A 72089-nucleotide genomic window follows, 5' to 3' on the forward strand; every position below is an offset into this window, starting at 1 on the left:
ATTAAAATAAAATAAAAAAGAAATAGAAAAGAAATTTAAACTAAAAATTAAATAAAATCTAATTTGGAGAAGGTCTTCAGATTCATGTGAATCATATAAAAATGGACAAAAAAGGACCAACAAATTAACAAAGTGACTGGAAAATTCTTTTGAATCAACTAAACATGTATAGGAAAAATGTCATATGTATGCCAAATACAAGGACTATCCCAGTAAGTCATCGACAACAGCATTAAAATGTGACAATATACCCCACAGGCTTCTAATATTTTTAAAGGGTTTTTAATATACAATTGCTGAGTGATCATGCAAAAAGCAAAAAAACAACATTAACACAACAGTATGATATGACTGAATAGTTTTTAACTGCTTTTAACAGGACTGTGGGTGTCATTCAATACTAAAAGAAATTGATAACCATCAGCTGGGCCGTGTCAGCGTCAAATGTCATAATTTTTATTGTGCTTATTTGGGCACAGTATGAAGTAAAATATGCAATGTAAACATATATCTTTTGCTATTTCTTTGAAATTTTGCCGTATAACGTCAAACATTCATAAAATGTCAGCGTCATAACATTGGGCAGATTTTGTATGTTATTGACAACTTTCTCTGTTTTGAAGATTTTGTAAAATGACGACTTTTGGCATGGGCTGCATCACACACTTCAGGTTAATATTAATGCTTTATTATCTATTCTGTATCTATCCTTTCTTGAAATAGTGTTTCTTATCTCACTTCAAATTAATGGAGATACACTTCAATGACATGTGCAAAAATTTTTATAGGCTTGGGCTTTTATATTTAATAGCCATTGCCCACAACTTTGTGGGACAGCCCTAGTATCAAAAACAAATCCAAAATATACAACATGCACAAAGAATTTGTTAATCTGATACAATACTTTAATATACTTCTTGTTATGAATGTATAAAGTGAACTTTGGTAAAACTGGAAATAAATTTTCTGTTATTTCTTTTCATCTAAATTTCATTTAAATTAAGCGCATAACCAGTATTTTTTTTTCTGATAACAGTTACCAGAAGTATAGTTTGTGTATCATACAATATCCAAACCACAAGATAAGAACCTTATATCTACGAGGAAGATGCTGTTAGTGTGAAATATTCTCCTAGATATGGTATAAAAGGTGTCTTCCAGATACACTGTAAACAAAAAATCAATTTTATTTGTTTTTATTTGTTTGGGTCGTCAGACCAAACAAATAATGGTAGCGAAATTTCAGAGTCTAATGTTGTTAATTGCAAATGCCGAAAGTAGTCCACTTTTTTGAAGCGGTTACTTCCCTTTTGTATGTACACTAACGCCGAAAAACTCAGGGGACATCACTGCGTAAAGATGGTCAAAGACAGTCGCATTAATTTTCAAGCAAAGTAATTCCCGAATGGTCGAAGATTTCTAATATTCTTTTATTGTATTTTCTGATCGAAAATAAGTAAATACAAAGCGGACATTCAATCTCTGACACAGAAGTTTACGACAAACCTAACAACAAGTAGTTCTCAAAACAGCTTAAAACTAGCGATTTAAAAGAAAGAAATATTTTTATTTTGTTACAAGTATCCAACAAATTACAACGCATTCAAAGTTTAAAAATAGCGTTGGCTTATAGAATTGTCAATAAATGCACAATCACAAATTACGCGGATGAATATGATCTTATCAATAAAAATACTATTTTTAGCGATGTCTATTACCGAATACTACACAAACCGAGTAGTGGAATATATAGACTCACTTTATCAAAACTTTACTAAGTGTAAGTCTGAGAGGATAAGGTCTACTGAGGTTTAAGAATAATTCTCACGTACACTATTACACCGTTTAGCAAAAAATAAATAGTGCATCGACGCTTATACAACCACTTAACGACAACAAGTCTTAGCTGAAGGTATCCGGATAAAGGTTTTAACTAAAAGACGATTGCTGCGGTGACTTTTTATCTTGTTGCCATTTGGTTTTACGTCGCACAACACCAGTCATTTGACTACGTTCTAGCGAAGACCTCAGATGCCCCTCCGTGCATTATTTCAGGCACAAATGGGCACCCGAGTAGAACCACCGACGCTCCCTAAGCTAGCTGGATAGCTTTCTCACATGAAAGAATCTAAAGTACCAGCGGGATTGGAGCCCACAGCAGTAAGGGGCAAGCGGTTTGAAATCAGGGACCTAAACCAATCGGCCACGGACATCTAATGTAGCGTCGTCACATATTTAGCAATACCAACAGCTGTTTCCATATAAAGGTGCTATATTCCGAGTTTTATTACAATGCCTCATTTCAAACTATAGTTATCGTCCGGAAACCAAAAAGGGACGGACCGACAGACCGATGGACAAGCACGGACCGACCGACAAGCTGACTCCTATGTACCCCCCTAAACTTCGTTTGTGGTGGTAAAACAACAAAACACATGTCTTTAACAAAAATCGTTTATTTATTTTCTTAATAGTTATATCCTTTGTCTTGGCAACATATAAAACGTGATTTCCCATATTTTTTTTTAAGTAATTTAACCGAGTGACACAGTTTTTACCCTAGATGACCCATGTTTGATTTTCTTATAAAAACCGTGATCAATAAGCCTCATAAAGTGTGGTATTTAGAGTTGAAAAGAGTAACCTTTGACTTAAACTGATGACCTACTTTTTGACCCCAGGTGAATATATACATTAATGAAAAGTATTTGTTATCATTATGGCATGTATTAAATAGATAAAAAAAACCAATTATACAGCTAACATGAGCATGTAAATATAAAGTATATAAGAAATAATAAAACATAATAAATTCTTAACAAACCACCACCAGATCTCTTGTTCCCGGAAGTTAAATAAAATATAAATTTTTAACATCAAGGTAAAAAAACAATAACAATTAACAAATCCAATTAAAAAAAAATATATATAATATTATATTATAACATGCTTCAAACTATTCAATATAAGAGAGGGTAGTCCAGTGCATCAATACAAATAAAAATGTCATATCACGTCAAGAAAATCAAATGACATTATGAAAATAACTAAACTTCTCCAGTCAATGCGGTTCAACAAATTTTCATCAATTCTCTTTCTTTTACCATTTTTGAATACAAATGCATGCCAATTTTGCTTGTGTTGTAGTACAATATTAAGATGCTTCCAACTGAGTAAACGAATTTTCCACATAAATCTTATATGAAAAGTTGAAACAAGATGGGTCTGGATTGCTCACCTGTGATATATTGCTTGAAAAAAGTCACAACTCTTCAATGCGGAAGTAAGTTATAATGTCACATTGGATGCCACATTTTTGATCATGCTGGATAATATTCAAAATATTTGTAGACGTCCACTTTGTGCCAAATAAGTTTATCATACTACAAGACTTAAACATGTTTTGTGATTAATGCTTCCAGAATTTTGTACTTCACAACAGCAGGTGTCAAGTGCCGTGTGGCAGCCGTAAAAAGTTGCCCCGTACTTCACTTCAGTGTTGTTATATTTTCTGGTCCTTCGGGATCATTGATGCCAACACTATTAAGTGTTGAGAATTGAGTACCGCTCAAGCCGGTGCTAGGGGGCGTGAGGGATGTTGCACTTATTCATTATCCCTCATGTACAGACTCAATCAAACCGAGTCTGCAATTCTTATGTTATTTTGTTGTGATTAATGCTTCCGAGGGATCACTTTGTTTCCAGAATTTTTTACTATATGTCTATACTAACCAGGTAACCACTGGGTCAAGGGCAATTTTTGGACACCATATGCAATATTTTGTAAAAGGCCCTCACGGCAATGCTACATGACCAAATTTCTAAGCACTGGGCACAAGAATACTGTAAGTGTTTACAAGACTTTATATACTACTGAGCACCTGTGCAGGGTAGATTTTGAACCCTTGTAAATGATTTATATAATATTTGTAGTGGACCACAAGGTGATCATATAAGCCAAATATCTTTACTCTGACCATTGCAGATTCGGAGAAGATAATTTTTCAGACATTTTTACTGTATAAGACTTTACTGAGGGACCCAAAGATTGGGCCACTTTTGACCAAGCAGGGCATGATTAATAACTTACAAATATAACTTTAACTTCATGAAAGGTCAACAAGGCAATGCTACATGCTAAAAATTTAAGCTCTAGGCATTGAAGTATCACACAAGAATGCTTTACAATACAAGTCTATATCAAGTGACATTGATGTGGCGGCCAATTTGACCCCAGGAGCATGACTCATACCACTTTTGTAGAGGACAAAAAGGTGATGTTACATGACAAATACCTAAGCAATGTTGTTTAGGAAAAGAGGATTTGATTTTTAAATAATAGATCTATTAACTTCTGAGGCGAGGATTTGATTTTAAAATAATATTAACTAATTTTGTACAGGGCCACCCAGGGCCATTTATGTGAAGTTTGGTCAAAATCTTGAAGGTAGCTTAAATTGAGATGCTGTTGAAAGAAAATATAGACAACAATGAATGACCATTGCCGTCACAAAATCACACCTCTTAACACTTTACGCTCAAATGACCTAAAATGAATATTCTTGATGCATTACAAGTAATAAAATTATTTTGGCATAGTTGGACACATCACAAATATGTTTTTTATGGATAAACGGTGCCTTAGACCAGCACTTTATCTATTTTGAGTCTGTTTGTACACTTTCTAAAGTATCTCGTATGCTAACATGATTCCAAAGGTTCACTGCTTTGATTTATCTATAAAATGTTTTCTTATAAGCACAGACTTTAATTACAGTTTGTAACATAAGGGTTTTACTGCAGTTTGATTAGTTTAAAACCTGAACCATTTGAGTATTTTTATAGAAAACTATGCAAGGATCATTCATTAGAGATAAATCAAAATAATAATGTTAATGTTCTAAAACAAATCAAGATGAACAAAATAAGTTCTTTAACAAATCAAGTTGGATTAAATATGTTCTATAACACATCATTTTAAATGAAATATGTTCTGTAAAAAATAAAGTTGAATGTAAAAGGTTCTACGACAAATCAAGTTGAAAGAGTTATGTTCTATGACATTCTAAATTACTCCTTAATTGTGAATTAGCACCTTTAACAAAATATATAGAATTATACTAAATAATCTCACATTGTTCAAAAAAATACATGCATAAAATATTTCCAAAAGTAAAATTAACACCCAATATCTGCAATTAAGAAAACTGTTTTAAATGTATTAAAATATTAATATTTCCATAATTACTGTTGTTGTTTTTTTTAAATCAATATAAATATCATAAAGAATTTGAGATTCACATACAATAACAACTTGATCAAATAGCTATTTCATGAACACAAATTTTAAATACACTACTACATGTACTAATGTACTATGCTAATTATCAGTCACTGGTGAGCAATATAAGTTAACCCTTAACCTACTAAATTTGTGAAAGGGATTTGCCAATCTTTTAATTGATAGAACAGTGCATTAAAAAAATATGGTATTTCAAAATACTATATCAAAATACAAACATAAACCTATAAAGAGTTATAGAGCCTGGTCAATCTGCACTAAAGTGTAAGCAGCAGGTTAAGGCTTAATTCCAACAGGTTTTAAAAGTAAAACAAAAACTTGGACATAAAATCATTGTACAAAAAGTAAGAAAAGAATACATATTAAATAGTAACACATGAACCGAAATGTGCCTAAATATCACTCAACTGAGAAAAATGGAAAATAACAAGCTTCTTAAGGTGGGTCTTTTTTAACCTGTTTGACATACAAAATCTCAGTTCAGTGTTTTGTTTAAACGAAAGAGGATGTAATGTACCTAAATAAGTCCATGTTCCAAATGTATAAATTACATATACTTTGATGTGGCCAATTAGAAAATGTTGCATAACCGATTATTAAGCTCTAGGCATTTTAATTTCAGAGCAGGATAACTCTTTTTTAAGTGTATTCTGATTTCATTCAATCTAATAAAAGTAACCACTAGGTTGAGGCCAATTTTGATATAGCTGAAGAACATGATTTATACAACTTTTGTACAGGACCACAACCAAAATCTACACACCAAGTTTCTAAGCCAAAAGCCTTCTTGTTTGTGACTAGAATTTTGAAAAGTATGTCTAAACCTTGTTTTGTTCCAATGACTTTTTACATAATTATCTGTTAGTTTAAACTTATTTATTCTAAATTGATTGCAAAACATGTTCTTGTAACTTATATAATATGATATCCCTAAGTTAATAATGGACAGGTCCAATAATGAAAGTTGAAGAAATTCAGCAGGATAAGGGTTAAGCATGCGATTATAACTGAGATACAAAGCTGGTTAATATCATGATATGTTTATATGAAAGACATTTGAAACAATAAATCTAGGGTATTATAATATAAAAATCATATTTTATACAGACATTACATGTATTCTATTATAATGATTCTATGAAAATGAAGTAAAAGCAAACTTATGATATGTTTGATAGCATCTCTGGAATGAGTATATTTGTTAACATGCACCATCGCCTAACAAGAGCCACACTCAACTTTTTCTAATTTCTAAAGTCAATCAGGCATTAGAGGAAGAATATGATTGTAAAAACTACTACTACTACAAACAAATTTTGCAGTAGATTCTGACTGTAGCAATAGCTCAAAATCTTTCTTTGGAAAGGTCAAACTAAAAGTTTTTGTTTCTTTTTAAAATGAGTCACAAAATGACATAATCATATATACATGATAAAAATACTAATGATATAGAGGTCCCATAATTTTAAAATATTGAACTCAAGGCAATGATATTTGATTAAACATAACAAACAATAAAATTATTTGAATATTCCTATACATGAAAAGATTAGAAATAACAAAACCATGCCATCATTAACAACCAATATTTAGTCTAGAGTAAACAAATTGTTTGAATTACTTCATTACAATCTGAATCATGTTCTAAAATGTAAAAAGTTATGTAGTATCAAAGATGTAGATCTATTTCTCTGGTCATACTTATCATATACAATGTCATCAAACTGAACACATATCTTTTTCAAATAAAAATTGAGCATAATATATAACTTTTGTTCTAAATGCACAATGAACAGTATATAAATAGGTTTGTGGGCAACAGTAAATAAATACATGTATATCATCCAGAGGAAATAAATGTTAACCAAGAGTAATCCAAGGAATGAGGGATGATATATTTGCTGTTTTCCAGTAAATGCTTAATTGGGACACTGTTTTTATAGGCTTTTATTTTTTAAGACTTTTACTGTAAAAAAATACCGGTACTTATGTAACAGTATAATTTTTTTAGTCATATGGTACAATTATATTAACAGTAACTCTCAGTTGCGTTAGGGAAATTAACATAACAAAAATAGTGAGAGGTTATAATATCAGATATCTGTATGATAAGCCTGAGAAAAACAAAGTATGTTTATCCATCTAACATGTCTAATATCTAACACACTGACTAGTTAAATTATTGTATTATATTGTACATGAAAGCTTGACTTGGAATGTTACATGGACTGGTAATGCTAAAATTAATACTGACATGACTGAGCATGTTAGATATTGCTTAAGTTATGACTGGTATATAACAGTAAATGCAGTTATGACTGGTATATAACAGTAAATGCAGTTATGACTGGTATATAACAGTAAATGCAGTTATGACTGGTTTATAACAGTAAATGCAGCTATAACTGGTATATAACAGTAAATGCAGCTATAACTGGTATATAACAGTAAATGCAGCTATAACTGGTGTATAACTGTAAATGCAGCTATAACTGGTGTATAACTGTAAATGCAGCTATAACTGGTGTATAACAGTAAATGCAGCTATAACTGGTGTATAACAGTAAATGCAGCTATAACTGGTGTATAACTGTAAATGCAGCTATAACTGGTGTATAACTGTAAATGCAGCTATAACTGGTGTATAACAGTAAATGCAGCTATAACTGGTGTATAACTGTAAATGCAGCTATAACTGGTATATAACAGTAAATGCAGCTATAACTGGTGTATAACAGTAAATGCAGCTATAACTGGTATATAACAGTAAATGCAGCTATAACTGGTGTATAACTGTAAATGCAGCTATAACTGGTGTATAACAGTAAATGCAGCTATAACTGGTGTATAACAGTAAATGCAGCTATAACTGGTGTATAACAGTAAATGCAGCTATAACTGGTGTATAACTGTAAATGCAGCTATAACTGGTGTATAACTGTAAATGCAGCTATAACTGGTGTATAACAGTAAATGCAGCTATAACTGGTGTATAACTGTAAATGCAGCTATAACTGGTGTATAACAGTAAATGCAGCTATAACTGGTGTATAACTGTAAATGCAGCTATAACTGGTGTATAACAGTAAATGCAGCTATAACTGGTGTATAACTGTAAATGCAGCTATAACTGGTATATAACAGTAAATGCAGCTATAACTGGTGTATAACTGTAAATGCAGCTATAAACTGGTGTATAACTGTAAATGCAGCTATAACTGGTGTATAACAGTAAATGCAGCTATAACTGGTATATAACAGTAAATGCAGCTATAACTGGTGTATAACTGTAAATGCAGCTATAACTGGTGTATAACTGTAAATGCAGCTATAACTGGTGTATAACAGTAAATGCAGCTATAACTGGTGTATAACAGTAAATGCAGCTATAACTGGTGTATAACTGTAAATGCAGCTATAACTGGTGTATAACTGTAAATGCAGCTATAACTGGTGTATAACAGTAAATGCAGCTATAACTGGTGTATAACAGTAAATGCAGCTATAACTGGTGTATAACTGTAAATGCAGCTATAACTGGTGTATAACTGTAAATGCAGCTATAACTGGTGTATAACAGTAAATGCAGCTATAACTGGTGTATAACTGTAAATGCAGCTATAACTGGTGTATAACAGTAAATGCAGCTATAACTGGTGTATAACTGTAAATGCAGCTATAACTGGTGTATAACTGTAAATGCAGCTATAACTGGTGTATAACTGTAAATGCAGCTATAACTGGTGTATAACAGTAAATGCAGCTATAACTGGTTTATAACAGTAAATGCAGCTATAACTGGTGTATAACTGTAAATGCAGCTATAACTGGTGTATAACTGTAAATGCAGCTATAACTGGTATATAACAGTAAATGCAGCTATAACTGGTGTATAACTGTAAATGCAGCTATAACTGGTGTATAACTGTAAATGCAGCTATAACTGGTGTATAACAGTAAATGCAGCTATAACTGGTGTATAACTGTAAATGCAGCTATAACTGGTGTATAACAGTATATGCAGCTATAACTGGTATATAACAGTAAATGCAGCTATAACTGGTGTATAACTGTAAATGCAGCTATAACTGGTGTATAACTGTAAATGCAGCTATAACTGGTGTATAACAGTAAATGCAGCTATAACTGGTATATAACAGTAAATGCAGCTATAACTGGTGTATAACAGTATATGCAGCTATAACTGGTGTATAACTGTAAATGCAGCTATAAAAAGTATGTTTAACCTTGGTTTACTCATGACTTGTACTAACTCATGTTAATTAAGGCATTCACAACTAGAACACACGTAGCTTTATAATTGCACTAAAGCAGTTATGACTGGTAAGTGTAAACGTGTTATTTATCAAGACATGGTATCTTCGATGTGATCATTACTGGTATTCATCATCACTGTATCATTTGTCAAATAATCTGTATCATCAAATGTCCGATATGGTCCAGTCTGACGTAAACATGGCAGGCACTGTAAAATATACATAAAAATATTTTATATGAGTATAACTTACTATATTTACATTAAGGATTATAATAGCATGCTGGTTAAAATGGATATTGTGTCTATAATTTGTAATAATTACTTTACATTTCTAGCTTTAAGTTAATGTAGTAGTGATATTTAATATATTATCAATTAAAAGATGACAAATAACTTTTTCCATAATTACCCTCTGCAGATAATACTATATAAGGTGATAGGGTCTCCAGTCTAAATTTCTCAATTTAAAACAAGCATGTTATACATACAATAAAATTACTTCACGAACGAGTATTAGTAATACACAATAGAAATCATTCTGACAACCAATTAAAAATGAATATGTAGAAAAACAATAAAACAAAACAATAAATAAATAAATGAGCACCATTAACAAGAATTCTGATATTATATAACACATAGGTTTTTGATTAACAGTAAAAATATCATCCCAAGGAAAATACTGGTACCCAAAACATTAGGGAGGGATGATATTTCTGCTGCTACTCTTAAACCTATGTGTTATCTATTTTATTGCCCCAAACAAATACTTCATATAGGTTTTTATTTTTACCTATGTAACAGTACAAATTTTTTTAGTCACATGGTACACTTGAATTAACAGTCAGAATAAAACTTTCATTGGCCTATGGGAAATCAACATTACAGAAATAAAGAGTGGTTATAAAACCTGATATCAAACATAACTGAACTTTACTAACAGAAATTTGTGAAATGTTTAACATTTAAACCTTTGATAAATACACATTTTATATATCACATGGATTAACAACCAAACAGCCTAATGTTGGACACAAAACTTGTAGAATTACAAACCAATAGGACATGGTGTTGGACACAAGACCAGAACAATTAAAATAAAAATATAAAAGAAATAGAAAAGAAATTAAAATTAAAATAAAATCTAATTTGGAGAAGGTCTTTAGATTCATGTGAATCATATAAAAATGGACAAAAAAAACCCAACATATTAACAAATTACTGTGACTGAAAATTCTTTTGAATCAACTAAACATGTAAAGAAAAATGTCATATGTATGCCAAATACAAGGACTATCCCAGTAAGTCATTGACAACAGCATTAAAATGCAATATATACCCCCCACAGGCTTCTAACATTTTTTAAGGGTTTTTAATATACAATTGCTGAGTGATCATGCAAAAAGCAAAAAAACAACATTAACACAACAGTACGATATGACTGAATAGTTTTTAACTGCTTTTAACAGGACTGTAGGTGTCATTCAATACTAAAAGAAATTGATAACCATCAGCTGGGCCGTGTCAGCATCAAATGTCATAATTTTTATTGTGCTTATTTGGGCACAGTATGAAGTAAAATATGCATTGTAAACATATATCTTTTGTGATTTCTTTGAAATTTTGCCGTATAACGTCAAACATTCATAAAATGTCAGCATTTTAACATTGGGCAGATTTTATATTTTATTGACAACTTATTCTGTTTTGAAGATACTGTAAAATAATGATTTTTGGCATCGCACACTTCAGGTCTATATAATTACTTTATCATCTGCTGTATGTACCATTTCTTGAAATAGTGTTTCTTATTTCACTTCAAATTAATGGAGATACACTTCAATCTTGTACAAGATTATCATAGGTTTCGGCTTTTATATTTAATAGCCATTGCCCACAACTTTGTGGGACAGCCCTCATATCAAAAACAAAATCCAAAATATACAACATGCACAAAGAATTTGTTAATCTGATACAATACTTTAATATACTTCTTGTTATAAATGTATAAAGTGAACTTTGGTAAAACTGGAAATAAATTTTCTGTTATTTCTTTTCATCTAAATTTCATTTAAATCAAGCGCATAACCAGTATTTTTTTTTCAGATTACAGTTTAACCAGAAGTATAGTTTGTGTATCATACAATATCCAAACCACAAGATAAGAACCTTATATCTACGAGGAAGATGCTGTTAGTGGGAAATATTCTCCTAGATATGGTATAAAAGGTGTCTTCCAGATACACTGTAAACAAAAAATCAATTTTATTTGTCTTTATATTATATCTACTGGTATGATAATGGCCATTTCAAATGGCAACTTCTCAGTTGTACTGATACGCATTTAGCAGTGAAAATATTCTCTCTTTTTCTTTCTTTCCCCCCCGCCATTTCCAAATAATTTTTTGCAATTTGCGGTATTGGCAGAAACCCTGTTGATAAGAATCCCTTCCAAAAGCCTGTACATATACTTCACTGTTTCAAAGATAAATATTTTATATGGAATTCATTCCTTTTATATATTTAAATTGATCATGTATCCTGTTCATCAACCAAATATGTGAAAACAACATTACTACTTCCCCTCCCCCTCATTGCCGTCATAAATAGTAAAAGCAAGCCTGTTTAATCCATTGCCATTTTACACCTTCAAATAATAAAAGCTCACCTTTGAAAAAACAAGTACCATAAAATATCATGCTCGAAGTTAATGATCAACATACTAAATATAAATGTAGCAAAGAATATTTTATTTTTGCATACTATTTTATGATATAAAAACAATAGTTATCACAGCATATCCTTCCCATAATGAAAAAAAAATCACCATCGTCTTGAAAGGAAACAAAAAAAAATTGTATTGATACAAGAGTGTTTTTAAAACTTTTATTCCTCTATAAGTTCCTCTGTCATAACTGATTAGTTATTATTGCTATATTTATCTTTTTTGTGAAATTTTAAGACCTTTCATTATTCAGGTTTTCAAGACACTGTCTACCATATCCTACAAATCTTAATCATTATTTTGTTACAATTAATGACTGTATAAAATAACTTTTATAGGAGATCAATGATCAACATTTTATGGAATCTGAGACAGGTTTTATTGCAGGAGAACTTAAATGGAATTGTTTATACATTTGTGAAACATTTAAGAACTTGACAAATGGGTTTAAATAGCTATTGCCGTATAATAGGACTGAGATTTTTACATTATTGAGAATTTATCTCTGAGGCCACCAGCACACTTATAATATGTCCTTGATACTTTGATAGATTTATTTTTTCAATGCTTCATGTTATCACGACACTACATGTGTTAGGACCATGAAATCATGAGGCTTTTTTCAAGGTTTGCTGTTGGAAGATCATATAAGGTGCTCCTATAAGGTATTATTTCTAGACAAGTTGATAAATACAAATGCCTCCTCCCCAGATTCTTTTCAAAAAAATCAGTTATGAACAGAATAACTGACCAAAAAATTGTAAGCACAGTTATGTAATTTGACAATAAAAGAGTCATGACGTTTTGTTATTCTAAAAAATATAAGTTGGCATGTCATCGCTATTCAATGAAGTTGACAAATATTCAACTTATAACTTGCCTTTTCAGGTTAACCTTGTACGAACAGACAGACCATTGATTCAATTACTGTATGCCCACGGCCATAAAACCAAATTAAAATGTATTGCTTTAAGTAATAATATTCATTACTCTATGCATCAACATACATGTGAACTCTCCCTATTTAAGCGAGAGATTCCCTTTTTCACCGTGTCAAATTTTTTAATATTTTTCTTAGAATATGGGGTGTCTTTTTTTAAAAAAAGAAATCTCCCTCTTTTTGAATTAATTAATTAATCTTGAACATTGAAAAAAGTTCAAATGTATGTATCAAACTAGGCAATGGTTGTATGCATTCTATATTATTAATATATACTGGTATGTAACAAAACAAAACTATCTATGTCATTCAATAAACATTCAATAAACAACTAAATGTCGGGTAATTAGTGACAACAGATTAGTCAACCATAACCACCAGCAGCCAATAGCATGTATATCCAGGAACTAGGTGATGACTGTATCAATGTGGCCTCCATGTGGAATATGTGATCATTTTATAGGTTTAGCAAGCAGCGTTAATAATGCCTTGATATGAAGACAGAAACGGCTTTCATTATTTCATTTCTTCATCAACTGTACATGCTAGGAGTTAAACCATTCCCTCCTTTTTATAGATCCTAGTGATTTATTAGTCCTGCTAAATTTCTTAAAATGAACTTGTCAAGCTTCCATTTTTGAAACTGTTCATTATCAATATGAAAATTGTTGATCAGCTTCAGGTCAAACTGCACAAAATTTAATGTGGACACTGACCTGGCTCTATAGTGGTTACAAAAGCTAATTTCCAGTTCCAGCAGGTTAAAGGGTTAAGTATTTGTCTGTTTGAAGTTGAAGTTCAGGACCTATCAATCATAAAATCTGTCTCATTTCATGACAGTCCTTTTTTTCCCTAAGTGTGAAAAGTATGCAAACTCCGACACTTGTTTTTCAATGCTACAAACTTAACATCTAACAGAATCTGACAAAATATCAAAGGAATCTATATTTGTCATTTGTTGGAAACAGTTTTTCACCATAAAGAGAGGATAAAGAAATAAAATATCTCAACAATTTTCTCCAATACATTTAGGCATAAAATGCTGCTTACAAAGATACCTTTAAAATGTCATATACCACAGGACCACACTGTGTATGGTACTATACAAATAATATATGGCTAGATTAATGAACCTTTATTTAGAAGAAGTTTCAGTAAGTGGCCATGTTTCTCCAAGTGCTGGTAATAATGGCTTCAACCAACAACACTGTAATGTGATAAGTTATTAAATATATAATATATGTACACTATGCAATAAATAGAGGATATTGAATGAGTGTAAGTTCAATACTGAATTTATTGCATGGAAAGCATAATATTATTTTATTCAACAAGTTCAATAAATTCAGTAATGAACTTACACGAATTTAATATTCTATTAATCACACACCCAAAATAAAGATCGTTTAAAGTGAATAAAAAGTCATTTTCCACTGACGCGCCTACAGTAGAACGCTAACATTTAGCGCGGCTTTACACTATGTTTGTATAACACTAATGACGTCACGTTAAAATATATGCACAGCCGTGCAATACCGTTTATACAGAGTCACAAAATCGGCACGGGTGTGTGATAAACTAAGATTAGGTACAAATCTTATTCACAATCAACATTATCTATATAATGAAATAGATTGATAAACTATTAATTTAATTCACAATTATCTGTAAGTATAAAATGAAATAAATTGATAAACCAATAAAATTAATTCACCATTAACAGTATGTGTACATTATAATAAATATATTTAAGTGGACTGGTCTACAATGGGCACTTTTTCCATAAGTAATTTCAGATATTGACAAATTTTATAGAAATTTATCATCTGGATATTCTTATAAAATATTACTTGAAGAAAAAAATGTTGATAAAGTTCTAAGTGATTTAGCATGAACATGAACATTTACATGATGAAAAATAGACTTGTGTTCTTAAACATTTTAATATTAAATCTGCTACATTTAAATATCTTGTATCAAGTTATGTTTCTCATACTTGAAAACAACATCTATATATAACTCTTTTGTGGTTTATTGTTATGTCTGATATTAAATAATAACAGCCTAATTTATTATTGTAATAAAGATTTTCCATGATAGACCAATTGCCCTTTAATTATAAAAGTAATTCACAAATAAACTGTGTGTATGCAACATAAGAAATGACATTATGAACTGTATGTATAAACAACATGATATATTGATTAGGTATAACAGAAATTATCTATTAAGTGTACATAATATACAATACAAGTAATTGATAAAGTATGAAAATAAAATTCACAATTAACTGTATATATTTATATATGATACAATAATTAAGAAAAGTAAGCCACGATCAACGGTATGTATACAATACTAGTAATTGATAATTTACAAAAATAATTCACAATTAATTGTATGTATACAAGACAATAAATTGAATAAGTGATTATCATAACTACTTTCAGTAAAAACAATCCTGTATTCATTGATTAATAACAATTAATTAATAAGTTACTCGATAATGCAAAATTAACTATGATTAATTGATTAATTTTATGCATATAACATAAATATAACTCAATTAATGTGTTTGCATGCATGAAAAAATACCTCCTGACAATAACTGTTTATCCTTTGTCAGTAATAATATTCAAACAAGATATGTTTGTAAAACATGTATGCCCCCTATCAGCAGCCAATTAGTCATGTGATAAGGTTATTATGCATGACTTCTGACCCAGTGATCAAACAATTAATAAGGGCTATAAAGTATCTACTGGTCATGACCTTGACCTTTGACCCCTTGACCCAAAACTCAATAGGGGTCATCTGCTGGTCACGACCAATCATCAAACAAAGTTTGAAGTTCCTAGGCCTAGGCGTTTTTAGTAAATTGATCAGAAACCGTTTTTACCTACAAGGTCAATGTGACCTTGACCTTTGACCCCTTGACCCCAAAATCAATAGGTCATCTGCTGGTCATGACCAATCACCATACCAAGTTTGAAGTTCCTAGGCATAAGGGTTCTTAAGTTATTGATCGGAAAGCATTTTTACGTACAAGATCAATGTGACCTTGCCCTTTAACCCCTTAACCCCAAAATCAATAGGGGTCATCTGCTGGTCATGACCAATCACCATACCAAGTTTGAAGTTCCTAGGCCTAAGGGTTCTTTAGTTATTGATCGGGAAACCGTTTTTACCTAAGAGGTCAATGTGACCTTGACCTTTGACCCCTAGACCCCAAAATCAATAGGGGTCATCTACTGATCATGACCAATCACCATCTCAAGTTTGAAGTCCCTAGGCCTAAGGGTTCTTTTATTATTGATCGGAAACCGTTTTTTACCTACAAGGTCAATGTGACCTTGACCTTTGACCCCTTAACGCCAAAATCAATAGGGGTCATCTGATTGGTCATAACCAATCACCATACCAAGTTTGAAGTTCCTAGGCCTAAGGGTTCTTTTGTTATTGATCAGAAACCGTTTTTTAATTAAAAAGTCAATGTGACCTTGACCTTTGACCCCTTGACCCCAAAATCTTTACGGGTCATCTACTGATCATGACCAATCACCATACCAAGTTTGAAGTTCCTAGGCCTTAAGGTTCTTTAGTTATTGATCGGAAAACCGTTTTACCTAAAAGGTCAATGTGACCTTGACCTTTGACCCCTTGACCCCAAAATCAATAGGGGTCATCTACTGATCATGACCAATCACCATACCAAGTTTGAAGTTCCTAGGCCTAAGGGTTCTTTTGTTATTGATCAGAAACCGTTTTTTAATTAAAAGGTCAATGTGACCTTGACCTTTGACCCCTTGACCCCAAATCTATATGGGTCATCTACTGATCATGACCAATCACCATACCAAGTTTGAAGTTCCTAGGCCTTAAGGTTCTTTAGTTATTTATCGGAAACCGTTTTTACCTACAAGGTCAATGTGACCTTGACCTTTAACCCCTTGACCCCAAAATCAATAGGGGTCATCTACTGATCATGACCAATCACCATACCAAGTTTGATGTTCCTAAGCCTTAAGGTTCTTTAGGTATTGATCGGAAACCGTTTTACCCACAAGGTCAATGTGACCTTGACCTTTGACCCCTTGACCCCCCAAAATCAATAGGGGTCATCTACTGATCATGACCAATCACCATAACCAAGTTTGAAGTTCCTAGGCCTTAAGGTTCTTTAGTTATTGATCAGAAACCGTTTTTGCTTACAAGGTCAATGTGACCTTGACCTTTGACCCCTTGACCCCAAAATCAATAGGGGTCATCTACTGATCATGACCAATCACCATACCAAGTTTGAAGTTCCTAGGCCTTAAGGTTCTTTAGTTATTGATCGGAAACCTTTTTTACCCACAAGGTCAATGTGACCTTGACCTTTGACCCCTTGACTCCAAAATCAATAGGGGTCATCTACTGGTCCCATGACCAATCACCATACCAAGTTTGAAGGGTTCCTAGGCCTTAAGGTTCTTTAGTTATTGATCGGAAACCGTGTTTTTTGCTTTCAAGGTCAATGTGACCTTGACCTTTGACCCCTTGACCCCAAAATCAATAGGGGTCATCTACTGGTCATGACCAATCACCATACCAAGTTTGAAGTTCCCTAGGCCTTAAGGTTCTTTAGTTATTGATCGGAAACCGTTTTTTGCTTTCAAGGTCAATGTGACCTTGACCTTTGACCCCTTGACCAAAATCAATAGGGGTCATCTACTGGTCATGACCAATCACCCCATACCAAGTTTGAAGTTCCTAGGCCTTAAGGTTCTTTAGTTATTGATCGGAAAAACCGTTTTTGCTTTCAAGGTCAATGTGACCTTGACCTTTGACCCCTTGACCCCAAAATCAATAGGGGTCATCTACTGGTCATGACCAATCACCATACCAAGTTTTGAAGTTCCTAGGCCTTAAGGTTCTTTAGTTATTGATCGGAAACCGTTTTTTTGCTTTCAAGGTCAATGTGACCTTGACCTTTGACCCCTTGACCCCAAAATCAAAAGGGGTCATCTACTGGTCATGACCAATCACCATACCAAGTTTGAAGTTCCTAGGCCTAAGGGTTCTTTAGTTATCACTCGGAAACCATTTGGTCTACGGACCGACGGACCGACAAGTGCAAAGCAATATACCCCCTTTTTTTCAAAATGGGGGCATAATAAAAAACACTTAGTGGCATTAATTCATTCATAAGCAGTACAACTTCCACAAGATTCAAACCTACAGTGGTGATGGTCATTAGATTTTGAAGTTAGTGACCCAACTCTTATCCGCTAGCATTTTCTACATTATTAGAGCAAAACAGAAATTGTATTTGTTACTCAATCTACTCAGTATCTAATGTTATCTCTTACAACGTAATAAAATTCTGAATTTTATAAGTTTAAAGTAATGATCTGTTCTGTTTTTTTCCCTTCCCCTGTTAAAATTTTTTCATTTTTCATGCAATTCTAGGAAAACTTTAAGAAATGGAAAACAAACATTATTAACAAAAAAAACACTTTGGGGAAAGGAACATTAAAACCTTTTAAAAACAGTGAAAATGTTTTAGACTGAGATAGCGTCTATTCATGGATGCCAATAGCAAATACAAGATACCATTCATGCCTCTAAGCACTGGCTTAAGTAGAATTCTAATTTGAAAATGGTGACCAGCCAAGGATTTTCCAAGTCTCCAGTGCTGCATTTTCAAAGTGTTTGAGTGTAATAACTAAGAAAACAGACTGCTTTTGACACATTTGAAAGCTTTAACTATTAGTTGTGTACCTGTGCTTTAATAATCTTATCTTTTAACAAACTATATGCTCTAAACTTTAATTATTTTAGATATACGGTATAACAAAGATACTTACAGGTATTTTCTCTAAACTGTTACAGCCCATAACAATTAAACAATACCATGCCTGCAAGTAAATCAGAAAGATCATTGCACATAGTTGGTCAAACTAGAACTGCCACTATCATGGCGTGAATACCCCCGCATACCACTTTGTCAGAATCAACAGTGGCCATTTAGAGCTCAAGGACAACCTCCCTGCCAAATCTGAGGTTACTAAGCCAGTGCATTGCTAAGTTATGTATTCTACATGCTTCAAATGAGAAAATGTCAAAATCAATACATTGCGGACAGGACATTCTTTAGCAATTGAGAAGAAAAGCTTTTTTTGTCAAGGTCCCTGTGACCTTGACCTTTGACCTAGTGACCTCAAAATCAAAAGGGGTCACCTTATAGTCATGATCAACATCCATGCCAAATATGAAGACTGTGGGTCAAAGGAATCTCAAGTTATAGGGCGGACAAGCTTTTTGAAGTCAAGGCCCCTGTGACCTTGACCTTTGACCTGGTGACCTCAAAATCAATAGGGGTCATCTACTAATCATGACTAACCTCCATGCCAAATATGAAGACTGTGGGTCAAAGGAATCTCAAGTTATAGGGCAGCAAGCTTTTTTGAAGTCAAGGCCCCTGTGACCTTGACCTTTGACCTGGTGACCTCAAAAATCAATAGGGGTCATCTACTAATCATGACTAACCTCCATGCCAAATATGAAGACTGTGGGTCAAAGGAATCTCAAGTTATAGGGCGGACAAGCTTTTTGAAGTCAAGGCCCCTGTGACCTTGACCTTTGACCTGGTGACCTCAAAATCAATAGGGGTCATCTACTAATCATGACTAACCTCCATGCCAAATATGAAGACTGTGGGTCAAAGGAAGGAATCTCAAGTTATAGGGCGGACAAGCTTTTTGAAGTCAAGGCCCCTGTGACCTTGACCTTTGACCTGGTGACCTCAAAATCAATAGGGGTCATCTACTAATCATGACTAACCTCCATGCCAAATATAAAGACTGTGGGTCAAAGGAATCTCAAGTTATAGGGCTGACAAGCTTTTTGAAGTCAAGGCCCCTGTGACTTTGACCTGGTGACCTCAAAGTCAAAAGGGGTCATCCACTAATCATGACTAACCTCCATGCCAAATATGAAGATTGTGGGTCAAAGGAATCTTAAGTTATTGGGCGGACAAGCTTTTTGAAGTCATGGCCCCTATGACCTTGACCTTTGACCTGGTGACCTCAAAGTCAATAGGGGTCATCTACTTATCATGACTAGCCTCCATGCCAAATATGAAGACTGTGGGTCAAAGGAATCTTAAGTTATTGGGCGGACAAGAAAAAACCGACGGACTGTTGTTTTTCAATTAACAACAATGTTTAACAACCAAGCATTTATTGATAATTTTCATTATCAATGATGGACCTAAAATCAACCAGTTCAGATGCTTTTCATATGACAAGAAAAATACCGGAAAGCAATTTAAAAATGGATTTCATCTCTTCTTTGACCACACCCATGCCTCCTCACATGATTCTGGTACTGGTTAGACCAGGAAGACTTTCCACTGTCAAGCTATTGCTAACATAGATACATTTAAACCTCTATACAGCAATACCCTCTGAGAGACATACACTTCAGTTGTTCTTAAGGGGTGTTGTTCTGGAGAGGTTATTGTGGAGTTTTACATTTGGAGGAAAAAAAATCATTATTTAAATGAGTTAAGTGTTCTACAGATGATTTTGCAAGGTGTACTGTGTGTTAACAGTTCCAAAACAGAAGCTTGACAAGTTTATTTAAGAAATTCAGCAGGACTGGGGTTAATTTATTTATACCTACCGGATAAATCACGAACAGTAGATATGAATAAACCAGTACTTATACTTACCAGATAGATCACAAAGAGTAGATATGCAAAGACCAGTACTGAGATGCCCAGATATATAGCCCAGTGTGAAGGTAGACCTTGAATGAACACTACCACAAAGAACATATTAATACCTATCACCACCACAGTGAGAAGGCAAGCTATAGTCTTCATTACACTGAAAAAAATAAATCAAAATTCAACTGTCATTTTCTGCACACTTTTATATTGTCACTGTAATCTTAAAATATTTGTACATATTTGTCTCTGGTATGTTCAGTATTTAAATCAAACAGTTGCCATTAATCATAATGCTTAACATGCTAACTATCTTAAACAGATATTTATGAAGATAAATGGCCTTTGATATACTATTTTTAAACAAAATATTGTAGATAGTAGATGAACTTACACAAATATAACGTTCTATTTATGATATACCTAAAGTAAGATAAGAACTGTATAAAAAAGGAATCGCTTTTTGACATACTCAAGGTGTAATGCTAACATTTAGCAAATATTTATGCATGCTACAAATGATGTAACATATGCAAGGTTATGCAAAACCATTTTTAGAGTTGAAAAAGTGGCACGGGCCAATCACAATATCCTACCATTGTATTTATGGATTGCATGGAATTTAAAAAGAAAATGACCAATCTAAAATATTTGAAAATATAAATGTATATTTATATACACCTTTCACTTTTACACCCATTAAATTCACTTGGATGGGCATAATGTCATTTTAATTTCAAAATGGACTGTTTCAAATTTTAGATAGGGCAAATCCAGCAAATATAAAAGGTTTAAAACATTTGTCTTACATTCCATTAACAAAGGATCCCATGAGATTTTTGGCACTGGTAAAAGTGAGCACCGGGATTAAGGCAAACGGAAGCTGTAAGCTCATGATCACGTTAAGCAGGTCGTTCATGTACGTCAGATCCTCAATACCCTCAAATACTGCCAGCAGGATTGTGGGTAATATTGCAATAGACCGTGTCAACAACACTCGTTGCCATCTCTTCCATTTTAAGTCTAGAAAACCCTGTATAAATATATTCAAACATTCATTGAAGTACAATATTTAAGAAAAAGAAACATTGGATTCAATATCAGTAAAAAACTTACATTAAACTATGCTAAACATTGTATATTTGAATAAATGCTCAGATAAAGCCTTAATAAGTACATGTTTTTGATTAATTAAGTGGTCTCTGTCGCTGGGTGGTTAAGGTCACTGACTTCAAGTAAATTTATAATCCCTGCTTTCCCACTGCTGTGGGTATTGGAAATTGATGACAAAGTAACAGCTGAAATAATGTTGCAAAAGGTTCCTAAGGTCGATGAAGGAAATTTTCCATATGACCATTTACAGTGTTAAAGTGACTAAAAATTCTAACTGAAAATGAGAACAAGAAGCTTCATTGTGAAGAAAGTGAAAAGTTATCTTAATTGTTTCTTCATCTGCATGAACTGTGTGACATTTTGGAGGAAATTCAGTAAATATATTTATGACCCACATAAACCTCAAATTTGACTAAAAAAAACAACTATCTTTGATCATGACTTGATAAGAAGATCTTTTATTCAAGATGCTGCAGTTGTTGCAAAATGCTAAACATATGGTTGAAAATTAAATTTATGCCATTCTATCATCTTAGTGCAGTAACAAGATAAACACCTGTTAAAATTTAGTATGTGTTAACCTGTTAGTGCAGTAAGGTGATGAATTACAACAACACAATAGTTTACAGGATATGATAAGAATCATGTCTATAATACCTCCATGACAAATTGTCCAGTGTATGTCCCAGTCATGGTTGAACTTTGACCTGCAGCAAGAATACCTACAGCCCATATATACATAGCTGCTACCCCAAATTCGCAACCAAGAAAAACACCCTGGAAAAACATAAAGTACACACTATATTTGGGCCTGTATAAATGTAATATGGATTGTTAGTTATAAAGATTTTTCTACATGTTCAATCTTCCAGAGTCACTGATTCCCAGTCACTATGCTAGGCAAGGGTCAGCATTGAGTCTAAGACAATAATCCACTAGGACAATATCCTTTAGGACAATAGCCCACCAGACAATAGTCCACTACTGCACTGATTACATAATGGTAGATTTCTATACTATCTATTGACTCCAAATTTCATTGAAAGTATCACTTTGTTAAACAAACCTTTGCAACAAAATTCCAAGGTGGAAAATGGAAGACCCTTCCTACCACACTGGCATTAAGAACATTTTAAAGCACAAACAAATTTATGGTAAATTCTTTGGACATTTGAAGGTCAAATTTATGGTAAAATCTTTAGACTGATTAAAAATCTATTTACGGTCACATCTACAGACTAATTCAAGGTCAGATTTATGATCAAATCTATGGAGTAATTCAAGGTCAAATTTATGATCAAATCTATGGCCAAATTGAAGGTCAAATTTATGATCAAATCTATGGACTAATTCAAGATCAAATTTTATGATGGCAAATATTTTGACTAATACAAGGTCAAATTTATGGTCAAATCTATTGACTAATGCAAGGTCAAATTTTCGGTCAAATCTGTAGTCCAAAGATAGAACCTGTCTCTTACTGAGACAAACAAGTAAATATTATGCACAGTTTTTAACATAAGACAAATAAAAATCCAATATTATTTATATCATACATAATAGTCATGTATTATATATAACATAAAGGGAAATCAATCCAATTTCACCAAAATAATTAAAATCCTTTTGCTGAATTGCTTATAATTAAAATGATTTCTTGAGGCATTCATAGCCAAGTGGTTAAGGTCATTGACTTCAAACCATTTCCCACTCACCACTGGGGGTTCGAATCCCACAAGGGACTTAAGATTCTTTCAGGTGAGGAAGCTATCCAGCTAGAGAATGGGACATCAGTAGTTCTACCAGGTGCCTGTGTGTGCCTGAAATAATGCATAGAGGGGTATCTGAGTAAGACCTCAAGGTCTTCGTCCACCAGTAAAGCTGGAAAGTCGCAATTTATATATATGAGCTATACTGCGTTGGTGTGACGTAAAACCCAACCAAAAAAAAAGATTTCTTTGTAAGGTCATGAAACCAGTGATGTGTCAAATATAACACGTATACTTACACCTTTAAAAATGTCTACTTCTACCTCTGATGTATTTGTCTGAAAAATAAACAATAATTTATCAAACATTGGCAAGAAGAAAAACCATGACTTTCAATATGATATAAACTTTAACAAACTAATTCAACTTTATAATAAATCTTAGAACAAAAAGACTATAGGGTCTATTGTTACCCTTTGTATTTTTTCTCAAAACTTGACAACTTGAAATTTGGACTTGCCAATTGCAATCTTTAATTGAAGTTGATATCAAAAATTACAAAACTTTATATTCAACAGCCAAAAATAGGGTAACAATAACAACAGAAGATTCAAACTGCATGCATGTGTTGGCAAGACTAGCCAAGCCAAATTCCATCTCCCTAGCTCGAGAGAGAGAAAATCAAATTTTTAATCAAGGAATTGCTGGTTCAATCCTCAGGTGAGGCAAAATTTCTCAAATTTGATCTCAGACATTAAGTCTGACATGGAAATTGTCTCTAATGTGGGATTAATACTTACTCACTTGCTGAGAAATTGGTATAAACTGGTTAGTTATCCAGTAAAGCCTGGGTTAGGTGGACTGACAAGATATGGCTTAAAATGCATTAAGATAGGCATGAAAACCAGTCAATCAACCTTACCACTAAGATCAATGGACCTTTCCGGTTTTTCATAGCAGAACATTTAGCTACACCTTTTCCATTCATTGCTAGGTCAACTGCTCACAAACAGTATCACAAACATAACCATGTGTGCAAAGCAGATCAACCAGTGACTATATATTATATTAGTGTAGCAATTGGATAACAAGTTAGCCAATTTACATAAAACTGTAAACACTGGAAAGGTCCATTAGATAATTATAAAGATTGGGAAAAATCAAATGAACTCACATTAAAAATTTCTGCATGAGGATTATTGCTACTTTTACAATTTTCATACTGAAAATAGAAACAACACATGGTTAGCATTTGGTTATTATCATAGAAAAGAACCTAAGATACATACATGTAGAACCTTGAGGAAATTATTTGTAATATTACTTGGTTTGTTATGCTTTTAACAAAAATATAACCTGTATTTTAGTGTTGTATGACAATAAAATGCATTATGGATATACAAGAAAAAAAAACCCATCATTTTTAACCCAATCCTTGTCATATTTTCTTATTCATTGCAAAGAGTTATTAAGACTGGTTAGTTGTCTAGAAAATCTAGTTATGGTAAGTGGACCTACAGCCAGGTTATTGCCAAAAATGTGCAGAAATTAGTAGAAATTAGTAGAAATTAGTAGAAATTTGTAGAAATTAGGGTGAAAACCAGTCAAACAAGCTCTGCCATCATTTTTAACCCAATCCTCATTCTTTTTCTGATTCATTGCAAATCTGCAGTGTTATTAAGACAAAAATACAAACATGAAAAAATATGTATCAAGTATTTTCTTACGATCACAGTAGAACTCTTTCCATAAAATCCTTCAGCAAAGACAGCCACGACAAACACATTGATAAGGAATGATACAAACAAGGCTATTGTTGCTTCAATAAAAAAATAAAAGTTCGCCTCTTTCACCTCAGACTTCCTTGAGCGATCCACATCTCTTGACTGGAAATAAAATACCAAGGTATAAAGCCTGTAGCTTACAGAGTTTGAAGAGCAAGGTAAAACTTGCCCACAAATAGACTAACAACTCAACACCGAACACATAAATTATAAGTACGCCCCTCACCTATTTATTGATTCTAAGGGCATGAAAACTATAGTACATTTTACCAAAGGATTATATACTTATTCAATTTTTGCAGTAACTTCCCTTTATGAGCATTACTTTTAGAATTACTTGCTTCTTTATTAACATACTAGATTCTCCTCCTAAACATCTGGTAGTTGATATGTAAAGAAACTGTAATCAAAGTGTTTATCTTAATTTACCATGCAGCTGTTACCAGTCTGTACAAAAACACAATTTTGTGCTCGTTAACAAATGTAAAAATTTCCATAAAACAGTTGTCAGTTGAAGTCCACGGTAATGATGTGGCATTAAAGAAAAAGATCATAAGATGATGTGTATAAAAGAGTTTAATAATAAAATTATTATATACATCATTTTATTTTCATAAGATGATGTGTATAAAAGAGTTTAATAATAAAATTATTATATACATCATTTTATTTAAACTATATATTCAATTTTAAGGGGTTATATCAGCCTAGTTAATTAAAGATTTGTTCATGTCTGCTTGTATTAATGCATGTGACACATGGCCTACATGTTAGAAAAATATGTACATGAATAAAATAAAAATGCACAATCATACCTTTACTAAAGCTGAATGCAGGTACATGTTTATGTGGCATAATAATGGCCCCTATGACACCCACAGCTTGTAGTAGTTGCCGGGGGCCACAATGGTTGCAATATGGTATGAACATTCCTTCCAATAAATCCACCTGGTTTGGTGCAACAGTCACATACTGTAAAAATAAAAAAAGAGCTGTTTTGTAAGACAGTGTGGTCAACTACTCTCAGTGTTTGACAGTATGAAAAGGGGCATAACTCTGTTATTGGATCCATGCTCTTCATGTTAAAAGATCGCAGAGAACAAGTATGTGAAGTGTCAACCCATTTCTTCAGTAGTTTTGGAGATACCAAGTTGCAAACAAAATTTTAACCAAAGTGTGAAGGTGAAGCCAAAATCAACACTGGCAGTCTGCTGCTGACATTGAGTTGAGAACTATAGCTCTCCTTTTCTTAAAAAATAAATGCTCCTGCAGATGTTGTGTGGTTATATTGTTATAGTTTCCGAGTATCATTCACCTGCCCCTCATAACTGAGGGATAAAAAAATTGCTACTAAGGAATTCCATTTCTATGTTTCATTGACCTTTAGCAAATTACTTACCGGTATTCAAATTTCTACTTGAAATGTCCCAAAGTGTAAGGTATTGTTTGTACATGATACCAGTATACTAGCTAGTAACTCTTTTTAGATATAAAGGATATGTACAAGGCCCTCCTAACATAAGTTACTTTAGGAAAACCTTTTGATGTCACAATCAATGGAGATTTTGAAGGGGAACTAGAGCCTAGGGGATTGTTACCTGGTCACTTTAAAAAGGTCATATGTTAGGTTTCCAGCTTTACAAGTTAAGGAAAACTATAGCTGTTTTTCAAGCAAACAGGTCAGAGTTTACACTTTGGTAAAACTGCTAAAATTCTGTAGGCTAACTGCTTCGATAGCTTCCTGATATGAAAGAGCTTAATGTCTCACAAAGGTAACTGGCAAGATTAAAGTAAACCACTTTAACTTCTAGGCTAGCACAAATGCCTCCTTTAATATTAAAGTTCATGATGAATTCTTTAAATCTATAAGGAAACATTATTCCTTCACTAAGAAATACATACGTAGATAAACTTATACGAGAAAAACATGACCCAGACAAAAGAAATGTTTTGCTCACATTCCTTAGTTCATATATAGACACTTTTTCATGCTGACCACTCAATGTATAAATTTAACAATTATTCCTTGCATGTAACTATTTTTTTTTTCAACCTACTTACAGGTACTCCATTGAATCAAACTTTTTTTTATAATAAAATTTGAATTTCTAACAAAGATCAACTTAGGCATTTAAAACAGAAAGATATGAAAAAGATCAGTGTTCCCACTTCTATTTTTCATTGGGGGTATTTTTACCCCTTACTTTTGAAAACTAGGGGTAAAATAAAAATTCAGGGGGTACATAAATTTGTACAATATTTATATAAGGATAATTCCAAAATCATACATCAGACAATTATGCTATTTTCTTCAAGATGCACTCCACCACCGCCCCCCCCCCCCTTAGGTAAAATTCATTGTGACCAACACATACTGGCATATATCTCCATCTTAATTAATATAACCATTATTTAAGTTATTTAAATAATTCATAAACAGCAAATAATTTGTTACTACACACCTTTGAACAAAACAAAGCTTCCCTTTTGTTGATGTTTTTAATTAATAAAATCGGCATCGCGAAAATATGTGACAAATGAAACTTCGTCAGTTTTCTACAGAAACATTCACAATTCTAGTTGTTGCTGATTACAATTATATTAGAATTAATATTTTTTTTATATTTTAAGACTGTTTTTTCATCGGCTATTCTTACAGGCATCGTAAAACAAAAAATTTAAATTTGTAATTTACGGCAATAATTCCCGGGTCTGCAAACTTCATTGTGAATTGGAGATTTTCCCACATTTTATCAATTTCAATGCACTTTAAGTGTTTTTTGTTTGAGAAATTGCTCAAAAGAATACTTTTTGAATTATACATGATTAAGTTTCTGACTTTCTGTGCGTATTTTTACCCTCTTGCCTAAATTTCTGTACGCGAATTTTGTTATTTATGCGTAAAATACGCACATATGTGCGTAAATGGGAACACTGAAGATAATAAAAAAAAATACTCAGAATAAAATAGAAAACTGTATTTTTTGTGCAATTTTTAGCCCAATTAAAGTTCAAGTATTTTTTCACTAGTATAACAATTATCCTGTAAAACAAACTGAGTGAATGATCTGACATTTTGCACACATGTTATTGGTCTAGAATCACATGGAATGATTTATGAATTCCCCCAAAATATTTCTAGTCCCATGATAATGTCAATTAACCCCAGTCAAGTCCCTTTAAACAATCATTTTATAATTACTTCTCCATTGGCCCATCAAATCACATGCACATAAACATAATTACCTCATATCCAAATGATATTGCCATGACAAGTATAAGGAAGCCAAAGAAAGCTTCCAATTTCCGCAAACCATATTTGTCGAGAAGGAGAAATGTAAATGTGTCAGCTATTGTGATTAACACTCCTGCCCATAGAGGTATTCTGTAATACAGGGGAGAGGATCATTAGAACAAATGTTTACACATCATATGATGTCAATTTGACACCAACAGACTAAATGACATGATAAAAAATATATATTTCCACTTGATATGGTTCAACATCAACATCAATTTCTCAATTCTCTATTGGCTACCATGTTAAAATAGTAAAAAATATTAATTAGCTTAATCTACACAGTACCATGTTTTGCAACTGTTTGCAGTGATGTTTAAAAACATTATTAACAAGATATGTTTGTAAAACATGTATGCCCCCTATCGGCAGCCAATAAGTCATGTGATCAGGTTATTATGCATGACTTCTGACCCAGTGAACAAGCAATTAGTAAGGGTTATCTAGTATCTACTGGTCATGACTAGTCACAAGGTAATAATTATTGTGACCCCATACGTTGTGTGCAGCAATTTAAGTTATTACAAATCTTACCAAATAATATATGCATAAATTTTATGAATCATGTAGGCCTCATTAATGACAGCCAAGTTTAAAATAAAAATATCAACCAAGGCAACTTGAGTTGTTGAGTTATTGGTCAGGAACCGTCAATAAGTACAAGGTCAATATGACATTGACCCCTTGACCCCAAAATCAATAGGGGTCATCTGCTGGTCATGACAAATCATCATACAAAGTTTGAAGTTCCTAGGCCTAAGTGTTCTTTAGTTATTGATCGGAAACCGTTTTTACCTACAAGGTCAATGTGACCTTGACCTTGGACCCCTTGACCCCAAAATCAATAGGGGTCATCTGCTGGCAATGACCAATCATCATACCAAGTTTGAAGTTTCTAGGCCTAAGCGTTCTTTAGTTATTGATCGGAAACCGTTTTTACCTACAAAGTCAATGTGACCTTGACCTTTGACCCCTTGACCCAAAAATCAATAGGAGTCATCTGCTGGTCATGACCAACCATCATACCAAGTTTGAAGTTTCTAGGCCTAAGCGTTCTTTAGTTATTAATCGGAAACCGTTTTTACCTACAAGGTCAATGTGACCTTGACCTTTGACACCTTGACCCCAAAATCAATAGGGGTCATCTGCTGGTCATGACCAATCACCATGCCAAGTTTGAAGTGCCTAGGCCTAAGGGTTCTTTAGTTATTGATCAGAAATTGTTTTTACTTACAAGGTATATGTGACCTTGACCTTTGACCCCTTGATCCCAAAATCCCAAAATAGGGGTCATCTGCTGGTCATGACCAATCATCAAACAAAGTTTGAAGTTCCTAGGCCTAAGCGTTTTTAGTCAATTGATAGGAAACAGTTTATACCTACAAGGTCAATGTGACCTTGACCTTTGACCCCTTGACCCCAAAATCACTAGGGGTCATCTGCTGGTCATGTCCAATCACCATACCAAGTTTGAAGTTCCTAGGCCTCAGGGTTCTTAAGTTATTGATCGGAAACCGTTTTTACCTACAAGGTCAATGTGACCTTGACCTTTGACCCCAAAATCAATAGGGGTCATCTACTGGTCATGACCAATCACCATACCAAGTTTGAAGTTCCTAGGCCTAATGGTTCTTTAGTTATTGATCGGAAACCTTTTTTACCTAAGAGGTCAATGTGACCTTGACCTTTGACCCCTTGACCCCAAAATCAATAGGGGACATCTACTGATCATGACCAATCACCATATCAAGTTTGAAATTCCTAGGCCTAGGGGTTCTTTAGTTATTGATCGGAAACCATTTTTAGCTACAAGATCAATGTGACCTTGACCTTTGACCCCTTAACCCCAAAATCAATAGGGGTCATCGGCTTGTCATAACCAATCACCATACCAAGTTTGAAGTTCCTAGGCCTAAGGGTTCTTTAGTTATTGATCGGAAACAGTTTTTACCTAAGAGGTCAATGTGACCTTGACCTTTGACCCCTTGACCCCAAAATCAATAGGGGTCATCTGCTGGTTATGACCAATCACCATACAAAGTTTGAAGTTCCTAGGCCTTAAGGTTCTTTAGTTATTGATCGGAAACCGTTTTTGCTTACAAGGTCAATGTGACCTTGACCTTTGACCCCTTGACCCCAAAATCAATAGGGGTCATCTACTGGTCATGACTAATCACCATACCAAGTTTGAAGTTCCTAGGCCTTAAGGTTTCTTTAGTTATTGATCGGAAACCGTTTTTGCTTACAAGGTCTATGTGACCTTGACCTTTGACCCCTTGACCCAAAAATCGATAGGGGTCATATACTGGTCATGACCAATCACCATACCAAGTTTGAAGTTCCTAGGCCTTAAGGTTCTTTAGTTATTGATCGGAAACCGTTTTTGCTTACAAGGTCAATGTGACCTTGACCTTTGACCCCTTGACCCCAAAATCAATAGGGGTCATCTACTGGTCTTGACCAATTACCATACCAAGTTGGAAGTTCCTAGGCCTTAAGGTTCTTTAGTTATTGATCGGAAACCGTTTTTACCCAAGAGGTCAATGTGACCTTGACCTTTGACCCCTTGACCCCAAAATCAATAGGGGTCATCTACTGGTCATGACCAATCACCATGCCAAGTTTGAAGTTCCTAGGCCTAAGGGTTCTTCAGTTATCACTCTGAAACCATTTGGTCTACGGACCGACGGACCGACAAGTGCAAAGCAATATAATAAGACAAAATTTCAACCTTTTTAACAGAAAAGTTACCAGCCACTCAAGGAAATGTACCATTCACTAAAGAAAAAGTACCACACACGAAAAAAAAGTTAACACTTACAAAACGGTTACCGCCAAATATACATGTAAGGTAACACCCACAAAAGAAAAGGTAAGACCAATTTAAGACAAGATTAAATTACCTTCCATTAGAGAGAAGATAGAAGGCTATAGCTGTACCAATGACTTCCTGCATGTCAGATCCTGGAAATAAACAAACACTGCTTAGTTCAGCCTCAAACATAATATAACAGGACAAGCAACTACTGACTAGATAAGTGGTCTTATATATATATGTCCAAATGACAGCTGATCTATAAGCATAGCATTTAAATGCTATAATAAAAAAACTAGAAATGTGTCCATAGGACACGGATGCCCCCACACGCCACTGTTCTGTCAATTTAATGACTCTTGGTCAAATATTTTTTGGACTACATGTGCCACAAATTGAAAACTATAAATCAACAAAGGGCCATAATTCTGTTAAATTTGGTCGCAACAAAAATTCCTTCCTTTACAACCATCTACACATTAAGGTTGTTCATCCCTGGAAGTTTAAGCAAAATCTGCCATCCGGTTTAAGAGGAGTTGCGTTCACAAAATTTTACATACATGTAGTATATAGTGAAAAAATCAACAAAGGGCCATAATTCTCTTAAATTTGGTTGCAGTGAAAAGTCCTTCCTTTACTACCATCTACACATTAAAGTTGTTCATCCCTGGAAATTTAAGCAAAATCTGCCATCTGGTTTAAGAGGAGTTGCGTTCACAAAATTTCTACATAGTATATAGTGAAAAAATCAGTAAAGGGCCATAATTCTCTTAAATTTGGTCGCAGCAAAAATTCCTTCCTTTACTACCATCTACACATTAAGGTTGTTCATCCCTGGAAGTTTAAGCAAAATCTGCCATCGGTTTAAGAGGAGTTGCATTCACAAGATTTCGGGACGTACGGACAGACGTACGGACAGACGGACACTCGGACAATCAAGTGCAACGCTATATGCTCCCACTCTGTGGGGGCATAAAAATGTTCGTAAATTTTCATATTCTCATGTTTCAAGACCATTAAAACACAAGGAACTGTTAAAATCCTTCGCCAGTTGGCTTATATTTCTCATATTTACTGTTTAGTGGTTACTGTGATGTTGACGCTTGGGTGGCAAGGATAGTTCTTATTTTTCAAATATTCTAGCTATAGATCATATGAGCCATTGCCATGAAAAACATATGTACTGTTCCCACAAAAAAAACATATGGGCAGTCCCCACAGAAAACCATATGGGTGACTTACTGGATAGTGCAAAAGGTGATAAAAATTTGGAATGTCTCCGTTCCAGAAACAAGTTGTTTAACATACAAGGTTTAAATACCACTGCATATGACCTTGGTTTAATTCTTATCAGAAGGACAGTATTTTCAGTGGGAGTAGTGGTAAATGGATTTGTAACCAGACAGTGTTACCATTCGTCTACTGCCCTCACATACCTATGATAGCTATTTCAACCATTATCCACAATAGAATTCTGGGAACTTTTGGATACAGTCTGCAGCAAACTTCTGCTAGATGCATCCCCGTGACAACGCCCAGTCTAGCCGATAGCCGCTGCATCAACAGTCCTAGAATGGTGGCAAGCAGCAATAACCATAGCAACTGTGAAATATAAAAGATACAAAATAACTACAAACTGATCATTAAATTGCAATAAATTCTATTGGTGTGGAAAATAACATCTGTGACAAAAAATCAATGCCTGAATAACACAAATATAGCTATAACATAGCATGTAATTGGTTTGAGACACAAATGCATGTATTTTATATTCTTTTAATGACAAAATCTAAATCTATTAAACAACAAATTATGAATCAACTGTTAAATGCATATTCAAATGTCTCTTTAAATAATAAGAGTCAGTTAGAAACAATAATGACACATGTGTTGCCATCATTAAAGTATAAAGGCTGAATAAACATTATCCTGCTTGGTATTGTTATTTATGAGTTCATTACTACCCTGAATACTATAAAAAAAATCTCTAACAAATGAGTCACACCAGCATTTTTTGGTTCACTGGTCTTAAGTGTTGTCATTATTTGCTGGCATGTAAGCTGCCGCTAGTTTGAAACTAAAGCTGGGTGTAATTTGCAATATGCCTTTGCATCTTTCTGTGAAGAATTTGAAATGCTTGCAAGACAATATTGAGAGCCCTTTAAATCAAAAGTGGACATTGCCAAATTTAAAGCAAAGTTCTGATGTCCCCAATTTTACACCATTACACACAGCCATATTGGAATTGCTAAATTACACTCCCATATCCAATTCTGATTATTTTTGCCCCCCCCCCCCTCAAATCTTGTTGTTAACCAGACTCTAGACTGTTTATTAAAACTTATTTAATGGTCTTTTTCCTGGAACTAACCAGTACTGGTGTCATATGAGAAGACATGGTCATGACCCTAGTAGAGCTTCAACCCATGATCCCTGGTTTGAGAGGCAGACACATTATATAATAACCACTAGGGCACCACTCCCCTCTAGATTGTTAACTACTCAATATGAATATTGTGATACTGTATGAACAACAGACATAACAAATTACATGAGAAGTTGTGATAAAAATTACATGAGGAGAAGTTATGATATAAAGATTCACAAACCAACACAGTTTACCTATGCATGTCTCACTTTATTAAGCTATTTCAGTTGATATGTTTAATAACAAAGAAAAGGACCGAAATATACCAAACAGACTTCAGAAAGACAAAATGCTAATGAATCTCATTTCAAGTGTACAGGCAGCAGAGCAACATACTATCAGGGGGGAATGTTTTGGATATTCTTGAGAGGTATGGCTTCAAAGGAGTCTAATTTATTGAGAAACTTAAAACAAATTTGTTACTTTTTTACACAACTGTATTGGAAAAAGGTGCCTGTAATTAGTCAAAGTTTAAATAATTATGAAAATTACCTTAAATTGTGCAAGAGATCCAGATCTAAGGTCAGATTCTATATTTCCAGGATCGAGGTATGCTATACTCATCAGAAACCCAGGTCCAGTGAATGCCCATAGCTTCTTAAAGCTGAAACTTGTCTGGAAAAAGAAATAACATAAAACATTGCAAAATTCAGTCAAAAAATTTGACTTCCTATTCATATTAGAAAAAAACATCTGATTTGTTATTTGAAAATCTGAAAATCAAAGTCCCCAGGTATCCCCTGGTTACCGTAGTGTGGGTTGGGGAAAGAGGGTTAAAAAATCTAATGGGGATGTTAACACTGAATGGTGCATAATGAACTTTGTAATAAAAATGGAAGGCAAATTTCAAACTGATTTAGATTGTGCTATTTTTCAATCACAAAATGTACTCTTTTAACTTGGTTAAAGTTTTTATTGCTTTTAAAGTCACACTTTTAATCAAAACTTTACAGATAACTATAAATTAATGTTAATATACTTCTTAGTCATGTTTTATATACTTTATAAATTTTAACAGAATAATGTGATTTTTTTTATATTTTAACTTTATGTTACAATCAAAGTTATGATATTTTACATTTCAATCTAATTTTAATTTCAACTCAGTACTACTGGCATAAATACAGAAATAAGAATACCACATTATTTAATTTCATACATTTACATGCAAAAGTAATGAAACATCTATATATTTAATCATTATATTATGTACATTTATACTTGAATATAATTATGTACATGAATGATGATATATACTATATAACATGCACAAGTGAAAATTCTGGATCAAATCAGCATTTACTTTTGGGACAATTCATTTCCTTCCCATAAATATATTGGCAATCTCCTGGTTTAAACCCCTATGTATTTTTCAGGAGTAAAACTTGTATATATAATACACTAGAGAAAACGGAATGAACCTTATATATACTCCTGGTTTAGACCCCGGGGTCTAATCCAGGATATAGCCAATATATTACTACTATAATAGTACAATGTATATATAATAAATTATTATTAATTACTTTAAGTGGTCACTACCATAATAAGTGTAATTAGAGCTACAGTAGGAGAAAATGTGCAAAAACTGACCCCAAAATCAAAGTTGCAGTACTGTATTTTTAGTTAACAGTATTAGTACAATGTACTCTCTGAACATTGAAATAACAAATATAATGGAATAAAGGTTGCCTAACTAGTGCAAATGTTATCACTTTCCCTAACTCTGTTCTTTCCCTAACTCTGTTGTTTTAGCCTTAAACAGATTTGAAACAAGAACTGCATATCCCTATTCTAGTGTTCTCCTAAGTAAACTGTGATGACCTTAAGTGGCCTTTTAATGAGGTGGTCACTGGCTGAAATTACCTTGTACTGGTCCAAAATTAACAATGAAGGCAGGCCAACTAACTCAATTTGTTATCATTTACCAATATTTAATGCTAAATCATTATTTGGTGAATTACTGTAATGCAGCCTGTATTGACTTTAATGCAAGGACAAAATATCACTACCGGTATTTAAATACATGTATTATACTGACTTAGGTAACTTATTACTTAATAATTTACATTCTCCTTAATTAATTTTGATTAAGTCTCCAGCTTGTAAAATTGATAAAGCAATGCACAATACCTAATGGTATAATTGAAATATAAAGTTTGCTATTCAATTCATAAAATGACTGACTTTTATATAATATATAAATACTTACATTTTCTGTTTTTGGAATATGAATTTTTTCATCAAAGTATGTAGATGGTCTAGAAGTTAGTGTATGTTTGTTAGAGTCATCCTGATCTCCATCACTAGCCTCAGAGGAATGATGCCCAGACAGTTCCTCGATAGGGTGAGATTCTGCATTCTCCATTTAGGGCACAACTTGTCTGGCCGAGATACAGTTCTGAAATATTATAGAGTTAATAATTATGGGCCTTAAGTAAAATATTAATCATTTCTAACATTCTATTGACTAATCCAAGTTCCTATGTGTGTCTGAAATTGTGTTTCAGAGCTAGTAATGTTTTTGTTCACAGGATTTTTTTTTTTTCAAATTTTTGAAAAGCCATCAACACTGTTGGTTTAGGGAAAATTGTGTTGTAAAAGGTAAAAATTGGGAATTTTATAGAAACTAATTTCTACTACTGAACACATAACAATTCATGCAGTTTCTCAGTCTATTGATAACCATTTGATTCCTTTTTCTTATATAAGTTATTTCGAGGACTTCCATTTAAAACAAAATCCTTTTTTTGATAGAGAAAATCAAAAACATTTACATCAATGTGTACTGGTGCTAAATCTTTTAGGCAAGAACTTTACTTCAGTGTCTAGTAAACTAGATTTTGCACCAGCATTTGGAGAAAAACTGATATTTCCTTTGATGAGGTCATTTTGGAAGAAGTTGTAAATTCTTATGTTAATTCTTACGTTACTGTAACAAAATAGTAATTGATGAAATGACATTGACTTCCACGAAAAATTAATTCACATTGAGATAAATGGTAAAATCCTTCAAAATATGATAGAATATGCGAGTAAAAATATCTGACATGATTGTATTTGCAGCTCAGATTAGAATCTATCTATCTCTCAAATACCCAAAGAGGCAAAATATACCTCTAGATAATTTTCCTTAAAAAAAAAAAAAACAATTACAGAAAACACTTTTCAATCTCCCTATAAATTTTCAAAAACAATACATATGCCTAAAATTTCATCTGGCACCCCAATTGTGTGTTTTAAATGACATCATTTAAAGCATTTATATATGAGTGAAGTATGTTAAAATGATGTTATTTCTGCAAATTTTAGAATACAACTATAAGCCTAAGAGGTAAGAGGACATCATTTTGCTGTTATGAAAGAAGAACGTTAATTATGTTACTGTAATAAAATAGTAATAGATGAATGACATTAATTTCCAGAAAGCTAATTTATTGAGGTAAAACATTTAAAAAACATGGTAAAACATGCAAGCAAAATATCGGACATGTATTAGCAGTTCACGTTGGAATATCCATCCCTCAAATACCCATCAGTTATCTGAACTCTGTTAAGAAATAAACCTAGATAATTTTCCTTGAAAAAGAAAAAAAAAGACAATTGCAGAAAAGCACTGTTAAATCTCCCTATAAATTTTCAAAAACAGTACATTAATGAAACTGAATTGATTGGAAATAAAAGCATGATAAAGTTATCTGTTTTTATTATGTTGTTGGGCTTTTCAGCTCAATTTATATTTTCTCAACATCAATCCAATTACATGTATCTTTAACTCAGTAATTAGTAGCATTAAAACTAAAAGTAAATATTATTCACTTAACTTGAAAGCAATAGTTTACATCCCAATATAATTGCAATAAATACTGTACTGCTTAAGGATATAATATATCATAGACATACTATTATTAAACAGTTTAATAATATAACTTTTAATTAATCTCCATGATTATGGCTTAAGAAGTTAGGGTAAGATATCTTTAGGACGATCCATGTCGGATGATAACTATTTTTAACTCGTCTTATAATTCAATTCATAAAAGTCTTAAAAATACTTACTTTATGTTTTCTTACTTTTAATCAATCCTAAAACAATAGCTTCTGCTTGAAATATAAAATACGCGATCTAAAATACGTCGTCGTACAAATGGTGTAAATGTTTCAAAGGGAAATAACTGAATCACTGAAAATGACCAATAAGGAATCGTAACGGTAAGGTAAATTATTTAGACTCGTACAAGTTCCGGTGAACTGTCATTTGGCGGGGAAAATTGTCATTAGCACTTTGGACTGTTACGAAGATGAGGCGTTTATTACTAATTTCAAACTCTACACTTCATGGAAGTGGATATCTAGACCACTGTAAAGATCAAATAAAGTCGTTTTTGACAGAGTATGTATTTTACTCGGCTGAAAATTATTGAAAAATACTTATTTATACCAAAGAGATGTGCAATTTTTGCAATCAATTTTCAACTTTCAGTTTTAAAGCAGCAACATTTATCAGACAGCTGATTAGTCCAACATTAGCTATTTTGTGTATTGGCAATATCTACCCTCTAGTATTGGGATTCTGACCCAGAACAAAAAAATCGCATTACCTTTTTTTAATAATTGTGTTAAAATTATTTTACTAATTAGCCAATTAAGAATATCTTGGAATTTTTAAACCACAGATATCTAGCATACTGGTTAAAATTATTTACTGGCTATAAAGGAAAAAAGTTCCTAAAGTTGATTTTTTAAAATCAGTTATTTCATGAAATAACAGGACTTCTATTATTTCATGAAATACTGTTTCATGAAATACCTGAAATGTTCAGGTAATTGTTTTATGAAATAACTGATTTCACAACTTTACTGACTTGTACATGTTAATTAATGATATAAAGTAATTTTGTCTTTATTTATTAAAGGGAGATGATTTTATGATATTATTATCATTATTGACCAGAGGAATTTACCAACTGCCTGTGCATTTGGCCAGGGATATAATTGTACATGTATCCCTGATTTGCAGATAGCTAAGTGTATTGTTTTATGATACATGTGTTCATTTGGTTTGATATACTATATGATTAGATTGAATTCTGAATGGAAACTACACTTGTATGGAACTTACTATAATCTCTTCCAGGAAATAATGCAATGCATGAAATATTAAAAATATTAATGGGCCAGTGAAAGTTTTTGTGAAAGTTTAAAAAACTGTTACCTTATGTGACTGAAAAAAACAACAACAAAAAAACAAGACCCGCTTACAAGTTATAAATTAATAAAATAAAAACTAAGGTGAAAGTTAATATTATTATTCTGTAATAAGTGCAAGATAAATTCCTCTGCAAGAAGAATAATGGAGCTCTGATATTTTGTAAACCATAGTATTTGTCAGACAGACTGCCTCTTGCTCACCAATTGATACTTCATATAGAACCAAAAATTTAGCATGTGATTAAAACAATGCCAGATAATAATTGTGTTACATATTTTTTTTATGTGATGAAAATTTATGATTTAATGTTACATTTCAGTAAAGTGAAAACTGTGTTGTTTGTACCATATGCTCTACATGATCGGGATCAGTATGCAAGTATTGCAAGAACAGCCTATAATTCTATAGGTACAGTACAAGTACATACTAAGTTGTTTCTGTCATTTTAAAGAGTCAGACATTATGCATCAAAATGATTTTTTTCTTAGGAAAAGGAAAACATAATGTTCTGACCTTCTATTGTGCCTTATTAGCAAAATTAAGAAAAAAATATTAACTTTAGTTAAAAAAGACAATAGAATCCAAGTAGAATTATTTAAAATTGATGCATGTATGGTATATACGAGGGGTTATCCAAAAATTCGTGGACTTTTTTTGTTGCGTAAAATATATTTGAGATATTAATTTAAAATTCCTACACTGCTTAGAAGAATTAATAACAAATAAACACAGAAAAATTCATGTGAGTAGCTTCAAAAATTACAACAATATTAAATTTTACATAAACACATGTCTGCGACAGCGGCGCACTCCAAAATGTTATTGACGTCAACGTCATAATATTAACGTACAACTTGTGCTTCAACGTTACGCAGTCAATGACGGTTACTGCTTCTCAAGGTAATGTCCATCACTAAAATTATTATGCCACTTTAACAATAAATGATCGTAAAATTTTCTTTTCTCTGTTCGTCTGCTGATTTCTATTAATGTTTTTGTAGGTGTCATTTTCAAATTACAACAAAAATTTATGATTATTTACGATCGTGCGATTTTCTAATTACCGCGTGTCAGTCATTTTCCCGTTGTAAACAATAAAGGCGTCTGGCGTTTCTAGTGATATCAACAAAAATAAACGGAAATGACGTTCATTATTTTAAAAAATTACTTAAATGACATCATAGAAGAAACATGCGATGCTTAGCGGTTTTTCTACGTTAAGTTTTTAATTTTTTAGCAAGAAATATCCGATGACTTACTGCGCTTTTCTACCGTGCGCCGGGTGCCGTGTATGTGCTAATTTAAAAGCAATATAAAATCATTATTTATAGACACAATTAACTGTTCCTTTCAAAATGTGTTGATAATATTCTAAAATGTATGCTGATAAATTTTCATTACAATACACGTTGGCGTTGAAGAGATATTTAAAAAGTCCACGAATTTTTGGATAACCCCTTGTATATTAACATGGTCTCAAGTAAAGTTATATAGGAATGTTGTAGGTTTAATAAGCTTATAAAATATTAGTATTAAAGCTTAGTAAAAGTAGCATCATAAAATATATTTCAGGTTTCAACTTAGAAAGTATACATGAGAAACCTAATGCTGTGGATGCTGTAAGACAAGCTGAGGCAATATTTATAGGTTAATTATAACTATATAGCTTACTTGGTAATCATATGAAAATAAAACAATAAATATAGTGATAATGTCTTAAAGTAATGTATCATTTATATTGTAAGTTGTCTTCTTAAAGTATTGCAGAAATAAATTCTCTTTCTTGTGTCCCTTGTGCTTTTGTAATCTATTGATAAATTGTTGTATTTTGTCCGTGATTGTTTTCTTGTTTGTCTGTCTGTCTGCAGGCGAAATTGACTTTTAGCCAATACCCATCAAATAACATCATTCTCATGCTAGGACAATCACATTAAGACATGATGTTCCTTGGACTAGTGTTTTTTCACAATATATTCCTGGATTAGAGCTCTATTTCATACTTGCAAACAATGTTTCTTGGAATGACTGTTGTTTCAAACTTGGATGCAATGTGCTTTATCATGACTTACTTTTGACCTTGACCTGTCATTGACCTTAACGTGTAATGTCAAATTTTAAAAATACTGGAAATTTCAGCTAAACATAGCTGTGTTGTTTTATACACACATTTTTTTATAGAATGAATTATTATTTTGTTTAGAATGAGTAGTTATTTTAAAAAGTGGGATATATTTGATCATTTGTTGGCATTCACATGGAAGGACATTGGTGACAGTATTATTTTTTCAAGCAGTTGCATATAGTCATTATAGTGACTGCCTTAACCTCCAGAATTTGTATTTGTGATTTCTTTTATCAGGCTAGATAATCATTTATAAACCATCTGTCTAAATACTGCAGGTTTTATAGATTGTATTGACCATGCTTAAAATAATACTTGTATCAGTTTTTGTAATAACAAAACTCTTTGTATTTACTATATGATTACAGGTGGTGGGAACACATTCCGTTTGCTTAAAACTTTGTATGATGAAAACATAGTTGATGAAATCCGCAAACGAGTGTTTGAAGACAGTATGCCGTATATCGGTTCCAGCGCTGGCTCTAATGTGGCCACCGTCAGCATCAACACGACCAATGATATGCCGATTGTGTATCCACCCTCATTTAAAGCTCTAGGATTGGTTCCCTTTAATATTAACGCCCATTACCAAGATCCTGATCCCAACAGTAAACATATGGGGGTAAGTTTAAGGTTTCATTGACAAATGAGTTAGTTATATTTGAATGAAACATTGAGCAGGTCTTTATTAATGGCTCACATTTTAAGTAAACTGAACATAGACTACATGAAGTAATTTTAGACATAAACCACTCATTAATTTTGCGACATTTGATGGAAGTAAATCATCTAGAATGCTGACTTTAATTTGCCAAACTTAGGTATTAGTCTGGTGACTTCCAGTGTCTATGTATTTCATTATTTCATATACAAAAAAGAATTAAGGTTTGTATAGTTCAAGTTAGGCACATTAAATTTTGTTCAAAGAAATAAATTTTCAGGTGTATATGTACAGTCAAACCTGTTATAAAGACCATCATAAGGAAATACAAGTGGTTTTTATGTGAGATGTACTCTGTTCAACTAAATTAGTGAACAGTTGTTGAAATAATTATGGTCTTTATTCACAGGGGATGTTTAACACAGGTTTGACACAGTTACCACAATAGAAATTTTACTTTATTTTAATAAGATTGATTTTGATTATTTTGATTAATATATTGCCATGACATTTAAATATTTTTGGGCATCCATGGCAAAGTTGTTTAGGTTATTAACTTTGAACAGTATGCCACTCACCACAGTGGTTTTAAATCCTGCAAAGGGCATTGGATTCTTTCATGTGAAGAAGGTTAGTATACTTCAGCTATAGCTCATTGGTTCTACTCAGGCTGCCACTTGTGTCTAAAATTATGCACAATTTCTAAGGAAACCTGAGATGTTCCTCCAGAAGTAAAGCTGAAATGTCACCAAATCATGACCTTGCTTAAACCAGGTGAAAATGAAAAACTTATGTTAAATACAAAGCTGGTTTGTCTTAAAATAGAAAAATTTCATTTTAGGAGACAAGGGAGCAAAGGATCAATCAGTATCATGAATATGAGGACTCACCTTCTGTATTAGTAAGTTGTTTACATCATATTACTATATATCTGAGTTTGTATTCTTAGTGTAGTTGAAAGATCATCATGTATACTTGCTGTGCATTATATACAACATAAAGAAGGAGTTACAGAAGTTTTTGATGTACTTATCTGTGCATCAGCATCATACTTTGGATAAGTTTTTGCATTCAAGTTGATATCTCCAAAACTATTGACCAGAATGTGTGTTGAAACTTCACAAATTTATTTGAGAGCATAATAAGAGGTCATGGTACAACATGTACAAGGCCATTAGCTCTAACATGGATTTTTGACATAATAATGGCCCTTTTTGAACTAAGAAAATTCTACATTATCCAGGTTCTTTTACTGTCAAGCACTGAGAATAATAATATCTGTCATATGTTGCGGTTCGGACCGGAATATCCGTCCCGAGGGGACCCGCCCATTGGACGGTAACAAGGCTTGCCGAGTTACAGCCCATGGGCGGGTACCCGAGGGACGGATATTCCGATCCGAAATGCAAACATATGTCAGATATTTTTTCTTGCATATTCTGCCATATTATTTTATATTTAAAATGGTTTACCTCAATATGATATTATGTTCATTGAAATTAAAGTCTTTTTTATTCCTAACTATTTTCTTACAATAGCGTATGAACTTACAACTTAAATAACAACGACGAAATGACATCATCCTAAGCACATATTTCCCTTCTAAAATGACGTCATTTTAATGCGTTTCTTTTATAAAGTGCTAAAATGACGTTGTATGACACGCGACTCATCTGGCATCCCCCATGCCAGATGAAATTTCCGGCATGGGTAAAACTCACGGAAACGCCAGTCTGCTATGCAAGAATTGTCAAGAAAGCACATTAATAAGACAATTTAATTTTCTCTACAACAAAGAATCAAAGTATTTAACAAGACTTAGATAGAAGAAATTAATTTATTACCTATAGGCTGAATGAAAAATGTATCCATATCTAAGGACTAATGTGCCTTTAAATGAGTAAGTATATTTCATTGTTAATGCAATGGAAACATTACAGTGATAGAATTTTGGCTATCAACTGTCTCTGACAATGATGCCTCACCTGAGGACCGAACCAGCCACCCATGGATTACTCATCCATTGCTCTCCCTATTGAATAAATGGGCATAGACAATAATGACTACTGAAGTAAAATAAAGATTAGATTTGGCAGAAAATTAAACATTATACTAAAGTAATGGTAAAGCAAAGCTAAAAACCTTACTTAGATAAATTTGTCATACTTTGTATTTTAGGGGATAAGAGAAGGTTGTATCCTGCATGTGGAGGGAGACAAAGCCACTCTGAAAGGTGTTACAAATGCAAGACTCTTTGAGAGGTAAACATCATGATCTATTTCTATATTTTATTTTATATATTTAGTCACATATTTCCTGTTAAACTAGTTTTTGCTAGTGAATTTTATAAATGCACAGAATGTAATGTTAAAGAGCCATGAAGCCTCAAAAATGGTAATAATTTGTTTTTCAAAAACGTTTTGTTTTTAATGTCATTTAACAGTGTCGAAGAAGTTATTCATTGGCTCTTTAAGTTAACAATCTTTTGCTACCTTTATGTGTTAGCAATTGTGTTTAACCATTAGTATAGAAATCAAATACCACTTTGTTTACATTTTGCTACCTTTATCAGGAATCATTTTAGATTTAACGCTATTATAACTCAAGGTGATGAACATGTAAAATGTTCGGAATCCATAATAACAATAATTTAAAATACATTTTTGCCTATGTCACCTGTGTAACATTAGGCCAGTCTCTTCACACTCAGGGACTTTGGATTCCTTCATGTGAGGAAGCTATATATGTATAAAATGCTACTTGTTTAAATGTAAGGAAATTATTTAAAAAAATTTTTTCTCTCTATTTTTTGCCTACTTTATAATAAAGCCAATATTTGGTTAAATTCATTTTGGACATATAACATGTTTGTCCAGTTCTTGAACAAAATGTCTCAACTTAAAACTTTCATAAAATAGCATTATTATCCAGAACAGTAAGTGAAAACTAACTAAAAGCAAATCAACCCGCTAAAGACTATGTAGATTTGCATTGGTCTACAATATCATTACAAAAATATAGTATTACATTTTTTTCCCCCAATTTTGGGCAAAGCATTGCAAAATTCCCAATCTCTAAAGGATAGGTCATGTTCATAAAAGAATGAAAATTATGAAACTTGAAATTTGAACACAAAATTTACAATTCAGGCATTGAAAGCTTTTGACATTTCCAATTATTTTTGAATGTTGTTTACTGTATATAATAAGCATGACAGATTTTCTGACTTTATTTTTCAGAGAAAAGGAGCCTGTTGAGTATGACAGTGGATCAGACATGAGCTTTCTACTGAAAGTATAAAAACATTGACTATGTGGTTTGGTCATTTCTCATCCAGCTGATGATGTATTGACTAAGAAATCTGTACAACAGCTCTTACTTAAAGTGTATAAAGCTTATATATATATATATATATCAGATGCAAAAATTATTGTTTGTATTTTAAAAAAAAAACACTTCAGAAATGTTTGTATGAAATAAAAATGGCAATAAACTGCCTTAAAGCGAGTGGTGCATGCACAGTCAAACCCTACTTAAAATAGCAATATAATATTTTGTTTCAGAATATTTTATTTTGTACATCTTTTATGTTTTAAATAACAGAGACATTCTATGTTACAACTTTTTCTGGAATCAACCATATAATAATGGAACCAATATAATTTTACTTTTAAAGATATTTCATAAGATATAGATTTATACCCTTTAATGAGTGAAGAAATATGCTTATGCTTTAATACATAATGTGCAATTTTCCAGCAGAATATATATTCTATTGTTATATCTCCAATGATTGTAGCTAGTAAAAGAGGTCAGGTATTACACTGTTTAAATCAGAGTTTTAAATGTAAGTGTTTTAGAATAGATATAAAACTATTAACATGTAAAAGTTAAAATTAAATTGTTGAATTATTTTATTGTTAATAAATAAGTGACTGATTGATTGAAAACCATGGAACAAACAATACAACAAAATCATGGTTTTTTAGGGACTTTCCAGTCCTGGTTTGATGATTGTCCAGTTTTAGTGGTCCCAATCCTAGTTGTAAGTGAAACTAGAAGATTCATTTCATTCATTCATAGAATTGTTTATTTGTTAGGGGTGACATATATGGACCAATTACATATAATTATGTCAATGCAAAGGAATAACTTGAGCTTGACTATTCAAAGAATGGTGTGGCTTATTTTCCTACTAACCTTTGTGTCGGTGAAACACTTTTTTAGGGTCTATATTAGGCCCTTTACTCTTCACTTTTTACATGTGACTTTTTGTACAACTTTTTATCTCATCAACCACTAAAGATATTTGCTTGTAACTTCAGGCATGGCTTTGAGATATAATTGGAGGTCAATGTCAAAATCAATTAACTTTTGCATGGAAATTTACTGACTAATGACCCCTTGTGAACTTCAAATATTCCTCATTAAAGTTTTTTGCACATTATGGATCTTCAAACTAATGAAGATATTCAATTGAATATAATTATGTCTTCAGGATCATAATTTGTCAGTAATTTACTTTATTTTAAGTATGTCCTAGTTTTTTAGCTCACCTGTCACACAGTGACAGGGTGAGCTTTTGTGATCGCTTTTCATCCGTCGTCCGTCCGTCGTCCGTCCGTAAACTTTTACTTTAAATGACATCTCCTCATAAACCACTAAGCCAATTTCATCCAAACTTCACAGGAATGTTCCTTTGGTGGTCACCTTTAAAATTGTTCAAAGAATTTAATTCCATGCAGAACTCTGGTTGCCATGGCAACCAAAAGAAAAAACTTTAAATATCTTCTTTTAAAAAACCATAAGAGCTAGAGCTTAGATATTTGGCATGAAACATCTTATAGTGAGTGTCTACCAAGTTTGTTCAAATAAAAGGCCTGGGGTCAAAATTGGCCCCGCCCCGGGGGGTCATTGATTTTCCCTATATGCATATAGTAAAAACTTAAAAAATCTTCTTTTAAAGAACGCAAAGAGCTAGAGCTAAGATATTTAGCATCAAACATGTTCTAATAGGTGTCTACCAAGTTTGTTCAAATAAAAGCCCTGGGGTCAAAATTGCCCCGCCCCAGGGGGTCATTGATTTTCCCTATATGCATATAGTAAAAACTTAAAAAAATCTTCTTTTAAAGAACCAAAAGAGTTAGAGCTAAGATACTTAGCATGAAACATGTTCTAATAAGTGTCTACCAAGTTTGTTCAAATAAAAGCCCTGGGGTCAAAATTGGCCCTGCCCCGGGGGGTCATTGATTTTCCCTATATGCATATAGTAAAAACTTAAAAAATCTTCTTTTAAAGAACTCAAAGAGCTATGGCTAAGATATTTAGCATCAAACATCTTTTAGTGAGTGTCTACAAAGTTTGTTCAAATAAAAGACCTGGGGTCAAAATTGGCCCCACCCCGTGGGTCATTGATTTTCTTTATATGTGTATAGCAAAAACTTAAAATCTTCTTTGAAAAAACCCAAATAGCTAGAGTTTAGAATTTAAGCATGAAACATCTTCTAGTAAGTGTCTACAAAGTTTGTTCAAATAAAAGCCCTGGGGTCAAAACTGGCCCGGCCCCAGGGGTGTCATTGTTTTTAACTATATGTGTATATAAAAAACTTTAAAAAAATCTTCTTTTAAAAAGCCCAATGAGCAAGAGCTTAGATGTTTAGCATGAAACATCTTCTTATGGGTGTCTACCAAGTTTGTGCAAATAAAAGCCCTGCAACGATGGGGGGGGGGGGGGGGTTGGGGGCCTATATACAGGTGAGCGACCTCAGGGCCATCATGGCCCTCTTGTTTTATTGATCTTCCTGTTTTGTTAGTTCCTACATTGTCCGGGCTCTTGTTTTAAGCACAATAACTCTTGTTATAATTTTACAACATATTTTTGGAAGTATTTTCTTGTGATGACAAAACATGTGTCTATATGCAATCAATCATTTTCCTTAGGTTGATAAGGTTGATATTAATTTTTATTTTGTACATTAACAATAATGTAGAAATATATATTTATGTATATATATGTTTTTGTTATATTTTTGTTAAAAGCCCTTATGTCAAAATTAGCTCCACCCCAGGGGATCATTGATTTTTCTTATATGTATATAACTTAAAAGATCTTCTTAAACGCCCAAAGACCTTAGATATTTAGCATGAAACATCTTCTAGTGGGTGTCTACCAAGTTTGTTCATATAGTAAAAACAAAACAAAACCTTCTTTAATTATACTATAAAGGATTTAGCTTAGATATTTGGTATGAAACACTGTCTGGTGGACCTCTACAAAAATTGTTGAAATTATAGCCCTTAGGTCAAGATTTGCCCCACTTGGAGGAACATAGATTTTCCTTATATATTTGTATTTATATAGTAAAAACTTTAAAACAATTTCTTCTCTCAAACTACAAGAGTTTAAGCTTAGTCTTGTTGCATGAAACATTATTTAGCAGTACACGTAGTGTGTTCAAATTATAGCCCTTGGATAAAAATTGCCCGGTCCCAGGGTCGGGCTTTTCCTGATATTGTAAATTCTTCAAAAATCTCCTTGAAAACTACAAGGGCTCTACCTTATGGTATTTAACATGAAACATAGGTGAGCTTCTGTTAAAAAATATTCAAATTATCGCCCTAGAGTGAAAATTGGCCCCTTTCTTCTCTAAGCAACCAGTGACTTTTCAAAGAAACCATTGACTCCAATAGTGACCATTGACTTTCAATAGCAACCATACATTTCAAAAGCAACCAGTGACTTTTAATTACAACCACTGACTTCCATAGCAGCAAGTTACTTCTCATAGCAACCTGTGACTTTACATGACAGCCAGCGACTTTTCAATGGCTGTTTTCATTAAAAAGCCTTTTGTTACAAGTTCAAACTGCTTTGACACTATAAAAAAGCTCAATTACTGATCAAACCGAGCACAAATGTTAACTGGACCATAGCCTTTGTAACAGCATGCTCAATCTTAAATTTTCATGTACCATGGCAAGGGGTGGGGGAGGGGGGCAACTCAGATTGCCAAAAATCACTATTTTGCCTTGAGTTTTTCCATCAATGATTTCAAAGTGCTGCAAATTCTCAATGGATTAAGATAGAGTCAAAGGCTTTTCAATGTTGGTTACACATTCCATTAAGATTGACCTTTAGCCATTTTTATCCTTTTATTTTATGCATGAAATTGCAGACCATACATGTAAGCAGCCATAACTACATAGATTGGATTATCTACATGAATGACAGCATTGATGCGTATTACTGCCTTTTTGTGGCTGGTGCATGTACATAGTTTAAATGTGTTCTGATGTCTCCACCGTTTCATGGTACCTCGCATATGGACACCATGAGGAGTGGTGAGACTCAGTCAGGAGTGAGAAATTGGGCTGATAATCTTGCTGACCATGTAGCGGTATTTTGAAATTGATAGCCATTCAATACAGTGTGAAAGAGAATTGTTAAAAGTAACAGTAATAGAGACAATGCTAAACTAAATTTTTAATTGTAGACTTCTTTATGTTAAATGTTTAATTTACAATCATTATATAGATGTAAGGGCATATTGGAATGATATAAACCAAAATTTACTTAGGGTTGTTTTATGTCACATTAATTATGGATACATGTAAATAAATGTTTTTATGCCCCCGAAGGGTGGCATATTAAAATCGAACCGTCCGTCTGTCTGTCAGTCTGTCATTCCGTCAGTCATTCAGGCTTTATACATATAGACAGTGGTGGTCGTGTCCGCTCTAAAACTTCAGTATGCATGAAAGGATTTTAATTTTTCTTTCATATATGAAATAACCATAGATGTATGGTGTGTCGCGAACAAGACTGGTTTCTATGACTTAGGTCAAGGTCACTGTAGGGGTTCAAACTTTGTCAATTTTGATATTAATATACATATAGGCAGAGATGGTTGTGTCTGCTCTGAAACTAATATGAATGAAAGGATTATATTTTTTATTTCACATATGAAATTATCATAAATGTATGATGTGTTGCCCTTAAGACCCGTGTTCCTACGCCTTAGTTTAAGGTCACTGCTGGGGCTTAAACTTTTTCAATATTTATGTTATATATGTACATATAAATGGTGGTTGTTGTGTCCGCTCTGTAACTTCCTTATACATGAAAGTTTCAATTTTTATTTAAAAATATAAAGTCACCATAGATGGACAGTGTGTTGTGAACAAGACCTAGGTTTCTTTGTATAACATATAGTTCACTGCTGGGGTTCGAACTTTGTCAATTTTTACCACCACACTTAACATGTAATAAGTGGTTTATAACTAGAATCCTTCGGGGGCATTTGTCACGTTCTGTGACAGTTCTTGTTTTTTCTCAGTTCTCATATCGTCATAAATCATTACATTACATTTGTAATAAAAGTCTGATTTCCATAATTATAAATAACACAAATCGTTTTCTGGATTTGGCTGTATCATAATTCATAAAAGAAAATAGTATCAAATTTGCAGTTCAGTATCAAATATTGCGTATACTCCGAAAGAGCATACAGTCAAACATTATTTTTACTTGACAAAAAAAAAATCTAACATACTTTTATATCTATTAATTTATTTAATTTAGTCGGACTTTTACACTTTACATTGGAATAAGTCAATAATTCCTAGTATTTACAAACTATTTGCTTACATGTATATAGTTACTCAGTGTTAGTTTAGTTAAAGCTGCATGCCTCCAGATGAGCAAAAATATTTTATAAAATCAAACTTGAGAAAAAATGTACTGAGATTTTAAGAAAAGCAAAGAAATTCAAGATCAAAGTAAAAATTCTTGTTATGTACGATTTATGTCTGATTTTTGCAGTATTTTTCACCTTATTTCTACTGCGTTACTAAGGCAGTAAGGGCTTTTCATGCATATTTTGACCTATTTTTTGTAATGAACGTGGGTTGTAAGTGTCATTGATAATGTGTAAATTGCTTTCTTTAATTTACTATAAAATAATATACATTTTATTTCATTTTCAAAATTTTCACAAAAAATAGCATTAATCTGGAGGCGTGCTGCTTTAAGTTAGACAGAAATACCTATCTGTTTTGTGTTTATAATAATAATAATAATTATTATTATTATTAAATAATAATAATAATAATAATAATTATTATTATTATTATTATTATGTTCAACGTCCTTGTCAAAAGACTGACTAAAAAGGCCGTTAAAATTGCGATTGATTCTATACATCCTTATTTTAAGCATTAGGTAAGAGGTAGATGAATAAAACAAGCAAATTCGACATTTATTATTAAAAAATGAACAAACTTACAGTATTTATAAAAATGAAAATAAATACATTTAGTTAGGCAAAAAATAATATGCATTCACATTTTCATTTCTATATATCCGAATTTGGAATATCCGAGATGAGCCCCATTTATCTTTTATATTAGTTTTGTGACACAATAGTCTAATTTTAACTAAATTATAATTTTGTTTACAATATATAAGAAATATATTGCTATCTTTATGAGTTTAATTCAGTCAAACACACAAATTTATAAGTCTTGTATGAAACAGTTGTCGTCAAATCTGTGATTTAATTGAATTAAACAGGTGCTCTAATTATGACGTCATTATGTCGTCATAGTAACCAGACATGCCTAATAAATGTCAATTTTGAAAATGTAACACATTGTACTATACACCTTTAAGTTTTTATCAATATCTAAGATGGGGCCATTTTTGGTGCTTAGTGAACCTTGCTCTTTCTCTGCAAGTGACTGGTTTTTAATCCCACACAATTTCTGAGACATAATAAGACAATAAGATTCAATGTCTTAATTAGCTCATTTGTCATAGAGAAATCTTGCTCATCTGAATGAGAGACCCCTTGAAAACATATCCAATGCTCTCCGTATTTAGCTACTTAGCCAGTGTACATAATGTTAAAAGTTTTGTTTGTGTGTTTTTCTTGATATTTAACTTATGTTTTTGGTCTATATCTCAATCCACCAAGCTGGCTTCCCTGGATAACATACCAGTAATTACCAATTTCTCAGCAAGTGACCAACTTTTGATCCAATATGATTTCTGAATCAGCAGTATGAAATGTGACCACTAGACTCAATGTCAACTGTCTCTATGCCTGACCTAAGGATCAAATTATCCACCCCTGGATTACTCATCCATTGCTCTTCTATTGAATTAATGGGCATAGACAATAATGACTACTGAAGTCAAAAAAAAGTTGAATTTGACAGAAAATTAAATATTATATTTTAATTTAATTTTAATGATAAAGCAAAGCTAAAAATCTTACATAGATAAATTTGTCATACTTTGTATTTTAGGGGATAAGAGAAGGTTGTATCCTGCATGTGGAGGGAGACAAAGCCACTCTGAAAGGTGTTACAAATGCAAGACTCTTTGAGAGGTAAACATCTTGATCTATTTCTATATTTTATTTTATTTATTTAGTCACATATTTCCTGTTAAACTAGTGTTTGCTAGTTTATTTTATAAATGCACAGAATGTCACATTAAAGAGCCATGAAGCCTCAAAAATGGTAATATTTTTGTTTTTCAAAAGTGTTTTGTTATGTCCTTAACAGCGTTGAAGAAGTTATTCATTGGCTCTTTAAGTTAGCAATCTTTTGCTACCTTTATGTGTTAGCAATTGTGTTTAACCATTAGTATAGAAATCAAAATACCACTTTGTTTACATTTTGCTACCTTTATCAGGAATCATTTTAGATTTAACGCTATTATAACTCAAGGTGATGAACATGTAAAATGTTCAGAATCCATAATAACAACAATTTAAAATACATTTTTATGCTCCCCGAAAAAATTTCGGGGGAGCATATAGTCGCCGCCTTGTCCGTCCGTCCGTCCATCTTTCCGTCCGTCCGTCCGTCCATCCCCTTTTCTTGTCCGGGACATAACTTTGAAACAACAAGAGGTATCAACATGAAACTTTGTAGGTAGATAGATCTCATTGAGTAGGTGTGCAGTGCACAAGAACCGTAACTCTGCCTTGCCTAATTTGTGAATTATCCCCCTTTGTTTATTTTACACTTTGAACTTTGTCCGGAACATAACTCTAAAAGTATAAGAGGTATCAACATGAAACTTTGTAGGTAGATAGATCTCATTGAGTAGGTGTGCAGTGCACAAGAACCGTAACTCTGCCTTGCCTAATTTTTGAATTATTCCCCTTTGTTTATTTTACACTTTGAACTTTGTCCGGGACATAACTCTAAAAGTATAAGAGGTATCAACATGAAACTTTGTAGGTAGATAGATCTCATTGAGTAGGTGTGCAGTGCACAAGAACCGTAACTCTGCCTTGCCTAATTTTTTAATTATCCCCCTTTGTTTATTTTACACTTTGAACTTTGTCCGGGACATAACTCTAAAAGTATAAGAGGTATCAACATGAAACTTTGTAGGTAGATAGATCTCATTGAGTAGGTGTGCAGTGCACAAGAACCGTAACTCTGCCTTGTCTAATTTTTTAATTATCCCCCTTTGTTTATTTTACACTTTGAACTTTGTCCGGGACATAACTCTAAAAGTATAAGAGGTATCAACATGAAACTTTGTAGGTAGATAGATCTCATTGAGTAGGTGTGCAGTGAACAAGAACCTTAACTCTGCCTTGCCTAATTTTTGAATTATTCCCCTTTGTTTATTTTTACACTTTGAACTTTGTCCGGGACATAACTCTTAATGTATAAGAGATATCAACATGAAACTTTGCAGGTAGATAGATCTCATTGAGTAAGTTTGCAGTGCACAAGAACTGTAACACTGTCTTGCCTACTTTTGGAGTTTTTGCCCTTTGTTCATTTTGACACTTTGAACTTTGTCTGGGACATTACTCTAAAATTATAAGAGATATCAACATGAAACTTTGTAGATAGATAGGTCTCATTGAATGGAAGTGCAGTGCTTAAGAATCATTACTCTGCCTTGCCTTATTTTGAAGAAATTGCCCTTTGTTTATTTTTACTTTTTGACTTTTGTCCTGGACATTATTTTAAAACTATTAGAGATATCAACATGAAACTTTGTAGGTAGCTAGATATAATTGGATAGAACTGCAATGCTTAAAGAACCTAAACAAAGCCTGGTCTAATTTTGGAGTTATTGCCCTTTGTTCATTTTTACACTTTGACTTTTACCCGGGACATAACTCTGATATCATCAGGAAACTTTATAGATAGATAGATCTCATTGAATAGAAGTGCATTGCAAAAAAACATAACACCGCTTTGCCTAATTTTGGAGTTTTTGCCCTTTGTTCATTTTTTTTATACTTTCCTGTGTCCAGAACCTTCTCGGGGAGCATCACCCGGTTCAACCGGTTCTTGTTGCCTATGCCACCTGTGTAACATTAGGCCAGTCTCTTCACACTTAGGGACTTTGGATTCCTTCATGTGAGGAAGCTATATATATATATATATATATATATATATATATATATATATATATATATATATATATATATATATATATATATATATATACATACTTGTTTAAATGTATGGAAATTATTTAAGGTTCTTTTTTCTCTCTCTTTTTTTTGCCTACTTTATTATAAAGCCAATATTTGGTTATATTCATGTTGGACATAATAACATGTATGTCCAGTTCTTGAACAAAATGTCTCAACTTAAAATAGCATTATTATCCAGAACACTAAGTTATAACTAACAAAAAGCAAATGTATACCCACTAAAGACTGTGTAATTTGATCTACAATATCATTGCAAATATCATGAAATATGAAACATTTATTGTTCCCGATTTTTGGCATTCATTGCAAAATTCTCATCTCTAAAGTATAGGTCATGTTCATAAGAGAATAAAAATTATGAAACTTGAAAATGAACACAAAAATGCCAGGTCAATCATTGAAAGCTTTTGACATTTCCAAATATTTTTGAACGTTGTTAGTGGTATATAATAAGCATGATAGATTTTCTGACTTTATTTTTCAGAGGAAAGGAGCCTGTTGAATATGACAGTGGATCAGATATGAGCTTTCTACTGAAAGTATAAAAACATTAACTATCTGGTTAGGCCATTTCTCATCCAGCTGATGATGTATTGACTAAGAAATCTGTACAACAGCTCTTACTTAAAGTGTATAAAGCTTATATATATCTGATGCAAAAATTATTGTTTGTATTTTTAAAAAAAAAAACACTTCAGAAATGTTTGTATGAAATAAAAATGGCAATAAATTGCCTTAAAGTGAGTGGTGCATGCACAGTCAAACCCTATTTAAAATAGCAATATAATATTTTGTCTCAGAATATTTTTTTCTGTTTACGTACAACTTTTATGTGTATTAAATAACAGAGACATTCTATGTTACAACTTTTTCTGGAATCAACCATATAATAATGGAACCAATATAATTTTACTTTTAAAGATATTTCATAAGATATAGATTTATACCCTTTAATGAGTGAAGAAATATGCTAATGCTTTAATTTTATTATTTTTAACATAATATGCAATATTCCAGCAGAATATATATTCTATTGTTATATCTCCAATGATTATAGCTAGTAAAAGAGGTCAGGTATTACACTGTTTAAATTAGAGTTTTTAATGTCAGTGTTTTAGAATAGATATAAAATTATTAACTTGTAAAAGTTAAAATTAAATTATTGAATTATTTTATTGTTGACTGATTGATTGAAAACCATTGAACAAACAATACAACAAAATCATGGTTATTTAGGGAATTTCCAGTCCTGGTTTGATGATTGTCCAGTTTTGGTGGTCCCAGTCCTAGCTGTAAATGAAACTAGAAGATTCATTTCATTCGTTCATAGAATTGTTTATTTGTTAGGGGTGACATATATGGACCAATTACATATAATTATGTCAATGCAAAGGAATAACTTGAGCTTGACTATTCAAAGAATGGTGTGGCTTATTTTCCTACTAATCTTTGTGTTGGTGAAACACTTTTTAGGGTCTATATTAGGCCCTTTACTCTTCACTTTTTACATGCGACTTTTTATCTCATCAACCACTAAAGATATTTGCTTGTAACTTCAGACATGGCTTTGAGATATAATTGGAGGTCAATGTCAAAATCAATTAACTTTTGCATGGAAATTTACTGACTAATGACCCTTGTGAACTTCAAATATTCCTCATTAAAGTTTTTTGCACATTATGGATCTTCAAAACTACTGAAGATATTCATTTGAATACAATTATGTCTTCAGGATCATAATTTGTCAGTAATTTACATAATCATAAGCATGTCCTAGTTTTCTTTAATGAAATCTTCCTGTTTTGTTAGTTCCTACATTGTCCGGGCTCTTTTTTTAAGCACAATAACTCTTGTTATAATTTTACAACATATTTTTGGAAGTATTTTCTTGTGATGACAAAACATGTGTCTATATGCAATCACTCATTTACTTAAGGTTGATAAGGTTGATATTAATTTTTATTTTGTACATTAACAATAATGTAGAAATATATATTTATGTATATATATATGTTTTTGTTATATTTTTGTTAAAAGCCCTTATGTCAAAATTAGCTCCACCCCAGGGGATCATTGATTTTTCTTATATGTATATAACTTAAAAGATCTTCTTAAACGCCCAAAGACCTTAGATATTTAGCATGAAACATCTTCTAGTGGGTGTCTACCAAGTTTGTTCATATAGTAAAAACAAAACAAAATCTTCTTTAATTATACTATAAAGGATTTAGCTTAGATATTTGGTATGAAACACTGTCTGGTGGACCTCTACAAAAATTGTTCAAATTATAGCCCTTAGGTCAAGATTTGCCCCACTTGGAGGAACATAGATTTTCCTTATACATTTGTATTTATATAGTAAAAACTTTAAAACAATTTCTTCTCTCAAACTACAAGAGTTTAAGCTTAGTCTTGTTGCATGAAACATTATTTAGTAGTACACGTAGTGTGTTCAAATTATAGCCCTTGGATAAAAATTTCCCCTATTTCCTGATATAGTAAATTCTTCAAAAATCTCCTTGAAAACTACAAGGGCTCTACCTTATGGTATTTAATATGAGACATAAGTGAGCTTCTGTAAAAAAATGTTCAAATTAACGCCCTAGAGTGAAAATTGGCCTTTTCCTTCTCTTAGCAACCAGTGACTTTTCAAAGTAACCATTGACTCCAATAGTGACCATTGACTTACAATAGCAACCATACATTTCAAAAGCAAACAGTGACTTATAATAACAACCACTGACTTCCATAGCAACCAGTTACTTCTCATAGCAACCAGTTTCTTCTCATAGCAACCAGTGACTACATGACAGCCAGTGACTTTTCAGTTGCTGTTTTCATTGAAAAGCCTCTTGTTACAAGTTCAAACTGCTTTGACACTATAAAAAAGCTCAATTACTGATCAAACTGAGCACAAATGTTAACTGGACCATAGCCTTTATAACAGCATACTCAATCTTAAATTTTCATGTACCATGGCAAGGGGTGGGGGGGGGGGCATCTCAGATTGCCAAAAATCACTATTTTGCCTTGAGTTTTTCCATCAATGATTTCAAAGTGCTGCAAATTCTCAATGGATTAAGATAGAGTCAAAGGCTTTTCAATGTTGGTTACACATTCCATTAAGATTGACCTTTAGCCATTTTTAGCCTCTCACGAGTCCCAAGATTTTCTTGGCGATGTGGTGGGCCAATGCCCCCTTCAAACCCCCAAGCAGAAGGGGGCACATCCCCATCTGGCATCCCCTTGATGTACATTTTTGAAAGGGGGGGCAGTGCTGAAAATGATCACTTTTTTCAACATTTCTCAAATGAAAACAAGTGTTTAGGGTCAAAATAGGGCACCATCTTTTCACTATTTTGGACCTCAAGAAGGGGGAGGATGCAAGGGAGAAGGGGGATAGCTGAAAAGCTGTCAAAACACATCTATATGAGATAACAGGTTAATCCTGATTTTCATATTTGTGTATATCTGCACTTAAATACAGCGGAAGTTTCTTTTTTGTTTCAGTATATGTTGTTATTATTCTCATGAAGCTTTTTTTTATAACAAAATATGTAAATTAAAGTTGATATTGTATGTTGCTTTTGTTGTTGGAATTTTACCACTGACCACAACTGTCACCACTACGTATGCAATGTGCAGCAAATATTTGTTACCACATCCAAAAACAGAATGTAAAGGAAGGTAACTATTCAGAGTTGTAGATTGAATTAAATTGTTATTATAAAATTAAATAATGCAAAATATAAAGAACAAAAGTTTGAATTTTTGTATCACATTTTATTGCACATACACAGGGGAAAAAATAACAAAAAAAAGAAGGTAAAAATGGTTTAAAGATGCACTGTATGTTAAAACAAACAAAATCAAATACTTTTTTTCTTCTGAGATTCAAAAATTCATGAATGTAAATCTCAAATATAAAGTTAATACATGTACTATATAAAGATTAAAAAAAAAATTCACAAATAGCTATTCTATGCTATGCCTTCTAATTAAGTAGCAAGCAACTTGTATAGGATTAAATATGTGCTTATTTTTTTTGATACAAGCGAATAATAATAATAAATATCAGGTGTGAGATATACAATCCAAAATCAAATATCTATATAGTGTCCAGCTTTGTCATCCAATCAAAATGCTGTACTTCTTTATATATCTGTGTGTTAATTTTCATATAACAAAAGTTATTAATAGTCACCTTCTACTTTTTATAGTGCTTCATAGAACCTTGGTTGTAAAATTAGTCGTAATGTTATAAAGTGAATATTAATGAAGCCAAATAAAGCTTGACACTAAGTATTTTACGTTAGTATTCACCGTAGCTGTTCTATAGAAATTAGAAACATTCTCTGGTCGCTATCGCTCATGTCGAAGTTTCTAATTTCTGTAGAACAACACGGATGAACACTTACATATAGCAGATCAGAACAAAATATCATAATTTTCATATAAATGATCATACTTAATCACTAAGAACTCTTATCAGCATTGTGTTTCAAGAAATATCCTATAAAAATATCCAAATATGATAGATCTTTATGTCTTTTTATCAATATTTGAAATACTATGGAAAAATGTGTTCATTACAGACCAATTCACTTTAAAATCAATGCCTTTAAAATGATGTACTACGGGTAAAAATGTTATGAGAAAATAGTGAAAATCAACTACGACTTCCAAAACAGTCAACATTCTCTTTAAAGTTAACTAAAATGTATTTAAAGTTTATATTATTTTTATCAAAAAAAAAAATGAAAAGTTTATATGCATTGATACAGTTATGTTGAACAAGCTACCTGCATGTATTTTGAAGATAAACAAGCAATTATCATAGTATTGCAAGCAATCCATAAGTCCCCTACCGGTTAGAGCCCCATCAGCATTCTGAAGGGCCATAATGGCCATTCACTAATGTTTAAATTTTTGTCTATTTTAAGTAAATTTGTTGGAAATGTTCTTTAAAAGTGATCACAGGAAAAGTTTTTATGAACAGACAGACAGACGGACTGAAGGACACTCTAAAGTTAATATTTGAAACATCCCTGTTACCAAAATATAACATTTTAAAAAGCAAAATTCTTAAAGAGGAGATAACTCTGGAATTAAAGATGCAATTTCATAAAAAATTTCAGCTATTTTTGACTAATCACAAATATTGTTATATTTGCTATGTTTTAAGCCTATTTGTTGCCAAGGCAACCTATATTTTTTCAAAATAGGAAGAACAGATAAGACATGCATAATCTCAAGACTGCCATCTACCCACATGTCAAGTTTCAAAAAATATTTCCAGTACTTTTTGAGTTATCACTGGATTCAGTTTATGTGTCAAATTTGCCATATTTTCAGTCTATGTGTTGCCATAGCAACCAGAATTTTCAACATAGGAAGAAAAGAAAAAGATGTGTATAATCTCCAGACTGCCATCTACACATATTACAAGTTTCATAAAAATATTTCTATTACTTTTTGCGTTAACACTGGATCCAGTTTATGTGTAAAAATTGCCATATTTTCAGTCTATTTGTTGCCATAGCAACCAGAATTTTCAACACAGGAAGAAAAGAAAAAGACGTGCATAATCTCCATACTGCCATCTATCCATATATCAAGTTTCATAAAAATATTTCCAGTACTTTTTGCGTTATCACTGGATCCAGTTTATGTGTAAAATTTGCCATATTTTCAGCCTATTTGTTGCCATAGCAACCAGAATTTTCAACATAGGAAGAAAAGAAAAAGACGTGCATAATCTCCATACTGCCATCTATCCACATATCAAGTTTCATAAAAATATTTTCAGTACTTTTCAAGTTATCGCGGGATCCAGTTTTGTGGACGGACGGACTGACAGACGGACGGACAGAGGGTAAACCTAAAGTCCCTTCCGGTAAACCGGTAGGGGACTAAAAAGAAGCACTAAGTATATTGGTTATTGAAAAAATGAAAATCTAAGATCATTTTTATTGTGCCAACTTTAAGCAAAAAAACAAAGAATATAAAGCAATAAAAACAAGCAATTATCATAGTATTGCAAGCAATCCATAAGTCCCCTACCGGTTAGAACCCCATCAACATTCTGAAGGGCCATTCACTAATGTTTCAATTTTTCTCTATTTTAAGTAAATTTGTTGGAAAAGTTCTTTAAAAGTGATCACAGGAAACAGTTTTTATGAACAGACAGACAGACGGACTGAAGGACACTCTAAAGTTAATATTTGAAACATCCCTGTTACCAAAATATAACATTTTAAAAGCAAAATTCTTAAACAGGAGATAACTCTTGAATTCATAAAAAATTTCAGCTTTTTTTGACTAATCACAAATATTGTTATATTTGCCATGTTTTAAGCCTTAATTTGTTGCCAAGGCAACTGATATTTTTTCAAAATAGGAAGAACAGATAAGACATGCATAATCTCAAGACTGCCATCTACCCATATGTCAAGTTTCTTAAAAATATTTCCAGTACTTTTTGAGTTATCACTGGATTCAGTTTATGTGTAAAATTTGCCATATTTTCAGTCTATGTGTTGCCATAGCAACCAGAATTTTCAACATAAGAAGAAAAGAAAAAGACGTGCATAATCTCAAGACTGCCATCTACCCATATGTCAAGTTTCATAAAAATATTTCCCAGTACTTTTTGCGTTATCACTGGATCCAGTTTATGTGTAAAATTTGCCATATTTTCAGTCTATTTGTTGCCATAGCAACCAGAATTTTCAACATAGGAAGAAAGAAAAAGACGTGCATAATCTCAAGACTGCCATCTACCCATATGTCAAGTTTCATAAAAATATTTCCAGTAATTTTTGCGTTATCACTGGATCCAGTTTATGTGTAAAATTTGCCATATTTTCAGCCTATTTGTTGCCATAGCAACCAGAATTTTCAACATAGGAAGGAAAGAAAAAGACGTGCATAATCTCCATACTGCCATCTATCCATATACCAAGTTTCATAAAAATATTTTCAGTACTTTTCCAAGTTATCGCGTGATCCAGTTTTGTGGACTGACGGACTGACAGACGGAAGGACAGACGGACGGTAAACCTAAAGTCCCCTCCAGTAAGGGGACTAATAATGATTGCTTTATCATAATATATTATTTATGTTTTATTTAAATGTGTCACATTTATTTTAAAGCAAAAACAAGGTATAATAAATATAATGTGTAAAATACTATTTGCTAAATTATAACTTGTGATTTTAGCATGCTACATTTTGAAGCAAAAAACCAGCCCTACAATCTACTTTTAGACTAAATACTACTTTATAATCATATTAATAATTAATGTGCAATTTGTAAGCAAAAAATAAAAGTTATAATCTCAAAAAAGGACTAGATCCACTTTACAACAAACTAAGTAAACTTTACAAGAATTCATTTATTACCTCCCTTATTCCATAAATTATAATGATGTGAATCCTTTTTAAGTCAGTTACCTCCCTTTTTCCATATTGAAATAACATTTCCTAGCAAGCAAATGTATTTCGGTTTTTTAATTTAATCATTTCAAAAAAGTTTAAGAGATTGGTACTGTCTGAAACATATTTGGGTACAATAACAAATATATAAAGTTTTGATTATATCTTAAATAATCGTAATGAGGAGAAAAGTAAAATTACTTGTACATTTTTATAATAAATGTATATTTCTGGGGAACAAATTATATTTCAGGTTTTTCACTACACTACCTGGAACAAGCTATAGTAATTTTACTAGAGATGTAATCTTGAAATAGACTATAGCGACTGTTACCAGAAAGGTCATCTTAATGACTTTTACCAGTAATTAATCATCTTGAAAAAGGCTATACTACAGTAGTAAGTAAATACAAAATTAGTAAAAGAATATAGGTAGTTTGATATTTTGCTACAAATGTTAAGTAAAACTGCCCTATTATTTTATTAAAAATCATAGAAAAAAAAATGAAAAAATAAATATTTTTCTTTAAAATATGACTAGTTAATGTTATACTAAGTTGATCTGCTTAATACACTTTGACTCGGTTAAATACATTATTTCAAAAAAAAAAAATTCTATAACTAACCTTAGGATGCTTCCTGCAAAAATTACAGTTATTTCATACACCATCAGTACAGATTTGGGCCGACCTTTAACATTTATGTAGCCTAATCAGATTTGGATACTTTTGACTTCCCATTTATAATAAATTGGACATCAAAATCAATTAAAGTGTATAAAGCTATACATCTGCTGAAAGAATATGAATTTTGAAAAAAAGAATTTTTCAAAATAACTTTATGAAAGAAATAATTATGTTTGTGTATTTCTTTAAGAGCCAATCTTTCATCTATTAATAGAATACAAACAGTGAAAGTCAAATACTACAAATTCATTGAGAAAGTAGTTAAAAAGCCCTAATCTTTCTCATACCCTGTTTAACATCTGAATCATTTATGTATATAATAACCCTGTGTATTAAATAGGTCAAACATTTAGAATTTTTGGTTGATACAATATGCATATTATGATTCACTGGGGAGAGAAAAACCAACATTGAAAATTATCAAATTTTGATTAACAGTATACATTTTCCGATTATTGGAGAGAAAAAAAAACACTGAAAAAACCACTAACTTTTGGTTAATACAGTCTCCATTTTCTGATTCACTGGTGAAAAACAAACATTGAAAATTATTAACTTTTGATTAACAGCATGCATTTTTTTCTGATTATTGAAGAAGAAAAAACAAACTGAGAAAAATTGAACTTCGGACAACATATTTTTTTAAGTGGTGCAGTGTTAATAATAAATGAGTTGACTATTTACATTTTCGTAGTTAACAGACAAAATTTAAAATAAAAACAAAATGCTTAATGACAAATTAATACATACATTTTACTGGGGAATAATTAACACATACATGTCTATCATAAGGCTTAGACTTGCCTTAATTTTCATTTAAGATAGAAATATACAAATTGTGATCTATTGATAGAATCGAAATAATTAAAATGGGTCAAATATTTTTTTTGACATATAAATAGTTTTATTATATACTTATAAATGAAATATTGAGAAATATTGATGAAATAAAATGCGTATTTTCATTTTCCATATTTTCACTGTAAAATTTATTTTTCACTGCAGTGAAACATATTTTCCGTATTTTCACTGGTGTCTTGCCGGACTACTTTCTTTTAAATTCTGCCAGTACACAAAATTTAAGGGAAAATCTTTCAAATTTTATCGCAAAAAAAGAGAAAATGTATATTATAAACAGAAAATTCAAGTTTTTCTATAAATACATGATTTATTTTCATCTTGTGGCATGAAAATTACCATATTTCACTCGTGGCTACCGCCACTCATGAAATATTTATTTTCATACCACTCGATGAAAATAAATCATGTATTTATAGAAAAAACTTGAATATCCTCTATTTATTCAATGAATGATTGAGAAGGGAAATAGATGCTGTAATATTTAAACAAATTACCATGAAAATGTTTTTTTAATTAACAATAAAGTCTTACAGCCCTATGCTGTATAAAGTCGGATCGGTTTGTAGAAATTGCAATTTTACATGTCGCCAAAATTTGAATCTCGAGAGCCCTACAAATAGCAAAGGACAATTCCAAATACAGAGCCAAACTATTATTATAAAAATCAAGAGGGCTAAAACTAAATAGAATGCAATGTTACTTTCTATATGATTCCTATAGGCTGAATCAAAATTTATTATTAATTTATAACTTGAATTCTTTAATGATATGTAATAAAGATGTACATAGACACTACAAACATAATAAACTATTCATGAAAGATAATGAGCACATTAACACAGAATATTAAATAAATCTGTTACAACATAAATTTCAACACATCAGAAAAATATCTTTACACTTAACAAGTATTCCTCACTTTTGCTACCTACTAGATTGTAGTATACCCATCTTATTTTACAGAACCATCTATTTGCCTATTAGGCAAGTATACATATTAGAGCTGTCATTTATAATCAATGTATCATATAATTATATTTCTGTGCATTAATAATTGATACATATTTGAAAAAAAAAAATCATCAATAATTTTGACACATCAATAAAATGTCTAGGATTTATGACAATTTCAAAGCAGTGATTAAAAAAAAAAAATGGCCAGAAAAAAACCCAACATGCTGTGGGTATTTACAAACAATGCACATCATAATTGTAAAGCAAAGAACATGTATTTTACTGAAATCATGAAACCAGGTATGAAAGCTGAAAACAGATACTTAATAATACTCAGTTTATCGATGTATCGTCAGTATTTGTAGTCTGATATTGATATATTGTAAACATACATAAGACTGAATTAATGACAGCTCTAATACCAATCCAACCTACAGAACAATCTAGTTACAAGATAGGTATATCCATCTTTGACCTACTGATAAAGAAAAAGATTATAAACACTGAATATAATTGACAATATCTCAATAATTGCCTCTACTTTTTCCTTTAAACTTAATATTTTGAAAAAGGAAATTAATAATTTAACCTTAAATGATTTCAATAAAGTAAAATTACAAGAACTATTGTTTTCTATACAAAAAGTTCATGGCAAATCTTCTAATAATATGAAAAAAATATACAAAAGAACAAGAAAAAAACCATATGTTAATAAAAAATAAAGTAAAAATCACAAGCGAGGAACATTGTTCCAATTGTTAACATGAAATTCAAACAAAGCATCTGATTAAAACAGTCAATAAACAAAAAATGTTAAAAAAATAGAGCAAAACTGGTTATCAAAAAAGGGAATTAAGATGTGACATTTTGATTTATTTTATGGGTATTACAACTTGAATATATGTAAGTCAGAATATAGTCATATAATTTAATCTGACAAATTACTTATTCAAAATAAACGAAAATGTTATAATATTTGGATGCAACAATTCTGAACATATGCGAGTCAGAACAGATTGATATTACTTAATTATCATACAAATTACTTATTCACAAAAAACATGAAATGTAATACAATTTTGGTGCAACAATCCTGTTTAATATAATATTTGCAAGTATCTGCAAGCATTTTTATTACCCAAGTTTCAGTATATAATTTATAATAACTGAAATGTACTTTATTTGATAAACTACTAATTTGAAATAAAAGGGTTAATAACTTAATATCAAAGGTAATTTCATTGTACAGAGTAAATGGAATGGTTTTCCTAATAATTATCTCACATAAGACATAGATACAACATTTTAGAAATCACAAACAAATTCACATTTAAGTACAACAATATATAACATAAATTCTTATCAAAGTTTTTTCAGATCTCAATGTGACAGTTTTAGATAATAATTTTTTTTTTTCATGAAAATTTTGAAAATTTATGAGACTTGTTTTATACACTATAGGTATTAAGCTTTCCATATATACATATAATGTAAGGATAAAATATATCAAGGTTATTTAACATGTGCACAAAAAAAGAAATTCAGTAAAATCTATCATTCTACCATTTGCTAATGCATAAAAAAACTAAACAACCCAAAACTGCTTCAAAAACAAATGGTTAACCAAGAAACAGCATAAAAAGGATCATAGAATGAATACAAATTAGAAAAAGCTTTTTCAAAGGGTGTCCTCTATACAGTTTAAAGCAACTATTTATGGAAAATGGTTAAAAATTATGCAAATAGCATTATTATTTATGACTTTCACTAAATGCATAGAGAATATTTAGAAAAATGTAAATGTAACAACAAGACATCTCATTGGTGAGCTGCATTACTCTCTTGAATGTGATTGGTTGCTTGACTTTGGTTCTGACCATTCTGATTGGCTAAATATGACTCTGACTCATTTTGATTGGCTACCTCTGTATAGGGTGGTGGCTGAGGCATTTGATTGGTTGGTCCGGTACTGTGATGAATGTTACCTATATTTGTTTGATCACCTGAAATTTTATGCGTTTCTGGTAGTTAAATATCAATAAACATCAAATAGTCATTTTGTTACATTTGGATTTATATTTTATAATAACTAAAATCTGATGTATAAATATTTCTAAGACACATGAAAATAAAACAAGAATTGTTAATTATGAAAATGAAACAATATTGTTAAATTGCATACTAATAATTTGATTAAATGGACACATAGTCTATATACAAAGAAATTAGGGTGATTACAGAGGTAATGCTGCCTTGCAATATCAAGGGTTGTGAGTTTGAATCCCAAAAAGTTAACAAAGTTCTAAACAATCCATCAGACAAAGCCAAGATACTATGATATGGTTTTTTCACCTAGAAAGTTGAAAAACCAGTTGCTTCCCCTAGACAGAAGTAATTTCTGTATCAACTGTATTACCTACAAGAAACCTAAATTGTTTCAAGTCTTCTGGTATAGGTTTCCGATGGCAACTATAAGTAATTGTACATCACACAAGAAAAATATGCCATGCCTAAATGTAAAATAAAATCTTTTTTTATAACAAAATTGGTTACCTCCATCTATGGGAACACCTGACTTTGTGTTAGCTGGAAATAAACCTGGGTTATTCATCACCTATAAAAAAAGGTATAAAAATCAATTTACTGACTCCAGCACAGATAAGAATACAATTGGTCATGTTTTATAAAAAAAATACAAGAATGTCTGTCTATATTTTAGAAATGTATGGAAGTAGATTATATACTATTTATAATCCTGCAAATTATTAATAATACTGCAAATTTTAATGTCACAAACATGGTGTTTATATAATCTACAGATATGGCTGCTGTCAATATATGAAGTAATTTTCATAATTCATCAAATAAAGTAATTCTGCTTTATAAGTTTGTTTTTAAGGAGTAGTTTATTAAGGATTTGTAAAAAAAGGGCTGTTTGCAATTTAAACCCCAGCTTGGGGTTTTAGGTTTTTATGTTTAAACCCTACAATAGATAAAACCTGTAAGAAACTGTTAAAAAAAGGGCCTTTTTGGGGTTATTTGCATAAAGTTTTTAGGGAATATACTTCGACATTTTTAAAAATATAAATAATAGGTCTTAAAACCTCGGTTATGGTGGGGGGGCCCTCGATGCTGCTGGGTTGGGATCCGGCCCCTACAATCATACCACGATCTCTGGTAGTTCCTTCTCTACAGTCAAAACCCTGCCCGAACCCCACGTAAGGGTCTGTCAGGGTGATAAAAAGTTCTGTGTCCTTGACAGGTTGTCTGTACAAAACGTTGTCGTGTTGTAAAACCACATCCCCCAAAAGGAATTAGGAAAAGATGACAAACCCTTTTTAAGAATTATTTAAAAAACAGGATAGCTGCTAAAAACCAAAATGATGCTTAAATTTTTGTGAAAAATTAAAAGTTAGTATAAATAAACAATAGTTAACTTTGTAAGAAATTTACCAATAGGGTCTAATTCTACATGTTAATGATCATTTCTAGCAAAAGTTGTAAAGTCTGTATTATATTTATATGAAAAAAAATTGTAAAAGGGACTAATAAAGAGGTCAAATTTCATTACATTTGTCAAATTTGATTTTGTTTTACTTGTTCATTTTTTCTGCATCATTTTTTAACTAAGTGTTCATAAACAGCTGTTTGTTACTTTCACATGATATTATTCATAATGAAAAATACCAGAAATACCACATATTCCAGATTGACAACGTAGCCATAGTGTATCTCCTGTCGTCATTATCATCATCGTACCATAGCAAAACCTATACTGCAGAGTGTTTTCTCACTACATTAAAATATAAAAATTATAAAGATAGCCATCAATATTTTTGTTTTCATTTCAATTCAAGCACATAATGGTTACTCTAAGAATATTACATTCATTAAAAGTTTAGAAGGATGTGCAGAGTTTATGTGATACAAAAACCTAAAAATAAAACACCTGAATTTGATCTACTACAAACATTTTTTAAATTACTATTTTCTATCCAAATTAGTCTATCTCCAGTTTACTTGGCTCAATCATTCTATTTTCTCACACACTTTAATTTTAAGGTTCATGTGAAACCATATTAAATAAAACAGGACTGCATTTTATTTATACGTTGTTGTTTTGTTTTTGTTTGTTTTTTTTTTAAACATTATTGTTTTAACCATTAGGAATGTATTGAAAAGTCTAAAGGAAATTTCTGTTAAAAACTACAGATGAGTCAAAAGATGCCGCCACATTCCACAGACAGTACAACAGTAGGTCTGGACTGCATGATTGTGGCAGACAGACAACAAAGACAAATCTATATCCCCTTTCCCACAAAAAACCTTGCAACTCACCTTGTGCCATCATCACAGATTTCTGCTAATGCCTAAAATGAAAAAAAAAGGTAATTGGATTAGTATTTCTCATAACTCACTAGCAGAGTTTTCTTCTAAAGATACCACTATCCATGTAATGGGGCTCTTTCCTTAAATTTAGGGAAAATTAATATATTTTTGCAAAATAAAACAGAGAAAAACACTAAGAAGGAAAGATTTCCTCCTATATGAAGCCTTATGATGCCAAAGCATAAATCTAAGACCTCTATCACTGATGAATAATGCATTACTTCATGCCAATACATATCTTTTACCTTGCCTACTATCTTAATTAAATGGTCTAGTCTATCTTTCAATCCAGACAATACCATTCATTATTTCTATAGAAAATTGCAAACAAGACCCAATGAAGGGCGGGGCAACGCTTGATTTTTTACTTTTTCTAAAAGCAAACAAATAAATGCTTTAAACAAATCTTTAAAAAGAAAATGCTGTGTCCAAAAGGTTGTTTTGTTCAAGTATGAAAATAATCCATTGATTTATTGACAAGTTACCACTAATTACAGTGATAATCAGTGGAAATTAAATAATTTGACCTTCAAGGCCAGGGACGTGTAGACTATAGCTGGGCAAGCCAAAGCCTTCACAGACACAGGCTTTGACTCCCCCTTATTAAATCGTAAGAGCATTTTGCAAAATAGGTAGCACCTAATTCTTCCTTCTCATGAGAAGGAAGAACTATGTTTGATGAAACTCACCGAGATGTGAAGATAATAAAATTCACCTAGAAATCCCAAGCATTCAGAATGTATAATATATGGAGCGCACTATTTTGTTATACAAAATTTTTGTTTTGACATTGTAAAAATCAAACACAATAGTCAAATTTACTAATTACCGGTCTATATCGCAGGGACTACTAAGTGACTTCTCCCTTCACGAAAAATAGGGAGAAGTTTTGAAATTTAGGGAGAAGTGATCATCAAATCGAGTTATATCATTTGATTTTTTTTTCTAATTTTATTTCACAAAATATACATGTAGATCTACACCTTTATCTGTACATGCATATAAAATATACATGTATACATATCAGGGTTCTCACTAGGACTTTAAAACATGGAGTCCATGGACTCCCAACCCTGAAAAAGTTGGAGTCCAAAAACCCGTCGCAATTAATATGTTTACAGATTAGTCATTCAATGCTCACAATAGCATTGCTGATATTTTGAATCTTCAAGAGACTTCCAAAGTTTATAGTTATTCAAAAGAAACTCTGAACTACATAGTATAATTATTGTTTTGTTGTTAATATTTATTATGAAATTATTTCATTATAATGCATCAACAAATGGAAATCGTTTTTTTTTTCACATTTATACCATATCAAATTTTATTCTGGTTAAGTAAGTCCACTCTATTCTAAAGACAAAAAGTTTATATTTGTAAAAAAAACGTAAATGTATATAGGCAGCGTTTAGCGGAATGAATAGGAAAATCTTGTACAGCTTCACACAGTGTGTAAGAGATTCATCCGATCGACTATTATTTTGGCAAATATCTTCAAAAGGGGGAATTTGAAGATAGATATTTAAAGATTAAATGTTGATTAAATAATAAAGGAACAATTCATTCGCATGTTTGGCTTGGAAACTGAGAACTTTTGCGAAATTTTAGGGTTTCTGGCGAACGTGAAATTGCCGATGTTCAGGATCAATTTTCGGATAGAATAAAAGCGTATGTGTATTTTGGTTTGTTGTCCTGGCATTTCGGCACAATATCTTAAATTCATAATACTCTTATAGAAAGTTTTTGCAAGAATGAAACTAAAGCAAAATTGTGCCTAGAAAATGCCGAAAATATTCGACAATCATTCAAAATTACACTCATTTGTCATTTGAGAAAACAGTCTTTAAACTTGCGGCGTAAATAGTCGATAATTTTATCCTTTTGTCGGTAAAATTTTCTTAATTTCAAATCAACTGCTGATCAAAGATATCAAATTATCACCTCGTGTTATATCTGGTAATTACATGTACTGTACAGCGCGTGTATACATTTGTCTGATCACTATTGCGTGATAATGATCTGAAGCGTTATAGCTGATTGGCTAATCGCTTCACGGGTCGATGTGCAAAGGACCGCCTACCTATAGACTGACACGCCCTGATGTATTTGTGGTTGTAAACAAACGGTATGTTTATGCGTCCCCAGGTAAAATTAAGTGTACAGGGAATCCTTGCTCTGAAATATTTGCGTCCAGGTGTAATAAACATGCGTACCGAGACGCCGAAATAAGCGTCCCCGAGAACCCTGCATATGGCACGGAAAATAAACAAATGTGTATTTGAAAATCACTATGATGATATTAAATGAAGTACTAGTTGCTCAATAAAATTTATTTAAGCATTTGCTTTATATCAACACAACATTTTTAAATTATTTTTTTTTTTAGGTTCAACAGTTTCTGACTCTAACTTTTAAATTATGCAATTAAATAAGAAGATAAGTTCTTTAAATTCATAATAATTATCCAAATTCTATCAATTTACATTAGTTTAAATGATGAATATTACTGTCATAAATGTAATTGTGATGGGATATTGTAAATCGAACAAAACATATAGGGGTAATTGTAAATCAAACAAAACGTATAGGGGATATTGTAAATCAAACAAGACATATAGGCCGAAAACATCGAGTTCGCTATTACACTCCATTAGGTGAATTCCCCAGAGCTATGTACAGAAAGTACCGGAAAACGTTTAGCTAGGTTTTCGAATTCCTGAATTTTCGGTTGACAGTGTCATGATTGAAATGGTGTCTGCTGTTTGATTTTTTTTACCAAATAATTCCATTTGTATTCAATATTATTAAGAGAGAAATCATTTAAATTTTGAGAAACTTAATCGCCCTAGCAGGGGAGTTTGATAAATTCTTAATTTCTTTACTCGCCCAACAGGCAACACGAACTTTTACTCGCTAATGCGAGTGGATTTGTCAAGGCCTGCTTTATAAATGTATATCTTTAAGATACATGTAAATCTTTTTTTCCCAGCTTCTATACCTGGACTCCTGTTTAAAACCAAATTAATTTAATGTTCCCCTAGAAGGAATTTTGGTAAGATCAACATGTTACATATTAATTATCCAGTTAAATCATAATTTTTGAATGGAACATATTCTTCTTAATTTCTGTTATGTTATGTAAATTAAATTTCTGTGTAGACGTTCAGAGTGCCATCGTCAC

The 72089-nt window shown here is 32.1% G+C and overlaps 2 protein-coding genes across 3 annotated transcripts; one reads left to right on the forward strand and one right to left on the reverse strand.

The window, feature by feature from the left end:
- Positions 1-9549: 9549 nt before the first annotated feature.
- On the reverse strand, positions 9550-38285 carry LOC132740643 (natural resistance-associated macrophage protein 2-like). The gene is given in 16 exon segments (XM_060728586.1): positions 9550-9788; positions 19096-19146; positions 20964-21120; positions 21770-21993; positions 22731-22850; positions 24082-24120; positions 24957-25004; positions 25510-25668; positions 26382-26411; positions 26413-26538; positions 28813-28951; positions 31768-31828; positions 33116-33281; positions 34600-34722; positions 36320-36508; positions 38167-38285. Coding segments are annotated over 15 exon segments (1719 nt in total). The 5' UTR covers positions 36476-36508; positions 38167-38285; the 3' UTR covers positions 9550-9668.
- Positions 38286-38344: 59 nt separating this feature from the next.
- LOC132740644 (alpha-aspartyl dipeptidase-like) lies at positions 38345-56590 on the forward strand. 2 transcript variants are annotated; one of them, XM_060728587.1, is made up of 7 exons: positions 38345-38500; positions 39639-39727; positions 40892-40966; positions 41810-42063; positions 42944-43003; positions 44281-44363; positions 55066-56590. In XM_060728587.1, the coding sequence occupies exons 1-7, from the start codon at positions 38409-38411 to the stop codon at positions 55124-55126; spliced, it is 714 nt and encodes a 237-aa protein (XP_060584570.1). In that variant the 5' UTR covers positions 38345-38408; the 3' UTR covers positions 55127-56590. The 2 variants fall into 2 exon arrangements, with proteins under 2 accessions (XP_060584570.1, XP_060584571.1); XM_060728588.1 differs by lacking the exon at positions 55066-56590 and adding an exon at positions 45342-46457.
- The last annotated feature ends 15499 nt before the right edge of the window (positions 56591-72089 follow it).

This window comes from Ruditapes philippinarum, unplaced genomic scaffold (genome assembly GCF_026571515.1).
Source record: "Ruditapes philippinarum isolate M1 unplaced genomic scaffold, ASM2657151v2 ctg6297_1_1_1_1, whole genome shotgun sequence".
Lineage (NCBI taxonomy): Eukaryota > Metazoa > Mollusca > Bivalvia > Venerida > Veneridae > Ruditapes > Ruditapes philippinarum.

Bases quoted from the DNA above. Each gene is read 5' to 3' on its own strand.
- LOC132740644 (XM_060728587.1), top strand. From the start codon at position 38,409: ATGAGGCGTTTATTACTAATTTCAAACTCTACACTTCATGGAAGTGGA. The intron at 38,501-39,638 runs GTATGTATTTTA...GTTACATTTCAG, and splicing joins ATAAAGTCGTTTTTGACAGA to TAAAGTGAAAACTGTGTTGT. The intron at 42,064-42,943 runs GTAAGTTTAAGG...ATTTCATTTTAG, and splicing joins CCAACAGTAAACATATGGGG to GAGACAAGGGAGCAAAGGAT.